Source organism: Rhizophagus irregularis, chromosome 1, assembly GCF_026210795.1.
Source record: "Rhizophagus irregularis chromosome 1, complete sequence".
In the NCBI taxonomy this organism is placed as follows: Eukaryota; Fungi; Glomeromycota; class Glomeromycetes; order Glomerales; family Glomeraceae; genus Rhizophagus; species Rhizophagus irregularis.
In genome coordinates, this window is record NC_089429.1 from 3,661,911 (window position 1) to 3,733,999 (window position 72,089).

Genomic DNA, 72,089 nt, shown 5'->3' on the forward strand with positions numbered 1-72,089 from the left:
TTTGTACTTGTCGTCACATGCTCCTGTGCCTTCTCTGTAGTGCTCTGAAAAAAATCCGATCTGATCTGGATCCGCAGATTTGATCTGAGTCAGATCTGGTTCGGTTTTCAAAATTCTGATCTGATCAATTTTAGATCAGATCAGATCATAACACAAGAAAATCTGATCTGATCTGAACAGATTCAGATCAGATTTTTTTTAAATAAAAAAAAAATTTTTTTTTTAAAAAACTTTTCCTGGATAAACGGACGAAGCCGGACGACCAAGATTTAAAAGAACGAACTAGGTAAGTTCATTTTTTTTTTGTTTTTTTTACTTGAGGGAACGTAATTAACGATTCCCTTCTTTTTTAGTAGGAAGCCTGGACAAACGAAGCCTAACGACACGACCAGGATTTAAAAAAAATGAATGAACTATGGTAAGTTCGTTCCTTTTTTTTATTTTTATTTTTTTATTTTTTATTTAAGGAAACGTAATTAACGTTCCCTTTCTTTTTTTAGGAAATCTGGACGTGAAACAAAGAAATGACCAGGATTTAAGAGAATGAACTATGGTAAGTTCATTTCTTTTATTTTATTTTATTTTTTTTACTTAAGGAAACGTAATTAACGTTCCCTTTCTTTTTTTTTAGGAAACCTGGACATGAGACGAAGGAACGACCAGGATTTAAGAGAACGAACTATGGTAAGTTCGTTTCTTTTATTTTATTTTATTTTTTTTTACTTAAGGGAACGTAATTAACGTTTCCTTTCTTTTTTTTTAGGAAACCTGAACGTGAGACGAAGGAACAACCAGGATTTAAGAGAATGAACTATGGTAAGTTCGTTTCTTTTATTTTATTTTATTTTTTTACTTAAGGGAACGTAATTAACGTTCCCTTTCTTTTTTTAGGAAACCTGGACGTGAGACAAAGCTGAACGACCAGGATTTAAAAAAAGAACAAACTATGGTAAGTTCGTTTCTTTTTTTATTTTTTTTATTTTTACTTAAGGGAACGTACTAATTAATGTTTCCTTTCTTTTTTTTAGAAAACCTGGACATGAGACGAAGCTAAACGACCAGGATTCAAAAAAAAAAATGAACTATGATAAGTTCGTTTCTTTTTTTTGTTTTTTTTCTTATTTTTACTTAAGGAACGTAATTAACGTTCCCTTCCTTTTTTTAGGATAAAACCAGATCCAAACCAGATTCAGATCAGATTCAAATCAGATTCAAATAGATCTAAACCAGATTCGGATCAAATTGAACCAGATCTGATCAGATTCGAATCAGATCAGATCTATTAAAATAAAAATCAGATCAGATCAGATTTAAGCTGAATCCAGTCTGAACAGATCTGTTATGAGCACTACTTCTCTGTCCATACTAGAGTCACCATTACCGGCACGTGGTCTGAACGTTTCACCAATCCCATTATGGATAGTCCTTATAACGTCGTCTACAACTTACAATAAAAAGATAAAATAAAAAAAAATTAATTTAATAAAAAAAAGTTTCAAAGAGAAACTTCAAAACTTACCTGAGAAGCCGACCTAAAACTCGAAGATGATTCCTACAAAATAGACAAAAGAACTAGAAATGGTTAGTTTTTTCAAAACAAAACAGAAAAAATTTAAAGAAAAAAGTTTTGAAAGTAAACTAAACTTTCGAAACTTACTAATCATATCGTCTAAGATCTAGAAGCTCAATCTACCGGTACCTGCAAAAAAAAAGAAAAAAAAAATTAATAAATTAAAAAGTTCAAAAGTAAACTTTACTTTCGAAACTTACAAATCCTATCGTCTAAGATCCGGGAACTCAATCTACCAGTACCTGCAAAAAAAAATCAAAAAAAAATAAATAAATTTTAAAAAAGTTCCAAAGCAAAGATTTGCTTCAAAACTTAACAATTCATTCTAAGACGCTAATCTACAGCAAGGTACCGTTCTATAAAAAAGAAACCACCGAAGTCAGCCATTTAACGTCAAAAAATCCAACTGAAGAAGTTCAAGAAGCCATCATGTAAAGATATTTTTAGTTTATTGGTTTCATCTAATGAGTTAGATATCAAAGAAGGTATCAAAAAATCATATTATTTAATCGAAAAATAAACAAACCGATACCTACAAAAAAAATAATATAAAATTTAAAAAAAAATAAATTAGAAAAAAAAAGTTATGTTTTGAATTTCAAATCGAAACTTACCATATATTCAAGTTCCAAAGCCGAAAGAATCATACCTACAAAAAAAAACAAGAAAATTAAAAAAAAATAAATTAAAAAAAAATAAATTAAAAAAACATAAGTTTCGAATCGAAACTTACCAGATTCAAGTCCCAAAGCCGAAGAAACCAGAACTCTACAAAAAAATACGAAAAGAAACGTTAGATTATTTCTTAAATTAAAAATAACAAAATCCCAACCCTTTCCCATTACTACCTTAAAGTTCAGTTCCGTATTCAAGCCAGCGTCTTACTAGTAGGAGTTCTACAAAAAAAAAAAAGTTCATTTCTTTAATTAAAAATAACTGAACAAACCCCCTTCCCCATTTCTCACTATCTTAAAGTCCAGTTTCATCATATTCAAACTAGCGTCCTCCTAGTACGCGTCCTACAAAAAAAATAAAATAAGAAACGTTAAGTAGTTTCTTTAATTAAAAATAACAAACTTCCCCTTCCCCATTTCTCACTACCTTAAAGTCCAGTTTCGTCGTATTCAAGCCAGCGTCCTCCTAGTAGAAGTTTTACAAAAAAAAAAAAATAATGAAAAGAAACGTTAATTCTTTTCTTTAATTAAAAATAACAAACCCCCCCTTTCCCCATTTCTCACCACCTTAAAGTCCAGTTTCGTCATATTCAAGCCGGCGTCCTCCTAGTAGACGTTCTACAAAAAAAAAAATAACGAAAAGAAACATTAGTTCATTTCTTTAATTAAAAATAACAAACCCCCTTCCCCATTTCTCACTATCTTAAAGTCCGGTTTTGTCATATTTAAGCTGGCGTTTTCCTAGTACGCGTTTTACAAAAAAAATAAAATAAGAAACGTTAAGTAGTTTCTTAAATTAAAAAAAAAAATTAAAAAAAAAATTATGTAAGTTTCGAAACGAAACTTACATTACTTTCAAGAAAAAGAGGCGGAAGAAAAGTGTGAGAAAAAAGGTGTGAGAAAAAAGGTGTGAGAAAAAGGGGAGAATGAAAGGGGAAGGGAAGGACGATAGAGGAAGAAGTAAAGAAGGAAAAAGGAAGGGAAAGGAAAAAGTTTAAAAAAGATGATCCTTTTTTAAACTTTTGATACACGTAATGTGTGACGACGTGATGTGTAATTAGTGCATTATTCGACCAACATCTAATCGTAGATCATGGTCAAATTTTTTAATTTTAAGTACTAGTCGAATATAGGCCGAATTTTACTAAGGCCGAATATTCCTTTTTCAACTAGTAGTAAGAGAAGGGAAATGTGAGGAAGAGAAAGGGTGGGAAAGAGGAAAATAAAAGGATAAAGAAGAGGAAGTTTCATTTATCATGTTGCTAAGATTATTTCACGTGACATGATAATAAATAGGAGCTGATATCATAAAAATTTATTTTTGAAAACATCATATTTGATAAACTTAATAAACATTGAATTTTCATTATTAAATGATGCACATCATGATAAAAATCTCATTGGTGATGTTTATTAATATTAAATATTACATATACATTTAAAATAATAAAAATTACGATGTAAATGATTTGCAAAAATATACATTTGATGAATATTTTTCCCATGACTTCCTGATGATGTTCATAAACATTTTGAACGATCTTGCACTATACATGCTGCCCAAATTATTTTGGGATGCCATAATTATAATTTGGGATGCCATAATTCATTCAGTTTATATATAATTTACTATGTAAAGTGCCAAAATAATTTGGGATGCCATAATTGAATTTGGGATTTTACTTATAATTACGGCAGTCCAAAATAATTTGGGTGGCATGTATATCTTGCACAGCCTTTCCAGGAATAGAAGTTTTGGTGCATTCAGAATGACTTAGTTTAAGATTTTTGGCCTTATGAACAATTCTCAAATCGATTTTTTGGTAACAATCAGACATGAAATTAGATAATGTTTCTCCTTATATACAAGTATTCAATCAAATGTCATTGTTTGTACAAATATTGATAACAATAATGATAAACTTACCAGTGAAGTTTTAGATAATCAAAGGTGTTACTGAATACATTATTTATTATTGGTATAGTCATAATCATTGCGTATTCAATCTCGTTGAATTCTTGATATCTGCCTTTTTTGTTTACAAATATGAACAGATTTTTTAAAAATTCATTGATTCTAAGTTCTAACAATAAATTTAATAAATTTAACAGTAGATAATCACAATTATAAATTGTAAAAAAAATTTATAACTTACATGTAGAAATATACTGTGACTATTTGCTATACTATTTGAGAATGATCGCCAGTTCTGATCTTAAATAAATAGTCGCAAACTTCATAATATTTGTACCTATCGTATATCTGAGAATGGTCAAAATAGATATAAATAAATAATGAAGTAACATGTATGTATACGCAGAAGACAATAATCTCTTCGACAGTATCAATAACATTTGTTATCTCTCTTTCAAAAACGTTCAGCTCCATATTAATAATTCCATAGACCTTCCTTTTAATATCTGTCTATTCCTGCTCAAATTATGTATACATTCCATCTTCAAACTCTGAAGACAAATTGATAATTGATGAAAGCCCTAATTTGTATTTACTATGTTAGAATTTTTTATATTAATAACCTATTTCAGAAAAGTAAAAGAATATACTGAATAACACTTTTCATAAATTGCATTCATTCTTTCTTCTCTTTTTTTGAAGCTAATTTTATTAATTTAGCGGTCTTAATGTTAACAATATCAATGATTAGACAACCATCTCTTAATTTCTATTCAGATTCTTTATTTTGGTTTAAATAATCATTGAATAAAACCATTTTTATATCATCAAAGAATCTGTCATCATTTTCATCCAATTTATGCTTTTCATCAGTTTTACTATCTGAGCGAATAGTGGTAGAGTATTATGTAATTTACCTTCAGTGCAGGTGGCTTCAATAGGTAGGTCTTGTAATTTGTCTTCGATTTTACACTGTTTTGTAACTACATCATTATTCTTAAGTAATGTAGATCATTTGTAATAAATCGCAAATAACAGTTATAGCTGAAAAATACACATTTATACCTTTTCACAATTCAAACCTTTTTTTGAAGAAGTTTTGGCGTTAATAATATTGTCTATATTCCTGATTGGAAAAACTCCTTTAGATAGAGTTTCTTCAGCTGGTCGTTCATTCTTTGAAATTCACATGTAATGTAGTAAATAAAGATATTTAATAAGCAACTATAGAAGAATAAGTGTAAAAGTAAGTGGCACAAAAAAGAACATATGTAAATATACCAGTATATTATTAAAAACAAAACCTCCATCAGTTTTCAGTGTACTATCAACTTCGTTTAAAGCAGTTTTAATCAACCTCTCAGTACCATGTATTACTGTTCGAGCCGTATTTATCTAATCATATTTAGTTAATACAAGTTTAAATTGGAATAGGAACTCAAGAAATGGGAATGTAATAAACCTTATCTAATTGTAGACTCAAATTGATGACAGATGATTCTATATTATTCCAAAACATCTTAATATCAAGGTATTTTTCATGATGATTCTTATATAGTTGAAGAAGTAATTATAATAATTAGAGCAATAATAAAAAATAAAACAAAAGCTGAAGGTAAGCAATAGACACATAATGAAAAATGCAGACTATAAAGTGAATAAAGTGCAGATGTCTACCGTAGTTGTATATATAAGAGAAATTCTGTGATACATAACGAAAATGCAGACCTTTAAAGAACCAAAGTGCCAATATTTCTTCTAGTCGCATAATCACGTTCAAAACCCTCAGCACAAAAAAATATAACCTTATAATCCTATATCAATTTGTTTACAGAAACTTTGACTGCTTCTGAATCTTCTCTCGTTAGTTCTTTAAGATCGCACTTAAGTTTACGAGACTTATTTTGGTATGAAAAAGTAAAGTCAGATTGCTGATATCAATATTTATAGAAGCTAAGAAAGGTGTAATTTTCTGGTAGCATTTTACAAAAGTAATAAGTGTATTTTTTTGACATTGATGAAAGAAGTCATGTCAGAAATGACTCGTGCTGATTGATTAATATACTAGTTAATCAGTTACACAAGGCACAGTAATCTCCAATACCATCTGCAGTAAATATAACATTTGCAACTGGTTTGTAAGGTTTACCAAATCACAACTGATTTATAATGCATAATCATTAAATTTTGTTTAGGTTTGTTAAATTGCAATGCTTGAGATAAGCTTTTTGGTCATACTATAGTCACGTATTTTTAAACATTTTTTTTCTTATTTTAAGACAAATTTCACCTGATCAATTTAACAGGGCGGACATTTCTATTTTATCACATATTTGCTAATCATTTTGCCGATTATTTGTTAATCATTTATTTAATCTTATCACATGAAAAATACCATTATCAGTTATTTTTTTTACAAAATTTACATAATAATGTATGAAAAAATGTATTTGTAACATCCTGTTAGAGGTTGGAACCGATTAACGTTAATCGATTAATTAATCGGTTAAGGCGGTTAATCGGTTAGAAGTATCAAAAAATCGGTTAATCGACTAAATTAACCGACTAAATTAACCGATTAATTAACCGATTAATTTAGTCGGTTAAAATACTATGCAGATCATTTTCTCAAATTAGATGATTTTTTATCCCGAAATTCAGATAAGAAGTTTTTTTAATATACAGTATTGACAAACTTGTCAAAAAAATAAACCCATTTAAACTTTTTATAAATATATCGATTATAGGCCTATTGAAAATGAATCTCTATCTGGTCATTTATTATATATTTTTTTGTAACATATTTAAATGCTTTTATAAGTATTTATTTTTATTTAAAGTTATTTATGGCGCAGCTAAATGTCATGTGATATATATTACGCAAAATATTGGCGGAATAAAAATATCAACAACATTCCTAAAAACTTGCAATTCAATTCCACTATTATTAATATTGTTAATTTCCCATTTAATTAAACCTTGAATTAAAGTCAGTTCTCATTTCCCATTAAAATTTGATATAACTTTTTGAAATAATACATGTATATTATTCATATAGGGATGCAAAATTTATATATTAACCGATTAATTAATCGGTTAACCTCATCACAAATTAACCGATTAATTAACCGATTAATTAACCGATTATTATTCAGTTATGGTAACTGATTAATCGATTATTAATCGGTTAAGGTTTTTTTGGTCGGTTCCAACCTCTACATCCTGTTATATACTTTTTTTGTAACAACCTCGGATTTATCACATGACATTACACAAAATTCCAAAAAAAGAAATTATTTTTCCCATTAAATTTGGAGAAGTAGGTAGCACCAGTATTGTACAAATTTCCAAAAAAGGAAATTTTCAATCATGTCATTAATTCTGGCCAGAATTATACTTTTTTGCACCAAATCTTGTAATTATTAGAATTAGCATTAATTTTGACCAAAATTATGCTTCACAAATCGCATTATGATGTGTGTAACTATTGTAATTATTGTCATTGTTACACATATTATGCACTGTTATACACGTTACGCTATAACGCCATTATGCCACCAAAACTTTTTCATTATTTTCACGATATAACACTTCGCTCGCTTCACTCAACTTTTTACTTCAAGTTTTTTTGTTTTACAAGTTTTTTTTGCCCTAAAATTAACAAGGATCATTACAAGATGGACGTATCTGAATTGAATGTTCAAAAATTTACGCTTATAATACCACATAAAAGTATGTAAGTTCTTTATTTATATGCTTTATGTGGATACAATATCGTTTCTTATTTCAAAACATACAAACTTAGAGGAAGAATTAGGACAAGTACACCAAAACGATACTAATAAGGGTATATAGTGTATAGTATTTCTAATAATCTATCTGATTTTGTTTTTGCAATATTCAAACTTTTGTTTTCTCATGATATAGATATAGAACAGGTTGAACTGAGTGATACTACAGAACCTCAGAACCTAGAAAGTAAAGGTAAAATTATTAGTTTCTTCATTGTTTCTTGTGTAAATATTCTGCAATTCATCCAAATAGTAACTAAATCATTTTACCTTTGAAGATTCAACTACAGATCTTTGTATTGGTTGTATCTTTAAGTCATAGGATGACATTGATAATGTCATGAAAGCCTTCGGTAAAAAGAATGGATTTACAATTATAAAGAAACGATTAGGTCAACACAAGGATGGAAACATAAAGCATCGAAGTTTTGGATGTGAATTCGGTGGCCATTATCAATCACATAAACAGGTTGATATTAATAGTCATCGAAACTGTAAAACAAAACGCCTACAATGCCCATGGAATGCAAATTTCAATCGCACCCAAAACTCTCAAATTATAAAACTTACCACTTTCAATAACTCTCACAACCATACGTTATTTCCTGCTGATACTGAAAAGTATTTACCAAAATACCGTTATATTCCTGATGATGTTCTTAAAGAAGTTCAATTTCTCACTGAATATGGAAATCTAGCGATCACTACTTAAAGAAAGTTATTAAAGGCAAAATTTCCAACTCTCTCTATCCTTGATTGTGATCTCGCCAATGCAATACAAAAATATAAGGTTAAGCCAGATATAGTACATGATGCATCTCATTTACTGAAAACACTAATCGAGTATAAGTCAAACAGTCCTGGGTGGTTCATTGAATTTCAACTAGATCAAGAAATAGGCTTTCTTGATTATTTTGGATGTCTCCAACACATATTGCTCTTTGGTTGGAGTATCACGATATCATTTTAAACGATAATACTGCAAAAACCAACCGATATAACATGCCACTTTCACTCTTTCTTGCCGTTGATAATAATACTAGATCTCGTCTTGTTGCACAGGCACTTATATCTGATGAAACAACGGAATCTTATAAATGGATCTTAGAGTGCACAAAAAAAGCAACAATGATCAAACCGTTAGTATTTGTTACTAACACGGATCCTGCTATGGATGCGGCAATTGAACAAATATATGAAACAACTTACCCAATTCACTATATCTTTCATATAAGCGAAAATCTGCCAAAAAACACGAAATTCAAACTTTCTAATTAGTACGATGATTTTGTTCGTGACTTTTATCATTATCGCAATAGTTTGTGTGAAAAGAAAAAAACTTCTTATGAAAGATGGGCGAAATTATTGAAAAATATTCAAGTGTGAAAGATTATTTAATGAGAACCCTTTATCCCAGCCGGCGGGCATGGGCTCGAGCATTCATGTCAAGAATATTTACTGCGGGATCTAAACCACTTCACGCGTGAAAGGTTATAATAACATTATTAAACATGAGTTAACATCAAATAGTACCTTGTATAATCTCACAAGTGCCCTTGATGCTCGGCTCAAAAGTGAGGTAAAATGGAATCAATTCTTTGAATATCAAACCCTATCAACCTGTATGGGAATCGCATCAGTTGGCCATGATCTTTTTCCAAAAGTGGATAAATTATTGTCCGAATATTTGACTCCTCACATTTTATCTGCTGTACGTTCTGAAATAGCGCAATGTCTCTATTTTATTGCAAGTAAAGTGGAGTCAAACATTATTGAGGTAATTTGAAGTCTATTTTTTTGTGTTAGAAATTAGTAACGAATCATTTTTTTTCATTTTTGCCATATAGGATCCAAGTGTTAGTATAACAGATGGATGTATTGAAGATAAATATGATGCCAAGCAAACCTTTCCTATAAAAAAAGAAAATTCGGAATCTGTCCTGAAAAGTATGGAAAATGTCCGGAAAATTTTCGTGCGTCCAGAAAACATTCAGAAACGGTCACGTTTTGGAACACTTTCCGGACGCACAAATTCCAGACATTTTCTTGACACTCCAGAATTTGTCCAGAATTTGTCCAGAATCGAGCGTCCAGAAAATGTTCCAAAACATGACCGTTTCCGAATGTTTTCCGGACGCACGGAAAATTTCCGGACATTTTCCATACTTTTCAAGACAAATTCCGAATTTTCTTTTTTTATAGGGCTTATTAAAATCAATGATAGCTGAAGTTGGTGAAGAAAGAGTTTGTGAACTATGGAAGATTACGGACGTGCGACCTGATAACAAAAAACACATACATTTCGTAATAATAATTGATCCTGTCTCATATCTCTGTTTGTGTATGTCTAATATATCCCGTGGTATTGTTTGTCGTTAAAGCTCTACATGAGCCAGCTTGAGCCGAGCCAAGGGCTAGCTCGGCTTGGCTTAGCTTAGCTTGTTCCAAAAGTTCACAAGCTGGCTCATTTTCAAAATCATATAAAATTTATTATAACTAAAATTTCAAAACGTGATAACTTCGCCAATATTGCTCCAAATTTAATGATTTTACTACCATTAGATTCGTCTCATCAAGAGGAATCGAATGGTAGTAAATTTATTAAATTTGGAGCAATATTGGCGAAGTTATCATGTTTTGAAACTTTAGTTTTAATTTTTAATAAATAGAGTCAGGGTAACATCAAGCCAAGCTATAACTGCAACTTAGTTTGGCTTGGCTTAGTGCAGCTTAAAAGCTCACAAGCTGGCTCAGCTCATGTAGAGCACTATTTGTCATCATTATTTTCGAGTAATGATGATTTTAGCAGTGGCTGGCTTTCAAATTCAGATGATACCTTCACGATGGTATGTTGATGATCAAAAAAGTAAGGATGCTGGTGCAACAACTCTTTTTGTAAGCCAGGAGTCCATGTAAAATTTTTCGGGTATAATATTTGTTCCAAATCCTTTGGCTATTCCTACAACTGTTACCCATGTTTTATATCGTGCAACAAAAAAAAAGATGAAGTATGGAGAAGTGTAGGGCTTGCACGGCAGGCAACTCAACTTGCTGTTGAGCATGATAGTCATGGTGAGATAATTGGATGGTTAAAAAAGTTTATTGACAAGCACAAAGAAATAGAAATCGCGCAAAACCAAGACCTTATGGAAGTTCAAGTGAATAACAACAAAGAAAACGAACCTTTACAAGTTGAAAATCCGCTAGTTTCGCAACGTAAAGGGCGTCCAGAAACAAAGTGATATAAATCCTCAACTGAAACAAAGTCTCACGTGAAATATACCTGCAAAATGTGTGGTCAAACAGGACATAATAGCGCAAGGTGCCAGAATCGGTAATATATCTATCTTTGTTTTGATTCTTTGTCTTGACTTATTTTTTGACAATTCACTTAATGATATGTTATGTTTGCAGAAGCCATTTACATTTATAGAGTGCATATAGTTAAGTTTCTTTAAATAAATGCGCGTTGATACTTGTACTGTGCATTTTATTTTTGTGCAATAATCAGTTCAAAGCCACCAAAATCACGTGATTTTATAATAAATAAATATATAAATTCGATATTATAAAAAAAGCAATAAATTTAAAATTTTTAAATTTTATAAAATTTTTATCCGACCTAATTTTCTGAGGTTGTTACAAAAAAAGTGTATAACAGGATGTTACAAATAAATTTATCCATAATGTATACTAAAATTTTAATTATAGCTTAATTTTACTTCACATATTAATTTTTATCTAAATTGGAGTATAATTAAGTAACTTTACTAATGAGATTTTGAGATTTAATATAAAATAAGTATTTCATCATATGGGCTGATTTGTCTACTCTGCATTAAAAAGAGTTATTAATTGATTTTCACAATTTTTATTACTCAAAATTGTTTTATAATACCAAAAAATCATCTGATTGATGATCACTTGACTAAATAATAAGTTAAACAAAAATTTACATTTGCAAAACTTAAATTATTAAATGTAAAAGAGTTGTGAAAAAACCCATTTCACTAATAAAAAACCTATTTCTCATATATATAGAATTTTTAACATATATTATTAAAAAGTAAGTATATTTTAATAAAATATAAAGTAAAATAAAAATTTATATAGCCTTAGTAGCTATAAATGTTTATAAAAGTATAATAAAAATATCATATAAAAGATGGTATCATAATAAATATTTTCAAACAATAAAAATAATTATTTTATGTCGGAGTTTGTATTACCATCTTTAGATGCAAATATATCAAGATTCACTGATCCATTTTCTATAAATTTAGGCACGTTGGAATGCCCTTGTTCTGGACTTTATAGGCGAAAAAAGAGCTTGCCGATTGAATCATTAGATCCAAAGATATTTACGTTTAAAGTTGAGGTACGAACTTTTTAACATGCTTAAATGCAAATATCTTGGGATCCACTAATCCATTTTTTATAAATTTAGGCTCTTTGGAAAGCCTTTGATGTGGTCTATATAAACGAAAAAAGAGCTTGCCAATTGGATTACTGGATCTGGAGATATTTACATTTTAAGTTGAGATACAAAATTTTAACATATATAATAGTAAGTGCTAACTTCTTTTCTACTGTCTAGACAATAAAAAAATACATACATATTGCTGATTTATTTTATATTAATAAATATTTATATCCTAGTATTTTTTTCATTTTTACAATAAAATCATTAATATTGTCTACTAATTTGAAAATTGAGAATTTTTTAATATTCCTTGTCATATATTAAGAAAACTATATTTTTATATATGCTGAATCTATTCAGAATATTAGAATTCAAAATATTAGAATTAAGGATATTTAAATTTGAGATATTGGAATTCAAGATATTGGGATTTAGGATTCAGAAAATTAGACTTTAGGAAATGGAAATTGAAAAATAAGGATTCAAAAAATTGTATATTTCAGGAAAATATTTAGTTCAGAAAATTGGCATTTAGGCAAATGACTTCAGGAAAAGATATATTTAGGAAAAAGGCATTCATGAAATTGTAACCATCATATATAATTGCTGATCACTAATTTTATTATTTAATTATTTAATTGATTTTATACTACTATTATCAGCGATATTTAATTATGCTGCTAGTTCTTATATAAAATATATATAGAGTATTGCTAATCTTAACCAGAAGATAATTCCTCCCCCTCTTATTAAGAATTTAAAAAAAAATAAACTTTTTTTATGAAATATATAAAATAAATATAATTGGATATTAATCGCATAAAAATTTGTCAATTCTTAGTTTTAAAAAAAATTTTTATTATAAAAAATACAATTTAACTATAGAAATCAAAATTATGTAATTTTCTTAAAAACCATCTGAACAACTACCTTTTTTAACTTAATAAAACCTTTTCTTTTCATAAATTTACATATAATTTTATTCTTACATTACTATTCCTTAAACTGTAGGGATTAAAATTAACTTTAAAAATTTTTGAATTTTTAAAATATTTTAAGATCTAGTGATTATAGAAAGATGAAATTATATTTGTAAGGCACATTTAATGGTAATAAAATCATAACTCTAAAATTGATAGATAAAAAGTTATATTAATTTATAAATTTTTAGATTTTATAAGTTATTCTGTCACATAATATTTGCAGAAGAACAATTTTATTTCTATCAGATTCTTCTCATTAAGACGCATCAAATGGTGGTAATTTTATGTTTCTAGGGTTAATGGATAAAAAGATATTTCAATTTGAAAAATTTAGCTACTATTTATTATAATTTGTCGATCATTTACTTTTAAAAAATCATTAATCAAATTGAACTTTTTTTTCAATTTTTACTTAGAAAATACTATAGAATTTATTACAAAAATATTGGTTTATGTAATAAAATATTTTAAGATTATATTTAAAAGTGTCTTTAATTAAAAAACAAAATTGCAGGCAAATTTGGTTGCAAAACAGTTTAAGGGATACAAGTCAATATTTTAATTAAAAATTGAAATAAAGGGAAAGGGGAGAAAAATTCCCCCAGGTTAAGTTTAGTAATTCTCATATATATAAAGCTGAAATTAAACCTAAAAGCCAAATTTAAAGTCATAATAATTAAAATTAAGATGAAATTACATCAACTACTTTTTAGTTTTTTAGATTTTTTAGGCATACTTGCTTATGCAATAAGTAATCTCAATTGCATCGCCATGAGATCGCTTTAAAAAACCTGCCTCTTTGAATGATGATTTATTAATTACTTTATTTTGAACAACTTTCATTGTTTTATGAATACATAAGGGAGCTTACAGATATTACGTAATTATCAAAGGAAGGAGGGGGTAACCAAAATCTTACGTTACACTTAATAAAATATATAATTTATAAATATTATAATTTGATTGGTTATTAAATCTGACAAGGGGGGGGAGTAAATTTATATTAAACTGAATATTACGTAATATATGTAACTTCCCTAACTAATAAATCATATAAAGATTTATAAGAAATAATAACTAAATAACTAAATTTTCATGATAATAACAAATCATACCTTTAAATTAAAGACTGCAGCAAGTAGTAACAATACAGAAGAAAAAATCAGTCATCATCCAGAACTTCAAGTACTTCGCCCTGAATTAATTTACATACATATCCATAAGGATCATTATCTAGATATAATATCATTATGAAAAGCTCTACAATTGTAAAATTAATTAAGTCATAAAATCAAGTTGTTAAAAAACATCAATAATATTTATCAGAATAGATTATTCCTATAATTTGTATTTTTTTTCTTTTATCAATATTCCAATTGACTCTTATTAATAATTTGACAATTATATTCTTAAGCATCTTTGGTAATTTTAATTTGGATTTAGTTAAAATTTTTATATCATATTCATCAGTAAATTTTCTTCTAGCCTCACCGGCTCTAAACTCATTATTGTCTTTATTGTCTACTGATTTTAAAATTCAGTCACTACAGTGATTAAGTTTTTTTCTATTACTTAATTTTTTTTCAATGTTCTTTTTATTTGATGTGGCTACACTAGTACTTTTTTCTCTTAAAGAATAATGAAATTTTAAATATTGTAGCTAAGCTAATATGTTGCAATAATAAAAAGTAAAATCATTACTGAACTATTAATATTCTATTAATATCACTAAAATCTTGATCTATGATTAGAAATCATATATGACAGTTATACCATGATTTGAGATTTTTCTGTTTTAATAATTATTATAAAATAAAAAAAAAGTTTGACAAAATTAATATTACAAATAAATTTCATATTATAAATAATTCATTAAATAGCTTTTATTATTTCATAAATATATGACTAATAAATTTCTTTTTAATTAACATAGTTATAAACTATATATTCTATATTATCTATATTATTATATATTAAAATTTCAAGTATTATTAATATGTATATTTTTGGGTAATTAATAAAATATAAATTCCATTATTTTTGTTCAAGTAATGTATATATATACATATTTTATTTATATATATTTTTTCTTTCTTTTTTTATCAATAGAAATAAATAAATAAATAGTATCAAATTTGCCAATAAACTGTCTCAAATAAAATCAGATTATTAAAAAATATCAATAATATTCATCAAAATAAACTATTTTTACAGTTTGTATTTTTTTCTTTTATCAATATTCCAATTAATACTTCCCAATTATTTGATGATTATGTTTTTAAACATCTTTAATAATTTTAACTTAAATTCAGTTAAAATTTTTATGTTATATTCATCAGTAAATTTACTTTTAATCTCAAATCTAGATGCATTTTTTTATTTTATATAATTTGTTTTCATTTTTCATGCTGTAGGATCTGAATTCAATTGCTTCATCTATCATTAGATTTATTGCATTTCTTTTTAATTTAATTTTATAAAAATATTTATTATTATGGATTGTAGTAATATCATTGTTATACTTAAGGGAGTTACACATATTACGTAATATTCAGTTTAATATAAACTTACTCCTCCCCTCCTTGTCAGATTTAATAACCAATCAAATTATAATATTTATAAATTATATAATTTTATTAAATGTAATGTAAGATTTTGATTACCCCATGATCCTACTTACTTATAAGATAGGTCACCCCCAGGCCTAAAGTAAAAATCATATATAAAATTCTTTGCAGATCCTATTATAAAAGGAAATTTTATGTTATATTGTTATAATTTTTTCCTTTTTAGCTAATTAACCAATAGAATTTAAGAAAAAAGTAAGGTAAAAACTATTAGTAAAGGGCCAATTTTTTACAGTGACCTTTATTATAAATAAGCGGAGTCCTGTTACCCTCCCTCCTTTAATAATTACGTAATATGTGTAAGCTTCCTTATTCTATTTATATTAAACTTTTAGTTTTTTAGATTTTTTAGATATACTTGTGTAATGAGCAATCTCAATTGCATCATCATAAGATTGTTTTAAAAAACCTGGTTTTTTGAATAATGATTTATTGATTTCTTTATTTTCAAATTGTGAATTGATCTATAAATTGTTATAATATATTCTTAATAATTATTATAAAATAAAAAAAAGTTTGACAAGATTAATATATTACAAATAAATTTCATATTATTAATAATTTATTGAATAGCTTTTATTATTTTATGAATACATGACTAATATGACTAATAAATTTTCTTTTTAATTAACATAGTTGTGAACTATAAAATTTTGAATATATATTTTGTATTATTTATATTATTATAGATTAAAATTTCAAGTGTTATTAATATATATATTTTTGAATAATTAATAAAGTATGAATTCCATTATTTCTATCCAAGTAGTATATATATATATACATATTTTATTTATATATATAATTTCTTTTTTTTTTATCATTAAAAATAAATAAAAAAATAAATAGCATCAAATTTGACAATAAACTGTTTTAAATAAAATCAGGTTGTTAAAGAATATTAATAATATTCACAAAATAAATTATTTTTACAGTTTGTATTTTTTTTCTTTTATCAATATTCCAATTAATTCTTTCCAATTATTTGATAATTATGTTCTTAAACATTTTTAGTAATTCAGTTAAAATTTTTATGTCATATTCATCAGTAAATTTACTTTTAATTTCAGATTTAGATGCATTTTTTATTTCATACAATTTGTCATCATTTTCCATATTATAGAATGCTGTAGAATCTGAATTCAATTGCTTCATTTATCATTGGATTTATTGCATTTTTTTTTTAATTTAATTTCATAAAAATATTTATTATTATAAATTGTAGTAACGTCATTATTATACTTATTCTATTTATATTAAACTTTTAGTTTTTTAGATTTTTTTAGGTGTATTTGTACAATAAGCAATTGCATTATTATAAAATCATTTTTAAAAAACTTGCCTCTTTAAATAATAATTTATTGATTTTTTTATTTTGAACAGCTTTTATTATTTCATGAATATATAACTAATAAATCATATAAAGATTTATAAAAAATAATAACTTACAATTTGTCTTTATTTTCCATGTAGAATGCTATAAAATCTGAATTTAATTGCTGTATTTATCATTGGATTTGTTGCATTTTTTTTTAATTTAATTTTATAAAAATATTAATTATTTAGATTGTAATAATGTCATTATTATGCTTATTCTATTTATATTAAACTTTTAGTTTTTTAAATATTTTAGATGTATTTATACAATGACCAATTTCAATTGTATTATCATAAAATCATTTTAAAAAACTTGTCTCTTTGAATAATGATTTATTGATTTCTTTATTTTGAACAGCTTTCATTATTTCACAAATATATGACTAATAATAAATTATATAAAGATTTATAAGAAATAATAACTTACAATTTATTTTTATTTTTCATGTAAAATGCTGTAGAATTTGAATTCAATTGTTACATCTATTATTGGATTTATTGCATTTTTTTTAATTTAATTCCATAAAAATATTTATTATTATGAATTGTAGTAATGTTATTATTTGTGCTTATTCTATTTATATTACTTATGCAATGAGCAATCTCAAATGCATTATTATAAAATCATTTTAAAAAACTTATTTTTTTAAATAATAATTTATTGATTTCTTTATTTTAAATAGCTTTCATTATTTTATAAATATATCATTAATAAATCATATAAAGATTTATAAGAAATAATAATTTACAATTTGTCTTTATTTTCATATAAAATGCTAGAATTTGAATCCAATTGTCGCAGTCATCATTGGATTTGTTGCATTTTTTTTAATTTAATTCTATAAAAATATTTATTATTATAGATTGTAGTAATATTATTGTTTATTCTATTTATATATTTTTTTTTTAATTTTTAGTTTATTAATTATAATACTTGGAATTATACAATATAAGTAAATTACATTACAAAATATACAGTAAATAGGTTAACTACTCCTGCAGTACAATGAGAATACATTAATAAACCTGGTGCAAATGCACCTATGAATTAAAAGAAAAAAGATGCAGGAAAAATAGAAACAAAAAAAAAAGTCCCACATACAAAAAAGAAAATAAAAAACAAATATGTAAAAATAAGGAAATAGTCAGTAATGAAGCCACCCTACTACCATTGGTAAATTTTTTAGGATAAAAATCTGCAAAGATCTCTGGCCTAAATTTCTGCACAGATCTGCTACCCTATCAACACATGTCAGAGAAAATTTTTTAATAAAATCTATACAGATCTGCAAATGTTAAAAAATCTGCACAGAATTTTAAAAATAAATCTTCAGAATTTTTCAAAACAACTCAAATTCAGTTATCTGCTATTGAATGTTAACTAGTATCAATTTATTTAATTTATTTAATAAAAGTATTACAAATTATATGTACAAATTAATTAAACTACACTAATTATTCTATACTACAAATTTATACGTTGTTAATAGTTTGGACATTGTTCCAGTTAGTTCGATTCTAACAAATAATGGAGACCTACAAATGAAAAAAAAATTTCAAAGCAAGCAGCTTCAAAATATATAATCCAGCAGTCCAGAATCTAAACGCAAAAGAAACGATTATTAGTATAACGATCATTAAAAAAAAAATATATAATCCAGCAGTCCAGAATCTAAACGTAAAAGAAACGATTATTAATATAACGATCATTAAAAAATAGAACTTTAAAGTATTTACCTTTGAAGTTTTTAAATACTTTAAAGTTCTTCATAATGGAAAACTGTAACCTAAAATAAAGAAAAAAATGAACATTAGTATAATATTCATTAAAGAAAGTAAAACAAAAAAAGAACTTCAAAGTGTTTACTTTCGAAGTTTTTTACTATTACAGTTTACCATCCTAAGGATTTTCAGCAAAATGTGAATCTAGAATCTAAAATAAAAGAAGAATGAACATTAGTTCACATTCGCTAAATAAAATTAATAAAAAAAATTTTATTCGAAGAAATACCTTCGAATTCTAAACATTTTGTTGAACAAAAAAAAATAAAAATATAATTTTAAAGATATTTACCTTAAAAATCCCTCCTTCTATTTCTTACATTCTAAGTCTGGTTCATTTAAAGAAGCTTGACAACCTATAAAATGAATAAAGAACATTAAAAATGTTCTTTTATAAGAAAAAAAAATTATAAAGTTTCACAATGAGACGTTGTGAAATTTACTTTTATCCGTTTTAGGAATCTTTGAAGTACTGAAACTACAAAAAAAATAAAAATAAAAATAAAATGTTAGTTACATTTCATTTAAATAAAAACAGAAAAAAACAGAATTTTAAAGTTTACCTTCGAAATTCTGTTCAGAAGGAGTTTGGAGTGCTGTATTCTTATAAAGAAATAAAAATGAAATATTAGTCAACGTTTCGTTTAAATAAAAAATAAGAAAAAATAAAAGAATTTTGAAATTTACCTTCAAAATTCTATTTAGAAAGTATTTATGAACTCGTTCATAGACATACAAAAAGAAGAGAAGCGAAACATTAGTAAACATTTCATTTTCATAAAAAAAGCAAAAAAAAAATTTTAAAAATTACTTCGAAATTTTGTTCAGAAATCTCAGAACCTAAAAGAAAAATAAAAAACAACCGGTTAGTAAAAATAAATTATAAATGAAAAACAAAACTGAAAAAAATACACTCACCCAAAGTCTTAGAGACTGAAATCTAAAGAAAAACACAAAAAGATAATGCAAATTCACCTATTTGGAGATTAACCAAAACTTAAAAGATGAAAAAAAAAACAAAGATTTCAAAACGAAAAACAAAAAAGAAAAAAACCTAATGGTAAATTTACTTATAGTCTTGGGGAATTACTGAAACTTAAAGAAGAAAGAAAGAAAAAGTTAGTAAAAAGAAATTTGAAACAAAAAAAACAAAAACAAAAGAATAAATGCAAACTCATCTGAAGTCTTGAAATCTTTACGTCTTATAACCTAAAAAAAAAATAAAAAACATTAGTATGATTAACATTTTGTTAAATAAAATCAATAAAAAAATGATACATTTCGAAGTCTTACAAAGTTCAAACTTATTTTTTGGCTTCCTTTACCTAAAAAAAGAAGACGAAACATTAGTTAATGTTCGTTAAAAAAAAATTATTTTTTTTTAAAAAGTTTATTTACCTTTAACAGAAGTCCAGAACTTTCTTTCAGCTTCCTCTACCTAAAAAAAAGAAGTACGAATATTAGTGAACATTCGTTTAAATGAAAAAAAAATAAAAATTCGAAGATTTTACCTTCAAAATTCTGTTTTAAAGGCAAAAATCTACAAAAAATAAAACTGAAATATTAGCTAATGTTTCGTTTAAATAAAATAAAAAAAAGAATAGAATTTTGAAGTATTACCTTCAAAATTCTGTCTGGAAGCCAAAAACCTAAAAAAAATAAAAGAATGTTAGAAACTTTCTTTTATAAAAATAAAAAAAAACATAAGTTTCGTGATGAAAGTTCATCATAAAACTTACCATATTGAAGTTTTGGACCTTAGAGTACTAGAACCTATAAAATAAAAATAAAAAAAATGTTAGAAACGTTCTTAATAAAATAAAAAAAAATTTAAAGTTTCACAACAAAATGTTACAAAACTTACCCTTTACTTATTTTAGGAATCTTTAGAGTACTGAAACCTACAAAAAAAAAGAAACCTAAAACACTTATTAGTAATGTTTCATTTAAATAAAAAAAATCAGAATTTCAAAGTTTACCTTCGAAATTATATCCAGGAGTGTCTGGAATGCTGTATTTTACAAAATACAAAAAAAGAAACGTTAGAAAATATTTTGTTAAATAAAATTATTAAAAATTTTTTTTTTTGAAGGTTTTACCTTTGATATAGAAGTCCAGAATTCGTTTTTAGCTTCCTTTACCTAAAAAAAAATATGAATATTAGTTAACGTTCATCAATAATTTAATTAAAAAAAATTCGAAGGTTTACCTTTGAAATGATTGCAAAAAACAAACAAAATAAATAAATGAAAACATTAGTAAATATTTCATTAAATAAAACAAAAAAAAAATAAACGAAAAATTATTAGTATTTTGAAGATAAATACCTTCGAAATCCTGTTTTAGAAGCGATCGGAAAGCCATAGAAACCTATAAATTAAAAAAACTAAAACATTAGCCAACGTTTTGTTTAGAAAACAAAAAAACTTGAATTTTAAAGTTTACCTTGAAATTCCACGCAGAAATCAACAGAAACTATAGACCTACAAAATAATGAAAACGAAATGTTAGTTAACGTTTTATTTAATAAAAATAAAAAAAATAAAATTTTGAAGGGTTTACCTTTGAATTCCAGTATCTGTTAATAATAATGTTTAACAACAACATAAAATAAATTCATTCAGTGTTGTCATGGGACAATGTTTGGGATATGTTACACAAAAAAGAAATGATAACCCCTTGAAATTTTTCTATAATAACCTTGTTCAATACTTAGCAAAAATGTTTAGCATCCAATTATGCATAAATATATATAATTTTTGTAATTACAGAAGAGTACAGACAGAATGTGAACATGTTCAGAACAACCAAAAAAAGCTGCAGACATCAAAAATATACAACACTGAATTCACTGATAAATAGTATACCTAATTTAAGGTGGCCTATTCTTCATTCTACCAGTATGATGAACACCAAGTATCATAACCATTAATTCAAATAATACAAACTCAAGTCTATCGTTCAAGATGCTGTTGGTGATGTATCATGGTATATGCATTCCTTATGTTTAGATTTCTGTTAAAGTATTATATTTAATGTACACTAGTGTTCACCTGTTGTCTACGACAACAGTTAATATGTAATTCCGGCCAGAATTAAAAGATCTGCAAAGAATTTCCTTTTTTGGAAATTTGAGCAACACAATTTTTTAATTTCTCTGAAAAGTAACAGAAGACAAAATTTCCTTTTTTGGAAATTTGCGTAACCGACAATTTCCTTTTATGGAATCCGGTGTAACCCAAAGTTTCAGTTTTTTGCCAGAAATAAAATTTCCTTTTTTGGACTTGTGTAACATTGGCGACGAATAGGAGTAGGGTTACACAATTCAAATGACTTATTTATATGGTTAATCTAAACATAACGCCCACGTGATTGCAGTGTTTTTAAATATATAGATGTTTGATGATTATAGAACAATATTGGATTCTTCTTTCATTGATTCTAATACTGTTGCTTCTAATATGATGAATCGACTCAATCATTTTCCAATAATAAGCAATTCTCCAATTTTATTATTTAATAGTTTTGTGTAAAAAACTTATGAGATACAGCAAAGGTCAGGTACTATTGGTGTTTGACTACAAAAAAAATAAAAAATGAATGTTAATGAAACGTTCGTTAAAATAAAAAAATTTCATTTTGAAAGTTATTACCTTTGAAATATTTGAAATAAGACAGTATCTAAAAAATAAAAGAATAACAAATGTTAAAACATTTATTAAAAGAAAGTAAAAAAAAAGAACTTTGAAGTATTACATTTGAAGTTCTTTCAAATGGGAGCCTGTGACTTAAAAAATAGGAGAAATGAACAATAGTGAAGTATTCGTTAAAAGAAGAAACTTAATTTCGAGGTATTACCTTTGAAGTTCTTTTAAATAGGAATCCAGAACTCCAAGGGAGCTGTCCTTTAAAATAAACAGAAGTAAAGAATGTTAGTAAACGTTCTTAATGTTAGTTAATATTTTTCACACGAATCTTGCCATTTTTGCCCATAAGACTTCATAAGACTTTGAAAGTCAAAAAAAACTTTTTTTAACAAAAATCCTAAGAAAATTCAAAGTTAGGTGAATTTACTAATTTTATTCGTCGACTTCGAAGCTTGAAAAAAATAGTAATCTTTGAGTATTTTTTTAAAAAAAAACTGTGATAGAAATAATTGTCTTTAAAAAGTGTTATAAATTATTTCTTTAAAGTCTTGTAAAAAATTGTTTCTTTAAAAAAGTTTAAATTTGGTTAAAATTAATTAACTCGAGTCAATGCAAAGTTTATCAAATAAAAAAAGAAAAATGTGAAGATCTCCAAATATTTTTGTGCGAAGTGTTTTAAAAATATGTGATTTTGGAGATTATCACAGATTTGTTTATAAAATATCTTTGAAAAAAATAAAAAGATGAATTCTGCAGTATTGCGCAGATTTTTACTAAAAATTGCAGATTATTGCAATTCTACATCCTAAAAAGTTTACTGATGACAATTACACTTCTAAAACTAAGATTATCTAACCATTCTTTTGAATTTATATTATGATACTCCTAGTTTTCTAAACATTAACCTTATTTTTGCTAATATAATAAGCTGTCAATACCGTCTAAGGCCTTATCTATGTTCTTGATTTCCTTAGTCACTTTTTGCTTCTTACTCAACTGAGTGTTAGTATTAATTGTTCGATTCTTGAAGTTGCCTTTTTGATTCATCTTCTGAGGGCATCTACTTCTTTGTTTCAAGTTAGAGGTAAAGTACTTCATCTAATCAGTAAATTCGTTCAAACTAAATGGCTTACCAATGATCTTTTTCAAATCAGCCCATGATTCGTAGTAAGTTATTAATTTACAGATACCCTGATCTTGAATTAATTAAAATGCTTTACACCTAAAGGTATAACAATAGAATGAGCAGAATTATCCAGATATAAAGTAGCTGTAATTACTGAAGCAAGAACTCCTTTAAACATAGCCTGAAATCATTCTCATTTTTTTCTTTGTTTGAGATAATCTCTTAATTAATTTGAATTTAATTGATACTGTAATAGTAACGTATTTAAAACTTGCTTTTATTTACCTTTGGGCGTAAAAAAAGTGGTTTTTGCTGAGAGGATACTAATTGGTTCCTTTTGTTGTACTGTAGCTTTTGATTGGTGTTTAGATGTTTTAAGCACTTTTAAAATTTCTATATCCATCAGTTAATTTTCTAAAGATTTGAATATGTCTGGCATTTGTTGTTAGTGCTCCTAACAGATCAGTTCAGACTGGATTCAGCTTAAATCTAATCTGATCTGATTTTTATTTTAATAGATCTGATCTGATCCGAATCTGATCAGATCTGGTTCAATTTGATCTGAATCTGGTTTGGATCCATTTGAATCTGATTTGAATCTGATCTGAATCTAGTTTGGATCTGGTCCTTGTCCTAAAAAAAGGAAGGAAACGTTAATTACGTTCCTCAAGTAAAAAGAAAAAAAAACAAAAAAAAGAAACGAACTTACCATAGTTCGTTCTTTTTTTTGAATCCTAGTCGTTCAGCTTCATCTCACGTCCAGGTTTCCTAAAAAAAAAAAGAAAGGGAACGTTAATTACGTTCCCTTAAGTAAAAATAAAAAAATAAAAAAAAGAAACGAACTTACTATAGTTCGTTCTTTTTTTTAAATCCTGGTCGTTCAGCTTCGTCTCATGTCCAGATTTCCTAAAAAAAAGAAAGGGAACGTTAATTAGTATGTTCCCCTTAAGTAAAAATAAAAAAAAATAAAAAAAAAAATGAACTTACCATAGTTCGTTCTTTTTTTTGAATTTTGGTCGTTCAGCTTCGTCTTACGTTCAGGTTTCCTAAAAAAAAGAAAGAGAACATTAATTAGTACGTTCCCTTAAGTAAAAATAAAAAAAAATAAAAAAAAGAAACGAACTTACCATAGTTCGTTCTTTTTTTTAAATCCTGGTTGTTTAGCTTCGCCTCACGTTCAGGTTTCCTAAAAAAAAGAAAGGGAATGTTAATTACATTCCCTTAAGTAAAAATAAAAAAAAAAACAAAAAAAGAAATGAACTTACCATAGTTCGTTTTTTTTTTTAAATCCTGGTCATTCAGCTTCATCTCACATCCAGGTTTCCTAAAAAAAAAGAAAGGAAATGTTAATTACGTTCCCTTAAGTAAAAAAAATAAAATAAAATAAAAGAAATGAACTTACCATAGTTCGTTCTCTTAAATCCTGGTTGTTCCTTTGTCTCACGTTCAGGTTTCCTAAAAAAAAAAGAAAGGGAACGTTAATTACATTCCCTTAAGTAAAAAAAATAAAATAAAATAAAAGAAATGAACTTACCATAGTTTGTTCTTTTTTTTAAATCCTGGTCGTGTCGTTAGGTTTCGTTCATCTAGGCTTTCTACTAAAAAAGAAGGGAACTGTTAATTATGTTCTCTCAAGAAAAAAACAAAAAAAAAAAATGAACTTACCTAGTTTGTTCTTTTAAATCTTGGTCGTCTAGCTTCGTCTGTTCGTCCAGAAAAAGTTTTTTAAAAAAAAATTTTTTTTTTTTATTTAAAAAAAAATTTGATCCAAATCTGTTCAGATCAGATCAGATTTTCTTGTGTTATGATCTGATCTGATCTACAGATTAAAATTTTGAAAACCGAACCAGATCTGACTCAGATCAACAGATCAGATCAGATTTTTTTTGGGGTACTATTTATTGTAGTAACGTCATCTGTTGTTTCATGAACTCTTTGCAAACACTTTCCATTCCTTTAATTACACTAACTTAAATAAAGTCAAAAGACTTGTAAAAAAGAAAGAGTAAGTGATATAAAGACTGTAAGTCACCGATACTAAAAGTTGCAAGAGCCTCATGATATTTCATAAGTAATTTCATATACAGTTCTTCATCTTCAGTAAGTTTTTCAACGGTTTGAAAAATATTTTCATTTGTTAAACTGAAAGAAAAATATTTCTTAGAATATGGCTAACCGATTCAAAGTAGAAAGTTCTGTCCACAGCTGTATCAAAGTCATTACCCTCAAAAAGGGTTTTAGAAATGTTTTAATTCGATAAAGAAGCCATAGTTTCAGAAAATTTTCCTTTAAAATTTCTATAGAAAAAAATAGTTTATGCGATCGGTAGAAAAAGTCTTCTTCTTATTTTATTTATATTAAACTTTTAGTTTTTTGGATTTTTAAATGTATTTGTACAATGAGTAATTTCAATTGCATCATCATAAGATTATTTTAAAAAACCTGTTTTTTTAAATAATGATTTATTAATTTTTTTATTTATTTTCAAATTGTAATTTGATCTATAAATTATTATAACATGTTCTTCTTTGATTTCTCAATAATTATTTTAAGGATAAATCTAATTGTAACAGCCTGTTACGCATCTTATTTGTAACAACTTCCAATTTTATCCAATTAAAATTTAAGATCAGGCGTAATGTAAACAAAAACAAAAGATCAGTTGTGTAACTAAGACAAAAGAATTTTTTAAAAAATTTCAAGAAACTGCTTATAACTTAAAATTTTGTCTATGAAACTGTTTTAAATACATTAAGTAAAAGTTTTCCAAATTAAATTTTGCATATAAAAATTTTATTTGTGAAATACATATTAAATTTATTATTAAAAAAAAAATAAAAAAAGGATGTTACAAATAAGATATGTAACAGGCTGTTATAAATACATTTTTTCTTATTTTAAAATAAAAAAAAGTTTGGCAAGATCAGTATATTACAAATAAATTTTATATTATAAATAATCTATTGGTAACTTTTATTATTTTATGAACACATGACTAATAAATTTCTTTTTTAATTAACATAGTTGTAAACTATAAAATTTTTAATATATACAGTCAGAACTCGATATAACGAACCCTCCGGTTAGGCAATTTTGGATCGTTATATCAGATATTCGATAAATCAAATATTCTTAATATACCGATTATATAGTAAAAAATATAAAAATTCGGTATACCGAATTTTTATTAATAAAAAAAATGATTTTAATTGTATTACATGCTGTGCTAATTTGTTTATTATTAATATCATATTCTTACAGAAATTATTAAATTCCAAAATTAAGGCATAAATGTCAGGTGATCTGCTGCGCTGCATAGTGCCAGCCGGGAATAAGTTAATTCTGACCGGAGTTAGGTGGTAATCGGCTTATCGCGAATAAATACATATGACTGGTTTATGATCAGACTTCGTTATATATAATATCGTGAAATTTATAATAAAATCGGTATATAGTGATAAAATTTAATATAGACAGTTTTGGTTTGAGAAAAAAGTTCGTTATAGGCTAAAATCGGTTTATCACGAATCGTTATATCGAGTTCTGACTGTATTCTGTATTATCTATATTATTATATATTAAAATTTCAAGTATTATTAATATATATATTTTGAGTAATTAATAAAGTATGAATTTCATTACTTTTGTCTAAATAGTATATATATATATATATTTTTTATTTATATATATATTTTCTTTTTTTTTGTCAATAGAAATAAATAGAAAAATAAATAACATCAAATTTTCCAATAGACTATTTCAAATAAAATTAGGTTGTTAAAGAATATTACTTTACAGAAACTTAACATCTTTAATCAATATAGAATTGATATCGTTAAGTTTATCTTAACGGTATTATTTTGACATTATTTTGATATTGATTCAATATTAATTTAATATTAATGTAATATCAAAATAAAGTATTATCATTTTGATATTATATTAATATTGAATCAATATTAAATTAATATCGAAATGATATCTGAAATAACATTGAAATGACATTTTTAAGTTAAACTTAAATATATTGTTTCGATGTTATTTCAATTATCATTTTAATATCATTTTGATACTATTTCAATATCATTTTGATATTAAAATAATAATATTTTATTTTTAATATTAAAATAATATTGTTTGAAAATTTGAAGTTTCTGTAAAGACAATAATATTCATCAAAATAAACTATTTTTACAGTTTGTATTTTTTTTCTTTTATCAATATTCCAATTAATTCTTTTCAATTATTTGATAATCATGTTCTTAAACATCTTTAATAATATTTTAACTTAAATTCAGTTAAATTTTGTATCATATTTATCAGTAAATTTACTTTTAATTTTAGATCTAAATGCATTTTTTATTTATACAATTTGTCTATATTTTTTATGTAGAATGCTGTAAAATCTGAATTTAATTATTTCATTTATCATTAGATTTGTTGCATTTTTTTTTTAATTTAATTCTATTAAAATATTTATTATTATGAATCGTAGTAATACCATTATTTGTACTTATTCTATTTATATTAAACAAATAGTAGTAGTTGTTAAATAATTTTATTTTAATTATCTGTAACTTATTTTTAGAATGAAAAAATCAAATTTTTACAGCAGTTGGTAAAACTAATCCTTATAATATATTAACAGGAATTGACCAGAAAGAGATTATTTCACTGCTTCTCTGATGTATATATTATGATCTGTTACTTTGTCAATTATAACAGAAAAATCATGGTTATGAAATTACTGCAAAATATAAAAAAAATATTTATTTTAATTATATTAAAGAATCAATTATATTCTCAGAAAAAGTATACATAGATGATAGTCATGATATTATATTATTGGCAAAAGATCAAATTTAACTTAAAACAATACTAAAAATTGCAAACAAATTTTATAATTTGAATGATATTAAAATTAACAAAGATAAATCTGAATTATTATTGAAAAAATTAAATAAATCATATAATTATTCAAATAATTATTTAAATCTGAATATATTAATATTAAATCTAAATGTTCTAGTGAATCTATTAGAATATTGGGGTTTGGTTTAACTTCAATGATATTAAAAAATTCAGTTTTCAACAAGCTAAATCAAAATTAAAAAATTGGTTAAATAAAAGGATTACAGACAAATAATTACAGTATGTGTTTAATACTTTTGTCATCTCTACAATTGAATACCGTGTTTAAATAACAATTTTTAGTGAACAAAAATGTAATAGGATTACGTTATCATTCAGATATGCATTTAAAAAAAAATTAAAATTATCTTAATATACACGCACTAATAGCTATAATTAATCATAATTTGATATATAATATAAAGAATGTAGCAAATAATCAATTACAGGCAAAAGGCACAAATTTCTTAATACAGTTATTAAATGATAAAGGATTATTAGGAAAATTACAATGCTTAAAATTAAATAATTGCAACAGAGATTTTGAATAGAAGATAATATAGTATCAGATTTTTTGTTTAAGAATGATTATTATTTTATAAAAGAAATTATTCTAATTGGATTTTAGAAAATATTAAGATATTAAAAAATATTAACATAAAAATTTTGATAAATAGTACGATAAATATAGAACATTATAAAATAACTGGTGATAATGTACCAGTAAGAAAAATAATAGGAGCTGAAAAATTTTTTAAGAATATTTATAGATTCAAAAAAGATGGAATTATGTCTTTAGATCAATTAATTGGAATATCTAATTAATTGGTATACTTTAAACTTTAAGGAAGATAATCATAATTATTGTAAACTAAAAAATTGGTATAAAGAAATACAAAAAATTGTTACTGTTGATAGCAAAATCTTTAAACCAGAATATAGAATGTTGACAGTTCCTTATTTTAAAGGATATAATATGACTTATTGTGAAATAAATAACAATAATATTTCTAAAATATTAACATTTATTGGAATTTAAAATAATAAGAGAAATGATGTTGAAATAGGGGTTTTAGTTAAAAAATCTGGCATTGATGATCAATAAAATTTGTTATTAGGTCATTTAAATGTAATTTATAATGTTAATATTAAAGCATCAAATATTCATTTAAGAAAATATTCTGGATGTGATTTAGATAATTTTGAAAAATCATATGGTAAAGATGGATACTGACATACTGTTACGCAGTAAAATGTTGCGCAGCAATCATGTGATATAACTGGACCTGTGATGCTGATCAATGTAGCAAATGTTGAATATGTTTGATATGTTCGATATGTTGCATATGTCCGATATATAGAATATATAGAATATGTAGTATATATGGAATATATAGAACATATAGCATATATAGGATATATAGCATATGTAACATATGTTAAACATTTTTAGTTTGGAAATTTATGTATACACAGTGAAATTCGATAAACCGGATCTATCGGTTCCACTAAAAATATCCGGTTTATCGGGATATCTGGTTTAGCGAAAAAATTTTGATATATTGAAAATCTATTATATTGAATTTTTAAAAAATTTTCATGCTAATAAAACTAATATACACTATAATTTGATTTTTTCATCTAGTTTTAAGTCATAGAGGTCATGAAAATGAATATAAAATATTTTAAAAGTAATACATAACTTCAGCCGGAATTAAGATTTTTATAATTCTGGCCAAATTTAGGATTTACCGCATCACGTCACTTAAATTTTATTGGTTCCCAGTCACGTTATCCGGTTTATCGAATCATTTTTACTATAGCTGGTTAGAAAATTGATCCGTTATAGCGAATATCGAGCTTTTACTAGTAAACTCCGGTATATCGAACCTATTTTAATATACGTGATTTGGTTCCAGCAAAAAAGTCTAGTTTAGGCGCAAATCCGGTTTATCGAAGATCCGGTTTATCGAATTTCACTGTGTATATAGACCTGTAATTAGACCTGTAATTAAAGAATTCAATATAAGAATGTATGTGAAGAATTTAATTAATAAAATGTTTACCCTTTAATATACACCTTAATTTTAAGTTTGGTTTTATATGGTTAATCTGCCTTCCCTTATTTATGTTTGATTGTATGCGCCAGTATGAAGCGATACTCTATTCACATCTGATTGGATTGATTTTAACATATACGTTGATCCTTAAAATTACCTTCTGCTTTATTAAATATAAACATTTTTTAATGTATAGCTTATTTTTAAGCTTATAAGAACTGACCTCTAAGGCTCTAACAATACAATTGTAATATTTTAGTTAACACCGATGATTGTTTAATTATTGGAAGTCAATCTCATAATTCATATAATTAATTGACATTTAACAATAGTAATTTAAAAGTGTACACAAATAAATTTATTGGATGTTAAAGATTTTAGTTACAATGACTTTTTGTTAGAAATAACTGGAAAAAGTACAAAACAATAATTAGTCAACTTATAATATCAATTGATCAATCATATAAAATAAATAATAATCTAATTATAAAATTGTTGGATTTTTCATCCAATCAAAATCAACTAATAAAAATTCATTTACTTGAAAATTCAATTAAAAAATTCAAGATTTATACTGATGGTTCAGTTTATGATTTTAGAAAACAACAATGTATAATGTCTTTTAGATTTATTATATATTGTTAAAGATAATGTGATTTTACATAGTTTTCGTTCAGAAATTTCTTACTTTTCATCATCAAATAAAGTAGAGTTGTTAGCAGTCATTTCAGCGTTAATTGTTTTACCATCTAATAGTGAGATCACTATTTATACTGACTTGAATAATGTTTAATATTACAGGATATTACGATATTATAGATAGAAATAATTTTAATATTTTGCCAAGAAAATTCTTTAAAATTAGAACATCTAATATTTATTAGAATATTCTTTGAGAAATTATTGTTACAAATACTTTTACTTTAGATTTTGTTAAAGTTAAGGGACATAGTAATGATTACTTTAATAATTATGTTAATGAGTTTATTACTTATACTGATAAAACTTCAAATTTAATTTTTAAAAATAATAATTTAAATAATTTAGTTTATATTTCATGATGGAATAATAATACTGTAGAGTGTAATTTACATCAATTTTTAATATTACAAAATTGGGAAAAGTTTTTAAATCTAAATCAAAATGGCTATTATTGATGATGAGCTTATTGATAAAATGACTTTTTGGGATCATGATTATAGTAAATCAAAGTTCACTTTCATTGATTTAATTAAAGGTATAGTTCCTTGTGAATTGTTGGCATATACTTCATTGATATTTGAAAATTGAAATATACAAGAAAAATTTTTAGTTTTACTACAAAATTTATTTTTGAAAAAAGTTGGGGCTTTTGCATTGATAGATGTTCAAAACAAAAAGAAAAAGAGAAAAGATTAAAAATTAGTAATCTTAAAAAAGTTAAAGAAAATTATAACAAAAATGAATATATAAATCCTAATAGGAAAATTAATGTTTTTAACCTTTATAGTGATTTAAAAAGTTTATGGTTGAATATTTATCTTGGAATGAATGTACAGGGTTTATAGTTTTAGAACTACACTTTCTATTCTATTTTTATTTTTAGGGAGGATAGCAGTTGAACAGTGTTCAGTGGTTCTAAGGAGATGAAATAAAAAATTAATTTTATCCTAAGAGTCAGGTTTTTAGAACGAGGTTGATAAAACGTCTTAAGTGTATATTACTATAGTAGGTCTCAAATCCAGGTTATAACTAATATAGAAACTAGTTGGTTAGTATTCGATAGTTTAGAATCAGGTACCTGCAGCTATTACTATAAAATTTTGTATATTTGTATTGTGCTTTACAAATTTAATCGCTAATAAAAAATAAAAAATAAAAATGATATATATAAAATCTGGAGATAATACGCATCTCGTGTTTTTTACATACCCAACTTTCTTTTTAAAGTCAAAAAGTAAAGAATACATTACACATTTATTTTCACAAGCAAAATTGTAAAAAATTTACATTTTGGTTCATTTTATAACTAATGACATTACAACGCTAGGAATGATCAGTATTTATGATTTAACATTACAGCACATGCTGTAACCGTAAAAATAATTCTGATGGCACAATATTACAAATCATTTTATCACAATCAGTTCAAGTTATACATGCTGCCCAAATTATTTTGGAATGCCATAATTATAATTTGGGATGTCATAATTCATTCGGTTTATATATAATTTACTATGTAAAGTGCCAAAATAATTTGGGATGCCATAATTGAATTTGGGATTTTACTTATAATTACGGCAGTCCAAAATAATTTGGATGGCATGTATAGTTCAGGTAAGATGCATCTATAATATTAATCAAAGTGTTCATAACAGATTATAATTGGTAATATAACAGTCGAACTGTACAGTAAAGTAATTGATTCTTTTGAAAGTGAAAACAATGATATAAAAATTTAGCTTCCATAACTATGAAAGAAATTCTTCGAAATAGTGAATTGTCAAACATTAAAAAGAGCCACTAATTTTTATTAGAATAAGCCTTGAATCATTTGATTGATGTTAATAAATATTGGAAAAATACAAAAGATATATATCTTTTGATAAAGCGAAAACAATATCTTTTGATTAAATCTCATCTCAATTATATAGTTATTTATAATACCAATTCAGTTTTTATGCATAGATCTGATTGGCATGATTGTATGTTTAAATTATCAAAACTATCATTATTTACTAATGAATCTTCGGATTGTTCGCTAATATCATTGACATTGGATTGACTTAAAATTTCTTTATATATTTGATTGATTTTGGGTCTTTTCTCTGGGTCTCCATCCCAACATTTTTGATAAAGTTGTTGATACTCTAAGGGTGTACTTTCAATTGGTTCTTCTCTAAGATTCTCATGACTAATGTGATAACCTAACATATCTCGTTCTACCGTACAAAAAGGAGGTCGATCACTAGTAATCTCCCATAATAAAACACCTAAGCTATAAACATCAGACCTTTTATCTTTTACATAATTTACACACTTTATACATTGTGGTTCAACATATTCAATAATTCCCATCCTGTTACTTGTTGAATTAGATGTAACTTCCGTTAATTGTTTAGATAATCCAAAGTCTGCAATTAATAATTTACCGTCATTCACTAATATATTTTTTGAATGCTAAAGTATAATTGTAAACGTTACTAAAAATTATATTTATGAAAAATGTAATAAAAATAAATAAATTATAAATTATTGATTTACCAAATCTCTATGAATTATGTTCCTCAAGTGTAAACATAATAATCCACATGTAATATCTAATGCCATTTGAATCTTATTCTCCCATTGTAATGAATCAAATTTTTTTTCTAAATATTCTTTTAAATTTCCTTCATTAGCGTATTCCAATACCATAACATAACCAGTATTATCTGCCCATTTAATTTAAAATATAATTAAATTAAATTTATAAGAATGAATTCATAAATTAGACTATTAACACAAACCTTTTGTTATTCCAAGAAATCTATTAATATTGTCATGATAGCTAACCATACGAAGAAGTTTTAATTAGAAGAATCATTTTTTATTACAAGCTACTTATACATTATTATGATGGATTTAAATACAATTCTTACCTCTTTTACAAAGTTTTTAATAATATTTTTATCGATTACTGAACCTATGAGACTTTTCAATGCAACTGGCTTTTTATCATTAGTTTCTGCTTTATACACAATGCCAAATCCTCCTTTACTAATTGGAATAGGTTTGCTAAATTCATTATATTCAAAGTAACTAATATCTTCTTTCTCCAATTTCTTTTTGATCTATTTCTGGTTTTTAAATAAATATATAGTAAGTAAGTAATCCTTTTAAAGAAAGAGAATTAATGAAATCTTTCAACATGATCTTACAGAACCAATAGAACTAGAATAACTAATAAAAGAAGTTTTCGTACCTGAAAGATATTCTCAATTTTTTTTTGATTTTGAGAAGAATCGGCCATCAAATTTTCCAATGCAATTTTCATTAATTCATATTGATTAGCTTTTAATTCTTCAAGCTTGTCTTCAATGGATTTTGATCGTTTAAGATCAATAGAAACAAGCAAAAAGTTAAAAGAACTATCAAATTCTTTACATAAATCTGCAAAAGTTTTCTCAATATTTTTCGCTTCAATATAATTTGTCAAAGTTTTCAATTGAGAAATTTCTGATACAAATTTTTTAATTTGTGTTATAATATAAGATAATTCTTGTAAAAATAAATAATTTTCATTATTAAAAAAAACAGGGTCGTCTTTTTTTCCTCTAAATTGTCGTATGGCTGAATCTGCAACACGAACTCGTTCTAATAATACTATACAAGTTCGTTTATTATGTTCAGCAGCTTCTACTACATCGAAGATTTCATCAACAATAGCTCCAATTTCTTTAATTAAGGGAACAAATTTTGTAAATGGAACAAGTACCGGAGCTATATCGCCCAACACGGTACTTGAACTTTGTATCCTATCTCTAACATCTTTTACCATTTCACGTAGAAGCTATAATTATTAAAAGCAATAGTAGTTTATAATTAATTTCTATACTCAATCAAATGTATAATAGAATCCAATTTTTTAATCTTACTTCAGCAAAGTAATCTTGATCGGCTTTAAATTCTTCAAGCTTGTCTTCAATAGATTTTGATCGTTTAAGATCAATAGAAACAAGCAAAAAGTTAAAAGAACTATCAAATTCTTTACATAAATCTGCAAAAGTTTTCTCAATATTTTTCGCTCCAATATATTTTTTCAAAGTTTTCAATTGAGAAATTTCTGATACAAATATTTTAATTTGTCCTATAATAACAGTTAATCTTTGTAAAGATAAATAATTTTCATTATTAAAAAAAACAGGGTCGTCTTTTTTTTCTCTAAATTGTCGTACGACTGAATTTGCAACATGAACTCGTTTTAATAATACTCCACAAGTTCGTTTATTATGTTCAGCAGCTTCTACTATATCGATGATTTCGTCAAAAATAGCTCCAAATTCATTAATGAAGGGAACAAATTTTGCTATTCCTAATAAGGGACTTGCACTTTGTATCCATTGGCTTGCAATTGAAGCCATATCATCTAAATGTTTAGCTTTTTTCTTATTTGATTTATCATCCTCCATTTCTAATAATTTTATTCAAAAAAAAAGAGAAATAAAAAAAATAAAATTTTTTTTTTACATTTTATTTATTTGTATATGCTGTATTACCATTGTAATCAAATTCACGTAATACACGTAATACGTGGTCTTTTATTAGATATTTTTTTATTATAATTATTATTTTAGAATAACGGATATGTATAATTGATGGGTGGATTCTGAGTGTGATCAAAAATGAATCTGACGAGCTTAGGGAACTTCTAAAGGATGTGAATAAGCCAAAATTGATTGAGATTTGTCGTTTATCAGAGATCCGCAATTAATTATACAAGAAAATAGATTTATTAAGGGAATGGTAGCTTTTTTGTTCTAGGTGTTTCATTTGCCAGCAATTAAATAGATTTTTTCGTTTATTTATTCTTATATGAATGATTTTTAAATTGTTTTATAAAATTTGATAAGATATTAATACGTAATAATAGAAACAATTATATTGGCAGATAAAGAAAAAGTTATTGTTTCTTTTATTTAATTAAAAACAAAACTGGTGGATTTAACATTTTTTATAATTATTATCTAATTTTATTTAAATAATTCTTTTTAGATTACCTAACGCTATAAAGGAAATCAAATTTTCTGTTTCTGCCGCTGATTAAATTATATAAATCGGCAAAATATTATAAAAAAGTTGCACCATATTAAAAAAAAAATTAATCACTGCTAACTCTAATAAATTTTATTAGAAGTTTCAGGGTTTGAACCAGTATATACCTCTTTGTGATTCAAAAACTTCATCAAGGGAGTACTCAACTTCCTATTAAAGAAAGGACTATTAAAATTTCTATTCAATATCATCCTTATATCCTTATGGCTTATATTTCGTCTATATTTGATTAAGAAAACATTATTGAAATAATCGCACCAAAAAAAAGAAAATCTTACATATAATGGGCAACTCGAGAAGCAGTACTACTATATGTGACATAAGTGCATTTTCCACCCACTCTAAATGTCATCCAAGCACAAAAAAAATAAAAAAATTATTATCTTTTTTTGTATACACTGCAAAAGTTTTTATACTTACCAATATAAAACCTAAGCACTCCTTTCATATTGATTCTCCATTTAGGATCAACTTTAATGAATAAGAAAAGATATGTTAAAATAAATATTTTCTTATTCTTGATGAGAAATACTTTGATATTATCATCAAGGTTTTTAATCGTTCTACCTATAAAAGCTTCTTTATCAAAAACTCGTGCCAAAAAATAAGACATACTGTAAGTGCTAAAGCTAGTTTAGTAAAAAAAAAAAACTATTTGAATATGCTATAGAAAAACTTAATCTAACTGAGACTATCAAATAAAAATAAGGACTCAAATATAGTCGTCCAAATAAGAATAGATAAATAGTATTAAAATAAAAATTGATGTAAGGACTATAAATAATTCAAACCCAATTTTTTCAATCATAATGTCTTTTCTAAACCAAAATATTGCAAATAATAAATGTAAGAGTTGGCATAATACAAATTGTTAGAAAGCTTACTATTGCAAATATTATAAATTTAACAAAATCTTTTTTAAATTATCGTAAGTATCTGCGCCAGGATTATTATCCAGTGCATAAACATTAGCATCTTACATCACTTATGATAAAAAAAATACATGATAAATTTTACATCTTTACAAACAAAAAAAATTTTTTTTAATAATTTACAGAAGAGAGAGACGTTTTTTTTTTAATAAAAAAGGAGTATGAAAAGGGGGGAATTTAATTCTTTCTTAAAACGGTTCAGGCCCATATAACTTACAAGTAAAAAACCCATTAATTGCATGAAAAAATTTTTTTGCAATTTACAACAGGTTTAAATAATCGAAATAGAGCTCTGCATATTTGTTAAAACTAAGATTGGAAACGATAATTCAATTTTTTTTATTACTTGTATAACAAATAGGATTTTATTGATATACAAAATTAGTATAAATTTTTGGGATAATGATACATTAATATTAGTCTAAATTAGTCTGTTTAAATCTGAGATTTATAATCTTACTCAGCGAAAATATTCAAGTTTTCATCCAGATCGAAACACTGTCTGGGACGACATAATTTTATATCTAATCCAAATAGTAATCGAAAAGGAATAGGAATCTGAATCTATATCTATTAGATTACCTATTCTAAGAAATAAGAATATAATTTTTCACCATATTTTTTTCCTATTTCGGCCAAGCAGATCCAACAAAAAAAGAATATACGTCGCAAGTGTTTTAAAGATCTTAACTTGTGAACTTTATGAGAACATAAAATAAAATAATATAAAATCCTTTAATTAATTTAAATAAGTGGGTCTTATGCATTGACTATAGGGCGTTAACGCTAAGATTGCACGTTTCACATGTAGCATACCTGTATAGCCCCGATAGTGCACACGTGGGGAATGAGATTAGATAAACTACCTTTTTAAACTTATTATTTAGCTAAATTACACTTAAAAATAAAATGGTTATTAGCAAGAAAGAACTTTTATTAAAAATTTTATTGGAATATAAATTTTATTTTTTCATACAAAATCAAATTTTTTGATTTTACAAAAAACTATCTAAATAACTAATTTTAAAAACTAACATAACCTTATTATTATATAAATAACATAAAATATTCAGTTTGCCTACCTATATTAAATCAATAATTAATAACTTATAAGTTCTATGCAGTTATTTAAACAATAAAAATTTATATTTTAAGGGTTTTACCATAAAAAATATTTCCATTATTTTATTATAAAAGTCTCTTATAAAGCCTCTTCATTTATTTTTCGTAACTAACTGTCGTACATATGACTAAAAAAAGTTTAGAAATTTATATGTTACTAATGATACCGGTTTATAATTTAGGCACATTTCTATTTTTCTTAACATTTATGAATGTGAATATAAACATAACTGTTTCATTCGCGTTACTCTTGCTATACCTTCTAGAGATTGTAAGATAGATCCTTTTTATGAGGGATTAGTAGATACATATATTGCGTGCTAGTAATAAGATTTCTTCGGTTTGTATTATCACTTGTATTCATTAGCATTCATCGGATATGTCCCCTACCGATCTCTTCTAATTTTTCACATATTAACCGAATAAAATTCATACAACGAAAAAACATTATTAATGATCGATTTTTCATAAAATATTTTATAAATCCTTTTTATTTGTTCATATATAATACTTTCATTTATTTTTACATTTACTATTAAAAATCAAAATTTATTATATTAAACTTTATACTCAAGATCGTTACTTCAGAATAGATAACATTTGTCTAATTTTAGTTTTAACTGAAAAACTGAAAAATAAAATATTAAAAAGAATGCATCTATTACTATTAATGCAAGATATCGATCTTTGCCTAAATCCTTTCAAAGTAACCAAAATTGAACCTTGTTTTATTATTTTGCTTTATTTGATTTTGTCAAAATGAATTTCTTTGTTACGATTTCACGACAGCTCTATTTATGTACTAGGCGCTTAATAATAGAAAAAAACATATGCTCATTCACTAAATGTACAATGCGCAACAATGGGGATGTAAAAGTAATTTAAATAAAGAAATTTATAGATTAGCAGATCATATTTATGCATGATTAAATCGTCTTAATCAAAATGATATTACCATTTTGAGTAGTTTATTCTTAGAAGAAAACCATCTAATCATTTTTATCATAGAATTAAAGGCCAGATCATCTATTGATGATTTAAATTCAGTAAATTGGTTATTACATCGAGATTTAACCTTGTAAAAAATTTATATAAGCTATCATTTCTAAGAGCTTTTGACATCAAGAAAATCGTGAATTTCTTATAACATCGCTATCATTTATTATTTGTATATTGCATAAATGGAACAAGAAAAATCGAGTATTGCGCAGTTAATAAATGTATTATTAGATCCAATACCTCAGTATGTAACGGGTTGTTTACCCGCTCTCCTAATTATAGGAGAATCACCGATGAATAGTTTTACGAAAAAGCTAGCATGGATGTTGATTTGCCTTGGGTGTCCGTTTGTTGGATTGATTTTTAACCTCAACATAGGAAGTGAACCGGAATCACGCTGTATATATTGGCTTCAAGCCGATTTTTTTACAGACGTATCCGGAAACTCATTAAATTATAGACCTTTCGGAGTCCGTTCTCTAACACTGAGCAAAAATCAGAAACACAAACGCACTCTAATGACTTATGTAGACCGTTGTACAGCGAAAGCCTCAGTACTGGAGAGACTTTCTTCATTGCTACCAGCATACTACATAATAGTCGGTATATTGGCAGGAATATCTATGGTGACAGAATCGGTCGTCTGTGATGAATGGCCATTTATACCATTGTTATTGTCCTGGACAATCCCAGCAATATTAAGGAGAGGAATTGTAGGGAATCTGATAGTTAAAGATCCTAATGTGGAGTTCAAGTTGCAAAAGGTAGTAATGGATCAGCCAAATGATGATGATAGATATCATAAACGTTGTACCGTTGCGTTAACTGCCCTTGCATCAATAATTTATCCTTGGATAACAGTAGTTCTGGCATATTATTCACCTCCAATCGGGTTTTTTTGTCGGAGCAAATTTATCACAGTGATATGTTCTATATGGACATTTAATAATTTGTTGGGATTTTTATGTCACTGTTATGAGGGAAAAAACTTATTCGATTTGGGTAAAGGGATGTTACGTGTTCTTTTTTTTATTTCTGGTTTTATAGTAGCAATTCTTTTGTTTGTTCTAAGCTTGCTTGCCAAGAATAATGAATGGTGGGTAGGATTATTTGGAGATTCTTGTGGCGCACCGATTTCCGAACAGAGTATGTGTGAGAAATTTTAAGTAGAAAATTATTTATCGTAAAACAAAAAAGTGACCCATAATTTATTCTTTATACTGTAAATTTATTATTAATAATGTCAATTGCTCTTTATAGTCAATGCACTTAGGTTTATTTATAGATAGTAAATTTTTAGAGGTCATATAAACTTTAGACTGAACCAGGATATACTGATAGTAGAAGAATAATTAAATTTTCTAACAAAGTATAATATGATTTGTAATGCATAATAAATTTGTCAATTTATTTATTTTTTTCTGAATAACCCGTACAGCGTTATTGCTTTCATTATAGTACGTGTTTACGTGAGACCCAGTTTATTAATAAATATAAATTTTTGGCTAACTAATTTCACATTGGAACCAGAATCGCTAATTCCTTAATGGGAAATTTTTCTAAGATTACGCAGTTCACAAACAACATTTTTTGTATATTATTTATATTATTAAGATTTATTCAAACAGTCCGAGATGATCACCGCTTCGGATCCAAGGTAATCACACCTCAGGATAAACAAACACGCCTAATCACTGCTCCGGAAGATATGACCTACACATAGACAAGAGACGCTGTGCTAAATCCTGATTGTTAATACCGGGCTGACTGATACAATCTTTAAACGCGGTTATTAAACTACTACTGTTTTTTTTTCACCTGAGTAATAAACATTTCATCTAGAGCAAGATTAAATTTCATAAATTTTTCGTGATTCTCCACACCAGTCAGAATAGGTACTCGGTTTGTCCAAATTTCGATTTGCTGATTGTTTGAGACTACCAAAAAAAATGTCACTACAAATTAATAAATTATCAAATACTGAATTTAGCTATTAAAGAAAAAATCAGCAATCAAACTTTTACTTTTGGAAAATTTGAGGCTATATTGGTAACTCAATGATAAATCCCAAATGGTCACAATCGAAAACTTCACTATGGTTACATACATAGTACGAAGAGTATGAATTGTAAAATGGAAGAATTTGGCGGGCCATTACAAAAAAAAGACATCAACATTATTTATTGAGCATTAAAAATATCGAATTGCGAATTTTTTTTATTAAGTCATGTGATTGTACGTATTGTGTTTATTAACAATAATAAAATTGAAAATTATCATGGCAACTTACGTAATATTTGCAACACATAATATTTCTATCTTGTTTATACGTGTGTTTGTTCAAAGGCGCAAACGCATCATTCTTGACCCACACGCGGTGCTAACTTGACCTGCATAATATGTTTTACAATAAGGGGCATCGGGTCAAGATGATGCCACCAGGAGAGTCATGTCCAATACTTTTGCATCTTTGTTTATCAATGTAGCATAAACTAAGTGGCGTATCTGTGCGTTTTTCAATAAATAATTAGCACTTATAGGGTGATGAATAAGCACCAACCTACTCGTTGAGATAATTATGAAGTATGAACAACGCCAATTACTTAACCGGTGACGGTTAGACATTTTAGTCACGTGATCTTATAGAAATGTATGAAAACTTTAATGCAAAAAATTTGTAACAACCCCCTGCATTTGTGCTTGTCAATACGTCCTCGTAAAACTTCAAACTAAACTCCTTGTCTAACCATTTTAAGACATAAAAAGACATAAAAATTCCTTACCCGTTTGAATAATATTTTATTTATTTTCAGTGAACCGCAATATTGAAATGAGTACTCCTTTGCCCCCCGGATGGAATTCATACGTGAGTAAATATAATTATGTTCGTTTGTTTGACCAATAAAGTTTAAATTTCATTGTCATTCCGCTCTAGGTTGACTACAATGGCCGAGTTTATTGTATGTATTTACTATGATTCTAGCTAAACTTATTACAAGATTAACAATATTTTTTTATAGATCATGATACAAATACTGGAATAAGCCAATGGGTAATTGTAAAAACCTCACTTTTCGCGTCAAGTATTTAAGTTAATTTTAATTATTGATTATTATATTAGGAACATCCTCAACCCAAACCAGCTGTAATGTTTATGCCTCAACCAACAGTACAACAGCCAACAGTACAACAGCCAGCAATTCAACAGCAACAGAATCATATGGAGCAATTGAGACAGTTGCAAGAACAACGGGAACAGAATCAAATGGAGCAATTGAGATGGTTTCAAGAACAACAGCAACAGAATCAAATGGAGCAATTGAGACAGTTGCAAGCACAACAGCAACAGAATCAGAATCAAGTGGAGCAATCATTGAGACAGCTGCAAGAACAACAGCAGCTATATGTCCAAAAACAGCAACATGATATGATAATGCAATGTATGGAATTTCAACAAAAAATGATTAGGGATTTTAAATTCGTTTAAATTACATAATATTATGCCTATGCCATAGTAACTATGTATGTTTATATTTATCTATTATATTATATTTATTTTCTTATAATATACATACAGTATTTTTATATTTATTCATCTTATATATGGGTGTCAATTTCAACCTTGTAAATTGTGATTTAACTTTTATTATAATAGTAAAATTATACAAAATAAAAGAGATATAATGTATGATAAAAACAAATAAAGAAGAAGATATAGCTTAGTATGTTGCTGTTATGCATAATATTAAACTTGTTAAACTTTGCTACTGAATCATTGTCCTACTCTAAAAACTCTAGTCAAACTTCTGTATATCAGATTAATTAATTGACTTGTACTATATTACTCATAATTTGCGCTATACTATATATGCTATTTTATTTAATATATTTTATTATTGCGAATTTTTAAATTAGTGTGATCAGTCGATTTTCATATTGCATGATACTAATAAGGTAATCAGTAGTCAGATTTCACATGATGATTAACATTAGTAACAATAAAATTTTTGAAATTTTATATAATTATTTTTCACGTATTTCATATAAAAAAAGTAATATGATTTGGGTGTCAAAAATATTTATATTGTAATATAAATTTAGAAAAAAATATATGTAAATGCAAAAAAGCAGTTAAATCAACTAGAAAAAATTGTTAAAAATGTATACCCAATTCTATCACTTCTAATTCTAAACAATTTAACTTTATTAAGAATAAAAATAAGCACTTCCAGTATAGATTTGGTTTAACAAAAAGTATTTAATTTTCAATTTATACAAAATGTAATAATGCTTATTAACAATTGTCCAATAGTTCAATTTGACATGAAAAATAGAAAAAACAAAAAGAGCAAAAACTACAGAAGTTATTGATCTTGATACTAATTCTTTTGAAATTTTCAAGTGAATCTAAACATAATGATTTCAAAATTAAAAATGATGATAATGATAAACTAGAAATGGAAATTAATTATAAACTTATTATCAAATAACTATTCTTCCAGCTAAAAACTACTTAGTAATAATTTCTGAATTAAATGAATTTTTACTTGCAATTCAAAATAATATTATAGCTTTTCTTTAAGATGATGAAATTAATGCTAATAATTATATTTTTTCAAAATAGAAAAGGTTTAAGAGACTAGTACTTTATTAGTAGATATATATGATTTTAAAAATTTTTGATTAAAATATGTTAAATTTGCTATAATAGTATTATAAAAAAAAAGAAAAGCTAGTTAAATAAAAGAAAAAGATTAAGTTTATTTTATGCTTTTTATTATACTGTATTTTTAAAAAATTATTAAAAATTACAAATTAAAATCTAATTTAAATAATAAAAATAATTTGTAATAAATCAATTTCAAAGGTTAGCAACAGTAATTAATAATAAAATTCTGAAAGTTTCAGATATTTCTATAATTGATTAAAGGATTGAAAAAATACTATAAAATTATAAAAGAAAATTGATATTACTTAAAGGATTGTAAATTTTATACTGAAATAAGAAATATAATATTTTCAATTTAAACTATAAAAATGGTAAACTATTGAATTATTAATAAATAATTTTATCCAATATTTCTAATGATTTTTTAAAATACTATCCTTGTTTGGTGCAGCAAGTAAATTATGTATTCATATATATTTTCATTAAAATATTACAAATAATTATTACAATAATTAAAAATTTGTATATGATTAATAAAAATATGATTATTAACAATATATTTAATTAATAAAAAATTTTTGCAGTAATAATACAAGTTAATTATACATTTTTTTTGTACAGATAATATAAATAACTATTATCCCTTAAACTGTAAGCAATTGCAGGCAAATTTGCCTGCAATTTTACCAAATTTCAGCCTTCATTTAATTTTATAAAAAATAAAGTAATTTTAATAAAATTTTTTTTCAAAATAGTTTAAATTATATATTGTGCAGCAATTATTATCATTTATAAATTATATATTAGAAAATCAAAAATTATCCATTGGTCAAAAATTGTATTTTAAGATAATTACAAAATTTTAAAAAACTTTGCACTTAACTTTGATGATTTCATTGGTAATTAATTATAGCTATATAAAAGCTTAATAGAATATGTAGAATTTAGTATAAGAAACAACTTTTATTAATATAATTTTTGATGTTTATAAGTAGAATTTTGACTTTATATAAAACCTAAATGAAAATTTTATTATGCATTTTAATTATCATCACGATGTTAGTCAAAGTAATTTATTAATATTTATTATTAGCACTTATTAAATATAAGGTATGTTGGTAAAATGCATTTAAGTATTTACTTAAAATACTAATAAAATGCTTAAAAAATTAAATGGTTAATAAATATTAAAATTTAGTACTTATTTAATATATTAAGCATTTATTGCTTAATAAATATAAAATTTTAATACTTATTAAATATTGCTATTCAATAAACATAAGGTTTCAGTTAGTCCAACATCGTGATGATATACTCATAAAAATTAATTTTTTTTATCTTTATTTTGTTTATTATAATGCAAAATTTTTATAACGAAAATAAAAACTATAATAAATATTCAAATAGAGAAAAAATATGATAAGAAAAGTCTAGATTTTATTATATAAAAATTCTGATACTATTTTTGCGAGTTAATTTCTCACTCGATTTTAATGATCAATTGCATATCTAGGGATGCTAATCGTTACATTATGTTACGTTACATTACGTAACTTACACTGTAAATTATATAAACTGAATGTAACATTACATTAATATGTATTGATATGTTTACCAGAATTAAGCAGTATTACCTTAATCTTGGCCAAGTTTATAATTTATAACAAACATTAACAAATAAAAAATAGCTTATTATCATGTTTTACAGTTTCAGATTCAACTTTTTTATGATCTTATCATACAAATTTTAACATATTCCTGCAATCTTGTCGCATTTTTGTTCATTCAGAATTACAGTATTTATATTTATATTATTTTTTTATTGGGATTTATTATTTCTTCAGATTTTGATTAAAAAAAAAAATTTTATGTTACAATAACATAATGTAACGTAACTTATAGAAAATTACCGTAACGTAACAATAAATTTTATAAATTACGGTAATTTTACATCCCTATGCATATCTAATTCATACAATTTATAGCTAGAATGTAGATCAATTTAACTACAAAAGTACGTAACGATCTGGCCAAAATTAAAGAATTTTTTATAGTGTCATTTATTCTAATTTAGAAATTGTGAGCAAATTTGTCCGCAAAACGGTTTAAAAGATAATTTTATATAATACACTGCAGCTTTATAAATTATATCCATTTTTAAGACAATTGTAACATGTATATTTATTACTAGAATAATTAATAGATCTATTGTTCATAAAACTATTCAATATATTTTTTCAGAAAATTTTAACCTTTAACAGGCTTTTCTTTTGCATTAATTTGCAATAGGTTATAAATTATCATATTTTTAATTTTGTTTATTAATAGGATTAGTGTTAAATAATTCTATTTATTGAATAATATAGCTGCAATATGTATTAAGTTGCTTGAATTCAGATATTATAAATACTAATTTTCATCCTAATGCTATACATTCAATTTTTCATATTTTTATAATTTAACATTTCTTAAAAATGTTCAATTTCAAAATTATTGCTTAATTAATTTTTCTTATTAATATGAATTTCATATATAAAAATTAATTGAACTTTCACTTTTAATATTAATAATAATAAAATTAGCAGAATTATCTAAAATATTAATTTTTTGTAAATCAATATCTTTTTTATATTTTTTATATTACTAGTTTTAAATTAAATGTAAATTTTTATATTTGTAATTAGAGGTGTGATCCAGATAAAATTTTACAATCTGTGATTTGCCTAGATCAGTCTGGATTATCATAGGATTAAATCCAGATAAACCAAATTAACTTTAAATTTTTAGATATCTCAATATCCAATATTAAATTATACAGAGATGTATAATAGTTCATTCGAATTGTTGCAATGAGACGATTTAAATGAGCTATTATACAACTCTGTATGACTACTGAATGCTGAAATATTTGGCAAAAACGTCAAAAATCAGTATTGTTCATTTTACAATACTGCAAAATTTTACGTTTTAGCAAATATCTTAGCATCCAATGATTATATAGAGATGCACAATAGCTCATTCAAATTATCTTAATACAGCGCTTTGAATAAGCTAATGTGCAACTCTGTATGATCATTAGATGCCGATATATTTGGTAAAATGTAAAATGGCGCATTATCTTAAAATGAAAATTTTGATTTTTAATATTTTACAAAATATAGTAGTCATATTACTCATGTAGAGTTGTACAATAGCTCATTCAAATCATTGCATTGAGACAATTCAAAGGAGCTATTATGCACCTCTATATGATCACTGGATGCTGAGATATTTGGTAAAACATAAAATAGCATAGTATTATAATTTGTGAATATATAAAGTGCTGATTTTTGGTGTTTTGCCAAATATCTCAGCAACTAGTAATTGTAAAGAGGTGTACAATAGCTCATTTGAATCATCTCATTGCAATGATTTGAATGAACTATTATACATCTTTGTATGATCACTGAATACTTAAACAAATTAAAACAGATAATCCTAAATCCATCCAGATTAATCCATTATCCATTTAATCTGGATGGATTGATGGATGATCCAAATTTTCAGATTTTGAATCACATCTTTATTTGTAATATCATTTGAAAAATGATAACAAATCAAATCTTTACTAGTTAAAGTAAACATATATAAATATAAGAATAATTTTAAAATAATGCCATATAATTACTAATATTATATTAATTGCTATGTATTTAACTTTCTAAATTTCTATAATATTAGTAAGATTTATACTACTAATTAGAGATTTAAGTGCAATTTGATATTTATCTGTATAATATTTAAGACAAGTATAAGTATTAGAATTATTAATCTTTAATTAAAAAAAAAAAATTTAATATTAATACTATTAAGTTAAGAAATGTGGCACAATAATTTTATGTAAATTCCTTGATTTTTTCAATTTTCTTAATTTTCTTGATTTATTTAATAAATCTGATAAATTTGATATATTTAATTGAAATAATGTATTTACCGCACCCTGCGTTACAAATTTATATATATTTTTATGTTTATCATTTGCCATTTTAGGGGGGTGCGGCGTATAAACTAAAGATTGACATAAATAATTTACAAAAAAGGAAGGATGCTTTGTAACGCAGGGTGCGGTAAATAAATTCACTCTATTTAATTTATTTAATTTATTAATTTTATTTGTTATAATTATTTTATTTTACTTATTTGTTATATTTATTTTATTTATTTTATCAAATATTTTATTTTTTTTATTTTATTATAAATAGTGTTTATCACTTTTCCATCATTTTTTTTTATTCACTTTTATTAAATGGTACAAAAAAGTTTATAAACATATATAGCAGTTATTTTTAAGTGATAAGTAAAAGAAAAAACTTAATATTTTATATATATAGAAAAGACATATTTTTTCATAATTTTTAGCTTTAATTTATTGTTTTTTCTTTGTAAAAAATACATGCAACTAAAAAATAATTATGATGTAAAATAATTGTAAAATAAATAATAAGATATTCTTTTTTATAAAATAACTAATTATATATTTGTTTTTTATCTTTTAAAATTATTTTATTAGATTTATTCTACTAAAATCCTTAAATGGCAAATAAAATCTTTTAAATAAAGTAAAAGAATTTGTGATTCTCTTATGAAAGCATTTTTTGGTAAAAAATAAAATTTTCAGATCAGACTTTATACAGGTAACAAAATCGTGCATTATTATCCCTGGAAATATGCTAACATCATCGTAAAGCTCTGAACGGTTCAGGCTAAACTGGGGAACCGATCCGAAACTGGCTCAAAATTCAGTTCGGTTCGGTTCGGTTCGGGTATTAGAACTGAAAAACCGGCGGTTCGGTTCAGTTTAATCCGATTTTTTATAAAAATGCGAAAAATCGAATAGCTGGCCATCTAGTGATCGTACAAAGTCGAACCATATATCATTGAATTCGTTTCGATAAGACGCGTCGAATGGAGGTAAGATCATGTCTCTAGCATCGATAGATCACACGTTAACCCACGCTAAATGATTTATAAATAATTGGAATTAGCAAGTTATCTATCGGTGCTAGAGACATGATCTTAGCACCATTCAACGCGTCTCAGTGAGACGAATCCAATAAATATGAATTCGTTCGTATACGACCACTGGATGGCGAATAATACCAAGTTTCGCATTTTTTTAAAATTTTTGAGCATTAAAAATTAAAAATTCTGATACATGAATTTATTCGTCATCCAATGGCCGTACAAATATGAATTAGGACTCATTGGATTCGTCTCGATGAGACGAGTCGAATGGTGGTGAGATATATTGGTCTCTCTGTTGATTTCTATTGTTATATCCATTGCTTCTTCTATTTCCGTTTCTGTTGTTGTTGTTTCCATTGTCTTCTTCGTTATGGTAGTTGTAGTAGTTGTTATTGTTGTTGTGGTGTTTATCATGTCTCTAGCATTTATAAATAGCTTGCTAATGCCAATTTTTTATAAATCATTTAGCGTGAATTAACTTATGATCTATTGATGCTATAGACATGATCTCACCACCATTCGACTCGTCTCATTGAGACGAATCCAATGAGTCTTATTTCATATTTGTACGACCATTGGACGACGAATAAATTCATGTATCGGAATTTTTAATTTTTAACGCTCAAAAATTTTTAAAAAATGCAAAACTTGATATTATTCGCCATCCAGTGGTTGTATATGAACAAATTCATATTCATTGGATTCGTCTCACTGAGACGCGTCGAATGGTGCTAAGATCATGTCTCTAGCACCGATAGATAGCTTGCTAATTCCAATTATTTATAAATCATTTAGCGTGGGTTAACGTGTGATCTATCGATGCTAGAGACATTATCTTACCGCCATTCGACGCGTCTCGTCGAGACGAATCCAATGATATATGGCTCGACTTTGTACGATCACTAGATGACTGGCTATTCGATTTTTCGCATTTTTATAAAAATCGGATTAAACTGAACCGAACCGCCGGTTTTTCAGTTCAGTTCTTACGGATTTCGGCTCTAATCCGAACTGTCTATAATCCGGACCAAACCGACCCATTCAGAGCTTTACATCATCGTTTTACATTCATTTAAAAGCTAAGAATTTGCTCTATTGTAGAAATTAAAGATTTCTAGGAAAATTGGATCACTGAATAAGACATAATTAACGATCAAAGTCAAATCAAATTTAAAAATTAAAAATAAATATATTGAATGTAATTATTCACAATCCAGTAATTCAATTCATTCGATTTTAAGCTTATTAGATAGACCTCAATTTTCTCTTTCAAATGAATATAATTTCATTCATGTAGCTTACATCTACAGGTATTTAATAATTATCAAACTTATAAAATTTTATATTAATAATATAATTAATGATTTCTGATCATCTACATATAATAAACGAATTATTTTAAATTTATTTTAAAGAGAAAAGTTGGCATTACCTTAGGGAGCAAAGATCATTCAAATTGAATCATTACATGTGAAGTAATTAATGATCAAATTTAGATATAATTCAATAAATATACTAAACGTAATTACTGAACAACTAGTGATTCAATTCACTTGATTTTAGATTTATTAGATAGATCTTGATTTTCTCTTTCAAATAAATATAAATTTATTTATATAGCTTATTTCTACAAAGAATTATCAATGATTTTGTCATAAGAGTTATATTTGATCTTTTAAATTTTAATATCTTATTATATTAAAAAAAAAATTAAAAATTATATAATTAATTAGTTTTTTTTGCATTATTTAGTATAAATTTATTATTTTTATATAAATAATAATTTATATTTGCTTTAATAAAATTATTTTTGTGTAAAAAAATTAGATACCAAGAATTTGCCCATATAAAAAAGTTAAATTACTTTAAAATTAGTTATAAAAGTCCAAAAAATGTTTAAAAAAATTTGTCAAAATTTGTCAAAATTAAACATTATATAACTAATGATTGAGTAAAAAAGATTATATTACGTACTTATATAATTATTTTAAGTTATATAACTATATTCTATATAATTATATAATATGTATTTATATATAGTTATAATTACAAATAAGTTATAATTATACTATACAGTACTGCCTAAAAGGTATACCAGAAATTAGCTGATATTTCTCAATTAGTAACCTTAATCCCTTATCTAATTAACCTAATATTACCAAAAAAAAAGTACTTATTGGTTAATATTTATATGTGAAATTATGTACTGTCATATGAATAATATAATGACAAATAAGATATAAAAAATAAGATTTTATCTACTCAAAAAAAATTAAGTCTCTCAAATAAATATAAACAATAAATACTGAAAGGTGTAATAAATGTGAAGAATTTTATTACATAATTATGTAACCAGTACTTTTTTGTAATAATACTAAGGATAATCTCCTACCTTTATTAATTAAATATTATATATAATAATTATATTAAGATAAGATCGCATCTATAATAAAAATTAAAAAAAAAATATTATATATAATAATTGGCTTCTAGTGATTTAATTTGAACAAACTTTTTTTTATTTTGTGAAGTTAAATATATAGAGCTAAATGAGAATTATAAATTAAAAAAAATTTATTAAAATTGAATCATTAGAAGTCAAGATAATTGTATTATAATATTATTTTATTTTTAAATATATAAATATCATATAATATATATAGACTTGATTTGAAACTTAACTCTCTCCACCTTTTTTTAAATTAACTGATCTCTAACATGCTTTTAAAATATTCCAAACTTATATTAATTTTAGTAATTTAAAAATTAAATTATACTTGAATATATACATTTATTTTATCAGTACAAAATAAAATTAATTAATTTATAATATTAGTTAAATATTCTAATTTTTAGAAAATAAAATAGATTTATATATCACATTTTGATATATTGAAACAAGTATTTTATATGAAAATATGCCAAAAAAGAGGTTTCTTAATTGTACTATACAATAATAAATAAGTAATTACTGCCATAATAACTATATTAACCTTTTATTTGCAGATTTAATTTACTATTTAATCATTTTATAATAAAAATAAACTTATATAATTATAAATAAAGCAAAATTAGATTATAATATATTAGCTTTAATTTTCCTATTATTCCTACAACACTTCAAAATTCCTTTACTTTAAATTGAGATTAAAAACTGATATTTATAAACAAATATATCTATCCAAATTAGAAATTAACTTTTTTAAATAAAATTAAAATATAATTTTAAAATATTTTTTTAGTTTTATTAAAATTATTTTATATCTTTATTATTACTGTATTTATTAAACATACTATTTTTAAAAATGAAATAAATCAGGCTTAAATAATCAATAGTAATAATAATTGTAATTTTCATAAAATATAAAAATTATTTATAAATATTAATTTTATGCTTATATTTAGAAAATGAAATATTTAAAAAAATTTTTTCAAATAACTTAAGATTATTAAATCCATTATTATATACAATCAAATTTTACTTTATCAAATAATAAGAAAAGTGATTTTCTAATAATATCATCTACTAATATAATTGATTATGACAATAAATTTTTTGCTTTTAATGATATTTTCAAATTTGTTTCAGCTAATATGCAGAATTAAAAGTTATTTTTGGCAAAAAATTAGTTAAGGACATTTTACTAAAAATGTATCTTATAATATTAAAATTATAAAAAATAAAAAAATACTATTAATTGCAGTGAAGAAAACTATTTTAAAATATAGTATGTCAAAAGTAATTTATCTTTTAGTATACATAAGAATATAGTTTTCTGCTAGTAAATATTAATATATATATAATAATAAATATTAAAAAATTCTTAAAGTTCTCAAATTGGCCAAAAATATTAATAATTTTATTGTAAAAATGAAAAAGATAGGTATATAAATGTCTATTAATATAAAATAAATTAGTAATATATATGTATTTTTTATTGTTTAGATGGTAGAAATTAGAAAAAGTGATATTAGTGAAATGTACAAATATTATTTTGATTAACATACAAATATGTTGAACTATACTTATCTTTATAAAATAAGTAAAATTTATAATATATTGTAAATAGTTGTATTATTTAACTTTTTATTTATTATATAACCTTTTTAAAATTAAAAATAAAAACAATTTGTTAGATTATAATAGTAAAATATTATATCAAAATTAATGTTATTATAAAAAGTAAATAAATAATAAAATTATTATAAGAAAAATAGGAAATGTGATATCTAATTTATAAGTTCTTTATTAAAAATGGCCAATTTTTTGAAATGATTTTGTAATAATTTTAAAATACTACTAAAATACATTTAATATATTAAAATGTTTTTATTATATTTTAGTTATTATTTTGTAATTGTATTGTATCTAGGTCTATAAAAATATCTCAAAATAATATCACAATAATTTTTTAATGCTTTTATTATTATTTTATTATTATAATATAATTAATTTTGATATTATTTTAATATTTTAATTTCAAAAATACCTTAAATATATTTTGATATATTTTAAAAATTTTACAAAATAATTGCACAATTGTTTTGAAAGCTATTATATCTAGGTCTATAAAAATATTTCAAAAAATTGGCAATTTTTAGTAAAGTCCTATAGAAATAAATCTTGAAAATAAAAGTTTACTGCTATAGTAAATTCAACTAAAGTAATCAGAGATTATTATTGTTCAGTTAAAATCAATTAATCAATTTTAAATGATTTATTAAATAAAAATTTAATAGATGAATAAGTAAATATAGTTAAAGTTCTACTTTTATAAATTGCTGGAGTTTTTGGATAACTATTAATAGAAGTAAATTTTATGTAATTTTTTTTAAGTTAGCATTCAAGCTACCAAACAAATTAGCTCATATTAGAAAATTAAAAACAACTATAAAAGTTTTTAATTATAATAGTAAGCAATTATTTATTTTAATGAAATGCAAAAAGCATTAGCAAAAGAAACTGTATAATGTTAATAATCTATTTATTTATTTTATCAAATGTTCAAATAATCTCCTTTTTACAGTTGACAACCTATATATAAATATTTATTTATTCTACAATAAAATAGATAAATTCTTATCATATATAATTACATGTAAAGAGATAGAATGTAACTTTAATTTAGTCAAATATGAAATTACAAAAAAAATTGTGAAGCACACCAAAAAATATTTGAAGAAATCTACTACTTTTTTTATAATTTGAAAAAAAGCTATTTTTAAAATAAAGACTATATTACTAGAATTGAAGATATATAATTATATAAAATTTATAAGAAATTTTATTTTAAATATAATTTTATTTCACATACAATGATTTATTTTACATAAAATCTCTAAAATTATTGTTAGAAAAATAGTTAGAATATTCTACAATATATTTTATAAATACAGTCAACCCTTATTATAATGAACCCTAGGTTCTAGACTTCAACTTTGCTATAGGGCTATAGTAAAGATTTTAAGAAATTTGATTGATTAATTCATTATAGCAAGAGGAAATTTATTATAGTTGTCTGAAAAATTCACTATATCAAGAGTTTGCTATATCAAGATTTGACTATACATTTGAAAGCCATATTATGAATAAATGATACAAGTTAAAAAAAATGCTGGTATATCAAATTCTCTTCAAATTTTCTATCTACTATAGTTATAGTAGGGTTAAATAATAGTTTATAATTCACATATTTACCAAATATCACAGGTTGAAAAATGAAAAATCAGGCATTAATCATTCACCAATCCCTATAAAAAAGGAATGTTCAGAAAACATACATAAAATAAACATAAAATGTATATTATACATAAAATGTCTATGAATGTCCATAGAATACATAGGATATATGCAAAGGAGACTCATATACTTTTTTGTACATTTTATATACAATGAGCCCATTTTGTATATTTTTTATATATTTTATGGACATTTTATAGACATTTTATGTATATTGTATATTTTACGTATATATTTTAAACATTCCTTTTTTATAGGGAATCAGTCACCAATCAGATAGCTAATTGGTAACTGATTAGTAACTGATTAGTATTTTTGCTAAATACCATTACCAATCAAGCAGTTTGCTAACTTTTGATTTGGTGATCAGAAAAAAAATAAAATATAATTATTGAAATCGTCTCAATAAGACGAATCTAATGGTAGTAAAATTGCATTTTTTAGGATTAGTATTTGGAATCGAATATATTCAAATATACTTGAGTATTCATTTAAATTTATAAAGTGTATTCAAATAATATTCGAATAAGTTAAATTTCCTTTTATAGTAATGATTTACATAATTTTTAGCTTAAATTATGATTTTAACTCAGTTAAATTTAAGGATTTAATGTCCAATTAGAATTTTAACTATACTATATCTGGCTAAATGAATACTCAAATAACCACTATGCTTATTCGAATACTCAAATATACTCGAGTGATTCAAATAACTGTTACATGATTCCAAATACTATTTAGAATTAATACTTGATGAGAAATTAAATAAAATATAAAAATAAAAATATGTTATTTATATTTTATTTAATTTCTTATTAACTATTAATCCTAGAAATACAATTTTATTACCATTAAATTTGTATTATTGAGATGATTCTAATGAACTATATTTCATTTTTTTCTGATTACTGGATCAAAAGTTAGCAAACTGTCTGATTGATAACAGTATTTAGCAAAAATGCCAATCAATTACCAATCAGTTACCAATCAGCTATCTAATTGGTAACCAATTGGTAACTGATTGATGCCTAATTTTTCACTTTTTAACCTGTGCATTATGATCTCCTAGTTAACTACATGATTAAATATAAGGCCACTCCAATTTAATAGTTTGTTTAACGTACCCCACCCCTCTCGTTTTTGAAAAATTTTTAAAAATAAACAAACATATGTTATATCACGTGACTTATAATAATATCACCAATCTGTATAATATTTAAAAGAATTTCTTTCCAGTGCATTTGAATCTACCAAAGAAAATATTCCCAGTGGTATAATTAATAAAAGTAATATATGTAAACTTATTAATTACATTATCTGTAATAAACCAAAATGTATTTTTAGTAAAAATGCATTGAGTGATAAAGAAAAAACTATGTTCATTTTTAAATGTTTACTTAATTTGACCCTTTCCCCCCCCCTCAATTTTTATATAAAGTTAGGACGTTAAACAAACTATTAAATTGGAGTGGCCTAAGAAATATCATACATACTGATCTAGTTACTAACAGATAGATTTAAATAATTATGAAAATTAAAAAAATCTTTTATTTAATTGTAGTGCAATGAGTCTTATAATATACCAAACATAGATATTAGAATAATATGCTAAAATGGTACATTTTATATGATATTATTTATCTGATTAGTTATCAACTTACCATGATCATCTAACAGTATATATATATAATTTTATAGCAAAATAATAAATAAGAATTCACATATATAACAAAGTAATTTTATTATCAGATATTAATATATAAACTATCATTTTAATAAATAATATAACTGCTAAATACAAACATGAATATAATAAAATAAAAAGTCATAAGTAGTGTAAGAATTAGGAATAAAATAGTAATACCAATCCACTCCTATCATATGAGTATAAATTAGAAATATGATGTCATTTATTACATTATAGTTCTTGATTGGAAAATAATTTTATATGTAAGATACATAGAAGTCAATTTATTTTTATTTCAATTTTAAATGGAGATAATTAGTGAAAAAGTATCTAAAGATTTTAAAAAGGTAATTATATTAAATACTTTTTTTTAAAAAATACCAAATTTGCAAAAATAATTATATGTTCAAATGTAAAATAATTTATTATTTAATTAAAATTTCATTTTCAAAAAAGGTTAACTTATAAAAAATAGTCAAAAATCCATTTTTTTTATAATTCCTTAATTTCTACTGTGTAATTTTTGATCAGAATTAGTATTTTTAATAAAATTTTTAATTAATCACAAATTTGTCATTTTTTATAATATTAAATATACTATTATCTAATCAAAATTTTATTTTCAGAATAGGTTTCTTATTATAAAATAGATTAAAATATATCAAAAAAATTAAATATATAAAAATTTTAATTTACTGAGAAATTTAATAAAAAAATCACCAGTTTTTTTAATATTATAAGATATGCAAAAGTTAATTTATTTAATAAAATTTGAATTTCAAATAGGATTAATTAATAAAAAAGTTTTATAATATAATATTTAATGCTTGATTAGACTGGTCAGGAGCTGAAAGTATCATTTATAGAATAGTTGTAATTATTATATAGTTCAAATATATTCTAATAAAATAGTACATGATTCAACATTAAAAAAAAAAAAATCAATGAAAAAATACCTAAAAATTTGATTTTCGATAAAAAGTATTAAAGATACTAATTAGATATTTTTTAAGGTTTTTTTAAAATGCTTAATTTGCAAAAAATAATTATATAGTAATTATATATTTGAATGTAAAATAATCTATTATTTAATTAAAATTTCAAATTAATTATTTTTTTTATAATACTTTAATTTTTACTGTACAATTTTTGATTAAAATTATGACCAAACTTTTTATATTTTTAATGAAATTTTAATCATAAATTTGCAAAAAATAATCACTTTTTATAATATTAAATAAATTATTATCTAATAAAAATTTTTTTTCAAAATAGATTTTCTATTATAAAATAAATTAAAAATATATTTTAATTTTAAAAAAAAATTAAAAAAAAAGGTAAAATTTTTTGGTTAATTGGAATTAATTAGTGAAAATTTAATTTTAATTTTAGTAAAAAAGTACTTGAGATTTTTTAAAATGCTGAATTGCAAAATAATTATATACTTAAATGTAAAATAATTTATTATTTAATTAAAATTTCATTTCAAAGCAAATTAACTAATAGAAATAGGTCAAAAATTCATTTTTTTCATAATTTTTTAATTTTTACTGTGCAATTTTTGGCATTTTTTATAATATTAAATATACTATTATCCAATTAAAATTTTATTTTCAGAACTATAAAATAGATTAAAAATGTATAAAAAAATCAAATAAAGATAAAAGCCTAAAAGATTCTAATTTAAAGAAATTTTATAATTAATTTTAAAAGATTTAATGAAAAAATTACCAGTTTTTTTACTATTATAAAATGTACAAAAGTTAATTTACTTAATAGAATTTCAATTTTAAATAAAATTAATTAGTAAAAAAGTGCTTAAAAACTTGATTTTAATTTTAATAAAAAGTACTAAAGGGGTAATCAGATATTTTTTAAGGTTTTTTAAATTGCTTAATTTATAAAAAATAATTATATATTTATATGTAAAATAATCTATTATTTAATCAAAATTTTATTCTCAAGGTAAGTTAATTAATAGAAAATAGGTTTAAAATCCATTTCTTTCATAATTTCATAATTTCTACTGTGCAATTTTTGGCCAGAATTATGACCAAATTTTTTATATTTTTAATGAAATTTCAATCACAAATTTGCAAAAAATAATCATCTTATAATATTAAATATACTATTATCTAATCAAAATTTTATTTTTAGAATAAGTTTTCTATCATGAAATAGATTTAATTTTTCAAAAAAATTAATAAAAATAAAACTGCAAATTTTAATTTAAAGTAATTTTATAATCAATTCTAAAAGATCCAATAAAAAAAATCATTTATTTTTACCATTATAAGATGTACAAAAGTCAATTTACTTAATAAAATTTCAATTTTAGATGGATTAATTAGTGAAAAAATGCTTAAAAACTTGATTTTAATTTTGGTAAAAAGTATTAAGAAATTAATCAGATATTTTTTAAAATTTTTTAAAATGTTTAATTTGTAAAAAAAAAATTATATATTTAAGTATAAAATGATCTATTATCTGATCAAAATTTTATTTTCAAAGCAAGTTAATTAATAGAAAATAGATTTAAATCCATTTCTTTTATAATTTCTTAATTTCTACTGTGCAATTTTTGGCCAGAATTATGACCAAATTTTTTGTATTTTAATGAAATTTTCAATTACAAATTTGCAAAAAATAATCACTTTTTATAATATTAAATATATTATTATCTAATCAAAATTTTATTTTCAGAACAGTTTTTCTATTATAAAATAGATTAAAAATGTATTTTAATTTTTCAAAAAAATTAATAAAGATAAAACTGAAAGTCTTAATTTAAAGTAATTTTATAATCAATTTTAGAAAATCCAATGAAAAAAAACACTTATTTTTACTATTATAAGATGTACAAAAGTCAATTTACTTAATAAAATTTCAATTTCAGATTGGATTAATTATAGAAAAAATGCTTAAAAATTTGATTTTGATTTTGGTAAAAAGTACTAAGGGGGTAATCAGGTATTTTTTGAAATTTTTTAAAATGTTTAATTTGTAAAAAATAATTATATATTTATATGTAAAATGATCTATTATCTAATTAAAATTTTATTTTCAAAATAAGTTAATTAATAAAAAATAGGTTAAAAATTCATTTTTTTCATAATTTCATAATTTCTACTGTGCAATTTTTGGCCAGAATTATGACCAAATTTTTTGTATTTTTAATGAAATTTTCAATTACAAATTTGCAAAAAATAATCACTTTTTATAATATTAAATATATTATTATCTAATCAAAATTTTATTTTCAGAACAGTTTTTCTATTATAAAATAGATTAAAAATGTATTTTAATTTTTCAAAAAAATTAATAAAGATAAAACTGAAAGTCTTAATTTAAAGTAATTTTATAATCAATTTTAGAAAATCCAATGAAAAAAAACACTTATTTTTATTATTATAAGATGTACAAAAGTCAATTTACTTAATAAAATTTCAATTTCAGATTGGATTAATTATAGAAAAAATGCTTAAAAATTTGATTTTGATTTTGGTAAAAAGTACTAAGGGGGTAATCAGGTATTTTTTGAAATTTTTTAAAATGTTTAATTTGTAAAAAATAATTATATATTTATATGTAAAATGATCTATTATCTAATTAAAATTTTATTTTCAAGATAAGTTAATTAATAAAAAATAGGTTAAAAATTCATTTTTTTCATAATTTCTTAATTTCTACTGTGCAATTTTTGGCCAGAATTATGACCAAATTTTTTGTATTTTTAATGAAATTTCAATCACAAATTTTAAAAAATAATCACTTTTATAATATTAAATATACTATTATCTAATTAAAATTTTATTTTTAAAACAAGTTTTCTATCATAAAATAGATTTAATTTTTCAAAAAAATTAATAAAAATAAAACTGCAAATTTTTAATTTAAAGTAATTTTATGATCTTTTCTAAAAGATCCAATAAAAAAAATCATTTATGTTTACCATTATAAGATGTACAAAAGTCAATTTACTTAATAAAATTTCAATTTTAAATAGATTAATTAGTGAAAAAATGCTTAAAAACTTAATTTTAATTTTGGTAAAAAGTATTAAGGGGTTAATCAGGTATTTTTTGAAATTTTTTAAAATGCTTAATTTGTAAAAAAAAATTATATATTTAAGTGTAAAATGATCTATTATTTAATCAAAATTTTATTTTTAAAATAGATTTTCTATTGTAAAGTAAATTAAAAATAAAACTAAAACCAAAAGTCTTAATTTAAAGTAATTTTATGATTCATATGGGCCGATCCTTGGAATCTAATTTTTTTACACAAAAATAATTTTATTAAAGCAAATATAAATTATCATTTATATAAGAATAATAAATTTATACCAGATAATGCAAAAAAAACTAATTAATTATATAATTTTTAATTTTTTTTTAATATAAGATATCATTAAAATTTAAAAGATCAAATATAACTCTCATGACAAAATCATTGATAATTCTTCGTAGAAATAAGCTATACAAATAAATTTACATTCATTTGAAAGAGAAAATCGAGATCTATCTAATGAATCTAAAATCAAGTGAATTGAATCACTAGTTGTTCAGTAATCACGTTCAGTATATTATTGAATTTTATCTAAATTTGATCATTAATTACTTCACATATAGTGATTCAATTTGAATGATCTTTGCTCCCTAAGGTGATGCCAACTTTTATCTTTAAAATAAATTTAAAATAATTCGTTTAATATATGTAGATGTTTAGGAATCATCAATTATATTATTAATATAAAATTTTATAAATTTGATAAAATCTGATATAAAAAAATTTATTAAATACCTGTAGATGCAAGCTACACGAATGAAATTATATTCATTTGAAAGAGAAAATTGAGGTCTATCTAATAAGCCTAAAATCGAATGAATCACTGGATTGTGAATAATTACGTCTAATATATTTATTTTTAATTTTTAAATTTGATTTGACTTTGATCGTTAATTACGCCTCATCCAGTGATCCAATTTTCCTGATCTTTGATTCTTACGATAGAGCAAATTCTCAGCTTTCAAATGAATGTAAAATGATGACGTTAGCATATCTCCAGGAATAATAATGCACGATTTTGTCACCTGCATAAAGTCCGATCTGAAAATTTTATTTCTTACTAAAAAATGCTTTCATAAGAGAATCCCAAATTCTTTTACTTTATTTAAAAGATTTTATTTGCCATTTAAGGATTTTAGTAGAATAAATCTAATAAAATAATTTTAAAAGATAAAAAACAAATATATAATTAGTTATTTTGAAAAAAAAAGAATATCTTATTATTCATTTTACAACTATTTTACATCATAATTATTTTTTATTTGCATGTATTTTTTACAAAGAAAAAACAATAAATTAATGCTAAAAATTATGAAAAAATATGTCTTATCTATGTATATAAAATATTAAGTTTTTTCTTTTACTTACCACTTAAAAATAACTGCTATATTTGCTTATAAACTTTTTTGTCATATTTAATAAAAGTGAATAGAAAAATGATGGAAAAGTGATGGGAGTGATAGGGAAAAAGAAGTGGTTATTACCGTTATTTTTGAATATTGATTAAAAAAATTTTTTTTTATTTTTTAATAAATCTGAGTTACGTAAATATGTAACACATATTTAATTTAGATTTGTGTAATGTTAATCTTACTAAAATATTAAATTTTTATAAAAATCTTAATTTAGACTAATTCCAAAAATCGGTACATATGTAATTTTAGAAAATCTAATGAAAAAATCATCTGTTTTTTTATTATTATAAGATGTATAAAAGTCAATTTACTTAATAAAATTTCAATTTCAAATGGAATTAATTAGCAAAAAATACTTAAAAATTTGATTTTAATTTTGGTAAAAAGTACTAAGGGGGTAATCAGATATTTTTTGAAGTTTTTTAAAATGTTTAATCTGTAAAAAATAATTATATATTATATGTAAAAATGATCTATTATCTAATTAAAATTTTATTTTCAAGGTAAGTTAATTAATAAAAAATAGGTTAAAAATTCATTTTTTTCATAATTTCTTAATTTCTACTGTGCAATTTTTGGCCAGAATTATGACCAAATTTTTTGTATTTTTAATGAAATTTTCAATTACAAATTTGCAAAAAATAATTACTTTTTATAATATTAAATATACTATTACCTAATCAAAATTTTATTTTTAAAATAGGTTTTCTATTGTAAAGTAAATTAAAAATAAAAATAAAACTAAAAGTTTTAATTTAAAGTAATTTTATGATTAATTCTAGAAAATCTAATGAAAAAATCATCCATTTTTTTTATTATTATAAGATGTATAAAAGTCAATTTACTTAATAAAATTTCAATTTTAAATAGATTAATTAGTAAAAAAAATAAGTTAATTAATAAAAAATAGGTTAAAAATTCATTTCTTTTATAATTTCTTAATTTTTACTGTGCAATTTTTGGCCAGAATTATAACCAAATTTTTTGTATTTTTAATGAAATTTTCAATTACAAATTTGCAAAAAATAATCACTTTTTATAATATTAAATATACTATTACCTAATTAAAATTTTATTTTTAAAATAGGTTTTCTATTGTAAAGTAGATTAAAAATAAAAATAAAACTAAAAGTTTTAATTTAAAGTAATTTTATAATTAATTCTAGAAAATCTAATGAAAAAATCATCCATTTTTTTTATTATTATAAGATGTATAAAAGTCAATTTACTTAATAAAATTTCAATTTCAAATGGAATTAATAATATTCTGTATATGAAATCAAGTTATCATCATATAGGGTCTTTGCAATAGAAAAGTACAAAATTCAAAAAATATCAAAAATTGAATTAATATTAAATTTGCATTTATTTCAGTAAAAAAAACATAATTGCATATAAAGTAAAATTAAAATTTTTTTGAGTTTTGTACCTTTTTATTGTAAAGACCTTATATCTAAAATAAGCATTAGATATTTCTTATATTATCTGTATAATTTTGGTAAAAAGTATTAAGAAGGCAATCAGGTATTTTTTAAGGTTTTTTAAAATGCTTAAACTGTAAAAAATAATTATATATTATATGTAAAATGATTTATTATCTAATTAAAATTTCATTTTCAAGACAAGTTAATTAATAGAAAATAGATTAAAAATCCATTTCTTTCATAATTTCTTAATTTCTACTGTGCAATTTTTGGCCAGAATTATGACCAAATTTTTTATATTTTTAATAAAATTTCAATTACAAATTTGCAAAAAATAATCACTTTTTCGTTATAATATTAAATATACTATTATCTAATTAAAATTTTATTTTTTAAAACAAGTTTTCTATTATAAAATAAATTTGATTTTTCAAAAAAATTAATAAAGATAAAATTGCAAGTTTTAATTTAAAGTAATTTTATAATTAATTCTAGAAGATCTAATGAAAAAAAACATTCATTTTTACCATTATAAGATATACAAATATTAATTTACTTAATAAAATTTTAATTTTAAATGGATTAATTAGTGAAAAAGTGCTTAAAAACTTGATTTTAATTTTAGTAAAAAGTACTAAGGGGTTAATCAGGTATTTTTTAAGGTTTTATAAAATGCTTAATTTATAAAAAATAATTATATATTTATATATAAAATGATCTATTATTTAATTAAAATTTTATTTTTAAAGCAAATTAATTAATAGAAAATAGATTAAAAATCCATTTCTTTCATAATTCCTTAATTTTTACTGTGTAATTTTGGCCAGAATTATGACCAAATTTTTTATATTTTTAATAAAATTTCAATTATAAAACAAGTAATTTGTAAAAAATAATTATATATTTATATGTAAAATGACCTATTATCTAATTAAAATTTTATTTTCAGGGTAAGTTAATTAATAAAAAAATAGGTTAAAAATTCATTTTTTTCATAATTTCTTAATTTCTACTGTGCAATTTTTGGCCAGAATTATGACCAAATTTTTTGTATTTTTAATGAAATTTTCAATACAAATTTTCAAAAAATAATTACTTTTTATAATATTAAATATACTATTACCTAATCAAAATTTTATTTTTAAAATAGGTTTTCTATTATAAAGTAGATTAAAAATAAAGATAAAACTAAAAGTCTTAATTTAAAGTAATTTTATGATTAATTCTAGAAAATCTAATGAAAAAATCATCTGTTTTTTTATCATTATAAGATGTATAAAAGTCAATTTACTTAATTAAATTTCAATTTCAGATGGAATTAATTAGTAAAAAATACTTAAACTATTTATCACCAATGTCACGTGATTTTATAAAATTTGGCCAGAATTAAAGAATTGACATATAAATTTCCTTTTATGGAATTTGAGTAACATTACACAATCTAAAAATGCAATTTTGTTTCTCATAAAAAATGGCGAAATGCATTACACGAGATTCCAAAAAAGGAAATTTTTATGTAGATTACTTAATTCCAGCCAAAATTTTAAAATCACGTGATATAGGTGATGATCACCGCCGGTGATTCATAGCAATTTTATATATGTAAAATAATTTATTATCTAATTAAAATTTCATTTTCAAGACAAATTAATTAATAGAAAATAGGTTAAAAATCCATTTCTTTCATAATTTCATAATTTCTACTGTGCAATTTTTGGCCAGAATTATGACCAAATTTTTTGTATTTTTAATGAAATTTTTAATCATAAATTTGCAAAAAAATAATTACTTTTTATAATATTAAATATACTATTATTTAATTTTTAAAATATGATTTTTATCATAAAATAGATTAAAAATATATATTTTAATTTTTTAAAAAATTAATTTGTGATCCACATAAAAAGTAGAGAATTTAACTATTAAAAATTGAGAAAACTTTGTTATTTTTTTCTTTATAAATAAGTATGCATTTCTTAAATATAATTTCAAATATAAAGCTAAATATATATAAATGCATTAGTTAGCTATACTTACTTAAGGTTTGGTGCCTTTTCTAAAGAAAATAAAAAATGTTTTATATGTGGTAAAGTTTTTATATGATACTCACAGATTCCTATCAGTATAACAATCGCAAATTCCTATATAACCATATATATGACTTTTAACTTATATATATGCATATTAATGATATTATATTACAAAGATCAAAAAAGTAAAATTTACTTCATATTAATGTAAAATTGGTATTGAACCAACTTTTGATAAAGAAAATTCATGTAAAGATCTGTTTTATGATTTTATACTTTCCTTCAAATTTTATTAATTAAATTCAAATTCTCTACTTTTAGACAGATTACGAATTAATAAAAGTAAAAAAACTAAAGATTTCAATTTAAAGAAATTTTATAGTTAATTTTGAAAGATCTAATAAAAAAATTACCAGTTTTTTTACTATTATAAAATATACAAAAGTCAATTTACTTAATAAAATTTTAATTTCAAATGAAATTACTAATTAGTGAAAAAATACTTAAAAATTTAATTTTAATTTTAGTAAAAAGTATTAAGGAGATAATCAACTGATAATCAGGTATTTTTTTTAATTTTTTAAAATGCTAAATTTGCAAAAAATAATTATATATTCAAATATAAAATGATCTATCATTTAATTAAAATTTTATTTTCAAAATAAGTTAATTAATAGAAAATTTGTCAAAAATCATAATTTCTTAATTTTTACTATGCAATTTTTGCTAAAATTATGACCAAATTTTTGTAATTTTAATGGAATTTTAATTACAAATTTGTAAAAAATAATTACTTTTTATATTATTAAACATTAGTCAAAATAGTCCAATTCAGCCAGATTTCATATAAACAAATTTGACTTAAATTATGGTTGAAATTTGGCTGAAATTGGATGAATCTTTCAACCGAAAATTTATATTGAGTGTTACTATTCAAACTGCCACTTATCTAAATTTCAGTTAAGTTTCAATTTACAATTCGCATAAGTTTCAGATAGCATTTTTATACTGGATATTTGGTAATTCATAAAATTGTATTTTATTTAATACTAATATATAATATTCTATTTTGCCTACAATATATTTAATATTATATTTTACCTATATATGTATACAATATATTTAATACTAACAATGTATGCATTATTTTCAGCCTACATATATATAATATATCATCTTTAGGATACCTGGTTGTTTTTCAATTTTAAAGTATAGTTGAATCTTACCATCTACATCAAAAAATTCAGAATTCGATAAAGAAATTTACAAAAAAAAGAAATTGTCAGAAGAACTAGTCTTTTAAAAAAAGAAAAATGAAATGTAAGTAAAGTTTTGTTAATAAAGAAATACAATACTTCAAACCCTTTCCTTGCCAAATTTTAAATTCATATCTGTAAAAAAAATTATCTAAAAAAAGAAATCCAAAACGTTAGTAAATGTTTCAGTAAAAATTAATTAATTCAAATAAAATAAAATAAAATATTAATATGCATTTTACCAAAAGAATAAACTTTATCATACTGAATTTTCCAAAAGAAATATATTATGAACTTCTAATTTTCCACCAATATTCAATATACAGTCAACTCTCTTTATAGTCACACATTTGGGACAGTCCATATTTGGTGATTATAAAAAGATGTGACTATATAAAAAATTTCTTATATTAGTATATCATAATTCCGGCCAAAAATTAACATAATTTTAGCCAAAATTATACTCAAAACTTTATTGTATCGTAACTCCGCCAATATTAATCGTAGAGAGATGATCTTACCGCCATTCGATTCGTCTTGATGAGACGGTTCTAATGGTATAAAATACATCGAAATCTAATCACTAGATTAATTTCCGAAATTAAAAAAATATTAATGGTTTTTGTGTAATAACTCTGCCAATATTGATCCTAGAGAGACGATCTTACTGCCATTCGATTCGTCTTGATGAGACGGTTCTAATGGTATAAAATACATCGAAATTCAATCACTAGATTAATTTCCGAAATTAAAAAATATTAAATGGTTTTTAAGTAGTAACTCCGTCAATATTGATCACAGAGAGATGAGCTTATCACCATTCGATTCGTCTTGATGAGGCGATTCTAACGAGCTATTAATCGTCTTTTTACAATCACTAGGTACCGAGAAATTTAGCAAAATGTTAAATGGCGCAGTAAACGTAAATTAAGAAATATAATAATGCCGATGCTTAACATTTTGTTGAATAACTCATCAGCCAGTGATCGCAAAAGGATAAAACTACCACCATTCGATTCATCTCAGTGAGACGATTCTAACAAGCTATGATACATCTTTGTACGATTATTAGATGCCAAGTTATTTAATATATTCTTTATATAACTGTGATTATAAACGGTTCTTTTTAATATAAGATTTTTGAGGATAGGTGTGATAGTGACTATAGATAGATTGGGACTATATAGGATAGTTTTTAATAATAAAGTGTTTTGAACATTCAACTGGTGTGACTATATAGTAGAATGTGACTATAACGGGAGTGACTATAGAGGGAGTTGACTGTATCTAAGACCAGCTGTTTTATAAGAAAAAAAGTTTAAAAATGTTTTATTACTGTAAAATAAATAAAAAAGAACTTTCTACCATAGATCTATATGTCTAAATGTCTGAAGAAATATACCGTCTAAAAAATTAAGAAAAATAAACTATTAAAAATCATTTATTATTAAAGTAATAATAATTGAATAAATGTATTTGTAATAGTCTATTACATATCTTATTTGTAACATCCTTTTTTTATTTTTTTTTTAATAATAAATTTAGTATGTGTTTTACAAATAAAATTTTTATATGCAAAATTTAATTTGGAAAACTTTTACTTAATGTACTTAAGACAGTTTTATAGACAAAATTTTAAGTTATAAGCAGTTTCTTGAAATTTTTTAAACAATTTATTCTTTTGTTTTAGTTATACGACTAATCTTTTATTTTTGTTTATATTACTCCTGATCTTAAATTTTAATTGGATAAAATTGGAGGTTGTTAAATGTTCAGATCCTATTAAAATTCTGTAAATAGTGAATTTTTTTAGTAAGAAGATTATTTAATAGTTTAAATTAAAAGTTTTTTAGATATATTAATAATGAATTATTTATTAGTAATAAACTTTTAATATATACTTAATATACTTAATATTTTTTGAATCAAAAATAACAGTTTAAATATGATTTCAAAAATTAGAATTATTATAAATAAAAAAATATAGAAGTTTGTTTATAAGTTTTTTTTTTACAATTGATTAATTAAACATATTTTCTAATATATACAATAGGCGATCAAAAGTATACAGTCACCTTATTTTACGAAATTATGTAGATTACCATATGGTTATATAATATGAATGACATATAATTTTAAATTTAGGATCATGATAAACAAATGCACTTAATTTTTCAGACTTTCCTTTATTAGTTAATTTTTTATTAAACATGGAATCATTTGCATTAAAATTATCAAAAATATTAAGATTAGGAATCTGGTTTTAAACTTACTGAAAATCTCTGAGCAGATATAAAAACAACTATTTACTTACTTTCTGGCATACTTTACTATCATTTTAACTTGAAAAAAATAATAGAGAATGCACAAAAAAAAATATTTCTTCAAGAATATTATAAGAAAATTAATCAATATGATGCATGGAAAATTGAAGTAATTACTGCCATAAATTAAATTATTAGCATCTATATTTATATGTAATTCAATAAATGAAGATGAAATAAATATATTTACTTTATATTTTAGTTTTATTTTATATTAAATATATGAGAATTTTTTTAATTTGAGAGGTGTTTGTATACATTTAATCGCTTACTGTAAAAAAGAGTATCTTAATTTTTAGTTAATAATAAAAAATTGTAAATTAATTGCTAATCTATATATAATAAATAGAAAAATTATTGCAAATTTGAAATTCTGCATTTTTTCTATAGATAGTCAATTAATTTTTAATTAAATCATTTGAAATTTTATTAAAAAGGCTTTAAGATTTAATTTTTTTTTTTTATCCAAATGTTTAATGTGATTCTTATAAAACTTAAAATTTTAAAAATTTATCTATAAATTGAACAAATTAAAATTATATATAAAATCTGCATTTTTCCCAAAAATATAAGTCAATCAATTTTTAATCAAATTAAATTTTGTTGAAAAACCTTGAAATTATATTTTTTTTATTCAATATAAATATTATATAAACTTAAATAGAAACTTCAAATTTTATATTTATATACTTTACATAAAAATTTAATTGAAAAAATATGGATGTTTTTTTATATTTGATTTAATGACTTTAAAACCTGCAAAAACTATTTAATTTATAAAAATAAATTTTGATATTTTAAAATGATCTACATCACCTTTAAATCATACTATATATTCTAAATATATATAAAATATTTATTTTTAGATTATTAAGTAAAATCAGATACTTATAAAGTATAATACTTAACTTTTGTAGTAAAGAAAAGAAAAAAGTCTTGTATTAACTATTTTGCTAATTTTCAATTAGTCTATTATTTATATATGAAGTATGGATTAGCAATTAAAAATTAAAAATAATAATTATATTAAGATAATTAATAAACCATTCTGATTTATTTTATTAAATTTAATAATTTCATTATTATTAAGCTTCTTAAATCAAATTTTAATTTATATGAAAATTTATCTGAAAATATATATAATTTTTGCTAATGTGTAAAATTCTACTTACTTATAATAAAGATCACTGTAAAAAATTGGCCACATTTTTATCTTATTTTTTTCTTAAATTCTATTGGTTAATTAGTTAAAAGAAAAAAATCATAATAATGTAAAATATAATTTCCTTTTATAGTAGGATTTGTAAAGACTTTTATATATGATTTTTACTTTAGGCCTAAGGATAAACTATCTTATAAACCTTTATATGTAACTAGTATTTAATTAATATACAGTCAACTCTCTTTATAGTCACACATTTGGGACAGTCCATATTTGGTGATTATAAAGAGATGTGACTATATAAAAAATTTCTTATATTTGTATATCATAATTCCGGCCAAAAATTAACATAATTTTAGCCAGAATTATACTTAAAACTTTATTGTATCGTAACTTCGCCAATATTAATCGTAGAAAGATGATCTTACCGCCATTCGATTCGTCTTGATGAGACGGATCTAATGGTATAAAATACGTCGAAATCCAATCACTAGATTAATTTCCGAAATTAAAAAAATATTAATGGTTTTTGTGTAATAACTCTGTCAATATTGATCCTAGAAAGACGATCTTACTACCATTCGATTCGTCTTGATGAGACGAATCTAATGGTATAAGATACATCGAAATCCAATCACTAGATCAGTTTCCGAAATTAAAAAATATTAAATGGTTTTTAAGTAATAACTCCGTCAATATTGATCACAGAGAGATGAGCTTACCACCATTCGATTCGTCTCGATGAGGCGATTCCAACGAGCTATAAATCGTCTTTTTACAATCACTAGGTACCGAGAAATCTAGCAAAATGTTAAATGGCGCAGTAAACGTAAATCAAGAAATATTATAATGCCGATGTTTAACATTTTGTTGAATAACTCGTCAGCCAGTGATTGGAAAAGGATAAAACAGAGGGTTGGTCACCCTATCTTGGTGGTTAGTCACTGAGACCCTCATTAAGCCTGAGTATGGTGAGGTCGCAGGTTCAATTCCCATGACCACGGAAATAAAAAGAATTTTCTTGCGACGCTACAACCAATAGCGTGAAGGTACAGGGATTAGTGTAGTTGGACTGCATCATGGTGAATTAGTGTGTACGGTTAGGCCGCACATTTCAACTAAGGGTCATGGTGTCCTTCTAACGTTCCCTATGAGGCCATTGGCAGTGCGCAGTACCCCTGTCCTCGGAGTCACTACTATACCTGTGGGGACTTCCTGTCCGGGTGGTCACTCTACGATACCGCTTGGGGTCAGTAATGGCTAGATGGTCGTCCTAGATGGTAAAGCTGAGGGTGCAATGTCTTAGTGGTAGTTAGACCTTCTGTTGCAGGTCCTTGGGGATCCACCCGGCAAATGTTGCGTCGTACAGAACAGGTAGCATTCGCTACGTTCGATTCCCTACTTCCTTGGGTCTGGTTGGTGATCCCTGGTGGTTGATACCACCATAAGGGGTGATCCCTGAGGCGTACGCGCTTTTCCCTGTCGAGTGGTCACTATAAAGATATACTGGTAAACAACTGTACTATCGGTACTAGGTAATCGCGGGCTGTAGTGGCCTTTGAGTGAGACTTAATACCT

At 23.7% G+C, this 72,089-nt stretch overlaps 6 protein-coding genes across 6 annotated transcripts; 3 read left to right on the plus strand and 3 right to left on the minus strand.

Annotated features, from left to right (window-relative positions):
- Positions 1 to 404: 404 nt before the first annotated feature.
- On the plus strand, positions 405 to 1,043 carry OCT59_000751 (uncharacterized protein; the record flags this gene model as incomplete). Its single annotated transcript, XM_066139078.1, has 5 exons — positions 405 to 418; positions 632 to 688; positions 764 to 820; positions 892 to 949; positions 1,029 to 1,043. 5 exons carry the CDS (start codon positions 405 to 407, stop codon positions 1,041 to 1,043), a joined length of 201 nt encoding a protein of 66 aa, XP_065988515.1.
- A 3,935-nt stretch (positions 1,044 to 4,978) lies between these two features.
- On the minus strand, positions 4,979 to 5,678 carry OCT59_000752 (uncharacterized protein; the record flags this gene model as incomplete). The annotated part of the gene is made up of 4 exons (XM_066139079.1): positions 4,979 to 5,155; positions 5,225 to 5,335; positions 5,441 to 5,554; positions 5,622 to 5,678. 4 exons carry the CDS (start codon positions 5,676 to 5,678, stop codon positions 4,979 to 4,981), a joined length of 459 nt encoding a protein of 152 aa, XP_065988516.1.
- Positions 5,679 to 20,261: 14,583 nt separating this feature from the next.
- OCT59_000753 (uncharacterized protein) lies at positions 20,262 to 22,071 on the minus strand (the record flags this gene model as incomplete). Its single annotated transcript, XM_066139080.1, has 11 exons — positions 20,262 to 20,351; positions 20,436 to 20,467; positions 20,541 to 20,576; positions 20,763 to 20,791; positions 20,882 to 20,915; positions 21,122 to 21,153; positions 21,242 to 21,277; positions 21,470 to 21,512; positions 21,588 to 21,625; positions 21,705 to 21,720; positions 22,041 to 22,071. 11 exons carry the CDS (start codon positions 22,069 to 22,071, stop codon positions 20,262 to 20,264), a joined length of 417 nt encoding a protein of 138 aa, XP_065988517.1.
- An 11,452-nt stretch (positions 22,072 to 33,523) lies between these two features.
- Positions 33,524 to 36,036, minus strand: OCT59_000754 (uncharacterized protein; the record flags this gene model as incomplete). The annotated part of the gene is made up of 5 exons (XM_066139081.1): positions 33,524 to 34,045; positions 34,130 to 34,299; positions 34,551 to 34,698; positions 34,830 to 35,417; positions 35,503 to 36,036. The coding sequence occupies 5 exons, from the start codon at positions 36,034 to 36,036 to the stop codon at positions 33,524 to 33,526; spliced, it is 1,962 nt and encodes a 653-aa protein (XP_065988518.1).
- A 3,878-nt stretch (positions 36,037 to 39,914) lies between these two features.
- Positions 39,915 to 40,898, plus strand: OCT59_000755 (uncharacterized protein; the record flags this gene model as incomplete). Its single annotated transcript, XM_025311034.2, has 1 exon — positions 39,915 to 40,898. The coding sequence occupies one exon, from the start codon at positions 39,915 to 39,917 to the stop codon at positions 40,896 to 40,898; it is 984 nt and encodes a 327-aa protein (XP_025175768.2).
- A 1,664-nt stretch (positions 40,899 to 42,562) lies between these two features.
- Positions 42,563 to 43,456, plus strand: OCT59_000756 (uncharacterized protein; the record flags this gene model as incomplete). The annotated part of the gene is made up of 4 exons (XM_025318560.2): positions 42,563 to 42,598; positions 42,668 to 42,692; positions 42,753 to 42,784; positions 42,854 to 43,456. The coding sequence occupies 4 exons, from the start codon at positions 42,563 to 42,565 to the stop codon at positions 43,217 to 43,219; spliced, it is 459 nt and encodes a 152-aa protein (XP_025175767.1). The 3' UTR covers positions 43,220 to 43,456.
- Between the last annotated feature and the right edge of the window lie 28,633 nt (positions 43,457 to 72,089).